General features: G+C 46.0%; 2 protein-coding genes and 1 non-coding gene across 3 annotated transcripts in view; 1 reads left to right on the top strand and 2 right to left on the bottom strand.

Moving 5' to 3' along the window:
- rest (RE1-silencing transcription factor) overlaps positions 1-18,675 on the top strand; it is a 41,924-nt gene extending 23,249 nt beyond the window's left edge. Inside the window, exon 3 of the mRNA XM_038804474.1 lies at positions 12,179-18,675. Within this exon, the coding sequence (XP_038660402.1) occupies positions 12,179-14,370 (2,192 nt within the window). The 3' untranslated portion in view covers positions 14,371-18,675. The remainder of the gene's footprint in view (positions 1-12,178) is intronic.
- On the bottom strand, positions 9,429-9,573 carry LOC119970831. The gene has a single exon (XR_005461693.1). It is a non-coding gene; the product is annotated as a small nucleolar RNA SNORA68 (small nucleolar RNA).
- Positions 18,676-37,563: 18,888 nt separating the features above from the next.
- Positions 37,564-66,645, bottom strand: LOC119970217 (nitric oxide-associated protein 1-like). Its single transcript, XM_038804473.1, has 7 exons — positions 65,481-66,645; positions 62,987-63,151; positions 55,505-55,722; positions 53,034-53,165; positions 48,182-48,298; positions 41,295-41,412; positions 37,564-38,595 (listed from the first exon to the last, which is right to left on the bottom strand). The coding sequence occupies exons 1-7, from the start codon at positions 66,562-66,564 to the stop codon at positions 38,384-38,386; spliced, it is 2,046 nt and encodes a 681-aa protein (XP_038660401.1). The 5' UTR covers positions 66,565-66,645; the 3' UTR covers positions 37,564-38,383.
- Between the last annotated feature and the right edge of the window lie 5,444 nt (positions 66,646-72,089).

The following is a 72,089-nucleotide window of genomic DNA, read 5'->3' as shown; positions in this document are numbered from 1 at the left end:
GGTCGGGGGCAGAGCATCGGGGGTCAGGCGGGGGGGGGCATTATTCGGGCTAGGGGCACTGTGAGGGGGGTGTGGTCCGGTCCGGGGTGCATGAGCCGGCCAAAGGAGGGGACTATTTTGCGGGCCGGTCCGCAAGCGGCCTCCGCCATGCAGCATGGCGTGGCCGCCGCTGCGCACATGCGCGGCCACTGACCCAGCAATTTTCCAGAGCGTGTCGGCACCTCGTTACTTGTGACAATAAGCGACTCAGGACTTTTCACAGTAACTTCATTGCAGTGTTAATACAAGCCTACTTGTGACAATAAAGATTATTATAAGGGCTGGTTTAACATAGTGGGCTAAACAGCTGGCTTGTAATGCAGAACATTGCCAGCAGCGTGGGTTCAATTCCCGTATCGGCCTTCTCCAACAGGCGCTGGGATGTGGTGACTAGGGGCTTTTCACAGTAACTTCATTGAAGCCTACTTGTGACAATAAGCGATTATGGTTATTATTTTAGAGCCGGGTGCTCTACGCTGCCATTCTGCTAGCTCCCGGCAAAATGGGGAATTGGTGGCCCCAGATTCGAAGAATCCAGCCCCTGGTCTCTGATAGAGCATCAGATATTGCATAAAGCATCTCGGCTCTGTCATTTACCAAATATACAGCTGTTGATATTCTGGCATTCAGATAACTTGCAAAAGTACCACTTACAGTGCCAAGTAGAAATATTGCGTCTATTGATGCATGGCCTACTGACTGCCAGCTATTTTGCTCATCTATTTAGAATAATTATTCTATCAAAAGTTATTATGTGTGTTGTTGATGACTTGTGTGACAGTCATTGACCATCAGTAATGGGGGAAATTAAGCTGTCAAATATTTGCTGTTGTTCAAGAAAGGTGGATGGAAAGTAAAATAGTTTGAAAGTTTCACCACACCTACATGGGATTTGAGTCTTACTTTGTACCAGTTTGTGTTAAATCATTTTGATTTCCACCGACCCCAACTTTCCTTTGAGATTGTTTTATGTCTGCTTATTGCAGCTTCAGTTTATTAAATAGTAAGTTTTGATTTTAGGGCTCATCATTTTGCAAGTGGATAGGGAAATTGAAGATCACATTTGCAGTTGACATCTAAAATGTTGCATTTTACAGTTTCACAAGAAACAGTGTTACTGAAAACATGGAATTTCCTCCCATCCTAACAAGTATTTTTCACATGATCTTGGCTCGGTGGAGATAAGGACAACCTCACTAAGTAATTTGAATTTGGACAAATGAAGAATGTTAGATTATATCAGTCTTCCACCTTAATTCAACCGACCCATGCAAAGCTTTGTTGTTGTCTTGGTGTAAATGTATTTGTTCTACCAGCAACTTCCTCTCGAGTAGAGGTCCAGTTCCAAACAAGGCTTAAGTACTGAGTATATCACCACACCAGAAGGATGCGGAAGCCTTGGAGAGGGTGCAGAGGAGGTTCACCAGGATGTTGCCTGGTATGGAGGGTGCTAGCTATGAAGAAAGGTTGAGTAGATTAGGATTGTTTTCGTTGGAAAGACGGAGGTTGAGGGGGGACCTGGTTGAGGTCTACAAAATTATGAGAGGTATGGACAGGGTGGACAGCAACAAGCTTTTCCCAAGAGTGGGGGTGTCAGTTACAAGGGGTCATGATTTCAAGGTGAGAGGGGGAAAGTTTAAGGGAGATGTGCGTGGAAAGTTTTTTACGCAGAGGGTGGTGAGTGCCTGGAACGCTTTACCAGCGGAGGTGGTAGAGGCGGGCACAGAAGCATCTAGACAGGTATATGAATGGGCGGGAACAGAGGGAAGTAGACCTTGGAAAATAGGAGACAGGTTTAGATAAAGGATCTGGATCGGCTCAGGCTGGGAGGGCCGAAGGGCCTGTTCCTGTGCTGTAATTTTCTTTGTTCTTCTTTGTATATCAGAACCCATTGTCCCTTGCAGTCTATAACAGAGCACAAAGTTAAATCAGTCCATTGTAGTATTTACTAAAACTCTCTGGTTAAATGGATAACATTTTGGGTTTTAGCATTAGACAACTGGATAGGGGAGAAATGTCGACACTGACTTGGGGAATTTTGTGATGATTAATGGCTGATCCCGTTGGCTGAAACTCAGGCAGTTTATCTTGGGCAATATCAGTTGATTATCTTGTAGGATCACATTGGTCGAGCAAGATGTTTTAAAAAAATTAATTTTTGTTGGAATTTTTTGAAAAATATATATCAACAGAACAACAATAATAAAAAACCCCCGGCACCCGTAACAACGCATGTAACAAACCCCCCCCCCCAACCCAATAAACAACAAAATAAATTAACAATAAGCAAATTGACTTAAACGCTACACCCTGAGCCCCCCCCCCCCCCCCCCCCCCCCCCCCCCTCCTGGTTGCTGCTGCTGACCTAGTTCCTTATCGTTGAGCCAGAAAGTCGAGGAAAGGCTGCCACCTCCTAAAGAACCCTTGTACCGACCCCCTCAGGGCGAATTTGACCCTCTCCAGCTTAATGAATCCCGCCATGTCATTGATCCAGGTCTCCACGCTCGGAGGTCTCGCATCTTTCCACTGCAGCAAGATCCTCCGCCGGGCTACTAGGGACGCAAAGGCCAAAACATTGGCCTCTTTCGCCTCCTGCACTCCTGGCTCCACCCCAACCCCAAATATCGCGAGTCCCCAGCCTGGCTTGACCCTGGACCCTACCACCCTCGACACCGTCCTCACCACCCCCTGCCAGAATTCCCCCAGTGCCGGGCATGCCCAAAACATGTGGGCATGATTCGCTGGACTCCCCGAACACCTGCTGCACCTGTCCTCGCCCCCAAAAAACTTGCTCATCCTCGTCCCGGACATATAAGCCCTGTGCAGTACCTTGCACTGGATGAGGCTAAGCCTCGCACATTAAGAGGAGGAGTTCACCCTCTCCAGGGCATCCGCCCATGTCCCCTCCTCAATCTGCTCCCCCAGCTCCACCTCCCATTTAGCCTTCAGCTCCCCTACCGACGCCTCCTCCACCTCCTGCATCACCTGGTAAATGTCAGACACCTTCCCATCCCCAACCCACACCCCCGAAAGCGCCCTATCCCTTACCCCCGCGGGGGCAGCGAAGGGAACCCCTCTACCGGAACATATTCCCCGGGGGGAGCTCAAACTTCTCCTCCAGCTCACCCAGGCTCGCAAACCTCCCGTCAATGAACAGGTCTCCCAACTTCCCTATGCCCGCCCTGTGCCACCCCAGGAACCCGCCATCAATGTTCCCTGGGACAAACCGGTGGTTCCCCCGCAGCGGGGCCTCCACCGAGCCCCCCACTTCCCCCCTGTGTCGCCTCCACTGCCCCCAAATTTTAAGGGCAGCCGCCACCACGGGGCTCATAGTGTACCTCGTTGGAGGGAGCGGCAACGGCGCCGTTACCAGTGGCTTCAGGCTCGTGCCTCCACAGGACACCATCTCCATCCGTTTCCATGCTGCCCCCTCCCCATCCATTACCCACTTACGTACCATCGAGACGTTAGCCGCCCAATAGTACCCAGAGAGGTTGGGCAGCGCCAGCCCCCCTCTATCCCTGCCCCGCTCCAGAAAGACCCCCCGTACCCTCGGAGTCCCGTGCGCCCAAACAAATCCCAGAATGCTACTGTTCACCCTCCTACAAAAGGCCCTCGGAATGAAAATGGGGAGGCACTGAAACAAAAACAAAAACCTCGGGAGCACCGTCATTTTAACGGACTGTACTCTACCTGCCAACGACAACGGCAGCATGTCCCACCTTTTAAATTCCTCCTCTATCTGCTCCACCAACCTAGTAAAATTAAGCTTGTGCAGAGTCCCCCAGCTCCTAGCCACCTGAACCCCCAGGTACCTAAAACTCCTCACTGCCCTCTTTAGCGGGAGCCTACCAATCCCCTCCTCCTGATCTCCCGGGTGTACAACAAACAGCTCACTCTTGCCCAGGTTCAATTTATAGCCCGAGAAACTCCCAAACTCAGCAAGAATTTCCATCACCTCCGGCATTCCCCCCGCCGGGTCTGCTACATACAGCAGCAAGTCGTCTACGTACAGCGACACTCGGTGCTCCTCCCCACCCCGCACCAGACCCCTCCACCTCCCCGATTCCCTGAGAGCCATGGCAAGAGGCTCAATTGCCAATGCAAAAAGCAAGGGGGACAGGGGGCACCCCTGCCTAGTCCCACGGTGGAGCCTGAAGTACTCTGACCTCCTCCCATTTGTCGCTACACTCGCCATCAGGGACTCGGACAGCAACCTCACCCATTTAATAAACCCCACCCCAAACCCGAACCTCTCCAACACCTCCCACAAGTACCCCCACTCAACCCTGTCAAAGGCCTTCTCCGCATCCAATGCCACCACAATCTCAGCCTCTCCTTCTGCTGCCGGCATCATTATCACGTTTAGCAGCCTTCGCACGTTAGTGTTCAGCTGCCTCCCCTTCACAAAACCCGTCTGATCTTCATGTATCACCCCCGGCACCCAGTCCTCTATTCTAGTGGCCAAGATCTTCGCCAGCAACTTGGCGTCCACATTTAGCAGTGAAATTGGCCTGTATGATCCGCACTGCAAGGGGTCCTTATCACGCTTCAGGATCGGGGAAATCAGCGCCCGAGACATCGTCGGGGGCAAAACACCCCCCTCCCATGCCTCGTTAAAGGTCCTAACCAACAGGGGCCCAACAGGTCCGCGTATTTCTTATAAAATTCAACCGGGAACCCATCCGGTCCCGGCGCCTTCCCCGACTGCATGTGGCCAATCCCTCTGACCAGCTCCTCCAACTCGATCGGCGCCCCCAGTCCCTCCACCTGCTCCTCCTGCACCCTTGGAAATCGCAGCCTGTGCAAAATGCTCCCCATTCCCCCTCCCACCACCGGCAGCTCCGACCGGTACAGTTCCCTGTAGAAGTCCCTAAAGACCTCATTGACCTCTGCCCCCTGCCGCACCACATTCCCACCCCTATCCTTCACTCCACCGATCTCCCTAGCTGCGTCCCGCTTGCGAAGCTGATGCGCCAGCATCCTGCTCGCCTTCTCTCCATACTCGTAGACCGCTCCCTGCGCCTTCCTCCACTGTGTCTCCGCCTTTCTGGTGGTCAATAAATCAAACTTGGCCTGCAGGCTACGCCGCCCCTCCAGCAATCCCTCCTCCGGGGCCTCCGCGTACCTCCTATCTACACTCAACAGCTCCCCCACCAGCCTCTCCCTCTACCTCCTCTTCCCCCCTCTCCCTTTGGGCTCGGATGGAAATCAGCTCCCCCCTAATCACTGCCTTCAGAGCCTCCCACACCATCCCCACCTGGACCTCCCCAGTATCATTGACCTCGAGGTACCTCTCGATACATCCCCGGACCCTCCTACACACCTCCTCATCAGCCAACAACTCCACATCCAGACGCCAAAGCGGGCGCTGGTCCCGCACCTCCCCCATCTCCAGATCCACCCAATGCGGAGCATGGTTGGAAATCGCAATAGCCGAATACTCGGCTTCCTCCACCCTCGGGACCAGTCCCCTACTCAGAACAAAGAAATCAATACGGTAATAGACCCTGTGCACATGGGAGAAAAAAAGAGTACTCCCGAGCCCTCGGCCTCCCAAACCACCAGGGATCCACTCCTCCCATCTGGTCCATAAACCCCCTCAACACCTTGGCTGCCGCCGGCCTCCTGCCTGTCCTTGAACTAGAACGATCCAGTAGGGGATCCAGCACCGTATTGAAGTCCCCCCCCATGATCAGCCCCCCCCACCTCCAGGCCAGGAATGCGGCCCAACATATGCTTCATGAAACCTGCATCACCCCAATTTGGGGCGTACACATTTACCAACACGACCCTCTCCCCCTGCAGCTTACCGCTCACCATCACATATCTGCCTCCACTATCAGCCACCACCTCAGACGCCTCAAACACCACCCTCTTCCCCACCAGGATCGCCACCCCCCGGTTCTTCGAGTCGAGCCCTGAATGGAAAACCTGCCCACCCACCCCTTCCTCAGACGGACCTGGTCCGCCACCTTCAGGTGGATCTCCTGGAGCATGGCCACGTCCGCCTTCAGCCCCTTCAGATGCAAAAACACCCGGGCCCGCTTAACCGGCCCATTGAACCCCCTCACGTTCCACGTAATCAGCCGGATCGGGGGCACCCCGCCCCCCTCGACTAGCCATAGCCCATCGACTGCTCGCCCCTGGCCAGCACCCATTCGGCCCGTTTCCCACGGCTATAGAACCTCACCCCGACCCCCCCGACCCACACCAGCTCCTCCCTGGCCAATCCAGCAGCAACCTGGTATCCCCCTCCCCTCCCCAAGGCTAGGACCCCTCCTAGCCGCGACACTCCCTCCATAGTACTCCTGTGAGCCAGCTGACTTCTGCTGACCCCGGCAGCTCCCGCCCTAACTCTGACCCCTCCCGATATGAGGTCACCCCTCCTCCCCTGCATCAGCTCCTTGGCATCGCTTCAGCGCGGGAAAACGGATCTGATATCCACGCCCCTTGCCACCAGCTCCACCCCCCTCGTCCCACAGCGCGGGAAACCAGAGAAAAGCCCGCGCTTTCACACTGCCCCACTCACACCCCCAACGCAGCTCCCAAACAGCAGTCCCAACCCATCCACCAACCCCGTACAAACAAAAACACAGATCAACCACAAACCCCAATACCCCCCTTAAAACACAAAACCATAACCAACATCATCCGAAAGCGAGAGAAAAAACAGAAACAAACAGAATAACCAGCAACTGTATAAACAGTGATACAGAAATTTAAAAAAAACTCCCACAGCCCCCAATCTCTAGTTCGAGTCCAACTTTTCAGCCTGCACAAAGGCCCACGCCTCCTCCGGGGACTCAAAATAGTAATGCCGGTCCTTGTAGGTGACCCACAAGCGCGCAGGCGGCAGCATGCCGAACTTCACCTGCTTTCCGTGGAGCAGTTGAACCCGGCCCTCCGCTTAGCCACCTCCGCACTCCAGTCCTGGTAGATACGCACTACCGAATTCTCCCACTTGCTGCTCCTCACCTTCTTGGCCCATCGCAGCGCACACTCCCGGTCACAGAACCGATGGAACCGCACCAGCACTGCCTGCGGGGGTTCATTCGCCTTAGGCTGCCTGGCCAGTACTCTGTGGGCCCCCTCCAGCTCCAGGGGAAGATGGAAGGATCCTGTCCCCACCAGCAAGTTCAGAATGAGGTAGATGTTAATTACCGATCAGAAAAAGCCATTCATTTCAGAAATTAGACTTGATGAGCCTAATTTAGCTTCAAATTGGTGTGTTGAGATTTCATATGGGTTGGTATTTGAAAGCTGAAAAAAGAGATAGGTAACATGAAGGGGTTTTTAAGTAGTCTGTTGTAAACACCTATTGTTTTATAGAAACGTTTGTTTTGTGAGGCCCATGAAGAATCCAGCACTAGTCTTCAGGATACAAAGAAATAACATTTATTTACAGTAACATATATATACAACAGCAGCAGCAACTTCCCTTGCTGCTCACTCCTCTCTCTCTGGTTCCAAACTGGCCAGCTCTATTCATGCAGGGAGTCTGCTAATGATTTCTCCGCCCCCCCCCTCATTGGGGAAGCTCATACTCCCATAGGATTGTGGGATTGTCATTCGTCCCCAGCCAATGGTAAGCAGGCAGGTTATAACAGTTTGCAAAAAGCATTGCACTGTGATTCAACCGTTGACTTTTCATTGCTGTATATTTTCTTGGTAGACTTTGACTGAACTTTGATCCCATGCCACTGGACCTCATTTTTCAAATGAAAGCCTTCAGCGGGACACCATGGTGGCACACTGGTTAGCACTGCTGCCTCACAGCTCCAGGGACCTGGGTTCAATTCCAGCCTCTAGTGACTGTCTGTGTGGATTTTGCACTTTCTCCTCGTGTCTTTGTGGGTTTCCTCTGGGTGCTCCGGTTTTCTCCCACAGTCCAAAGATGAGCAGGTTAGGTAGATTGGCTATGCTAAATTGCCTCTTAGTGTCCAAAAGGGTTACTGGGTTACGGGGATAGGGTGGAGGTGTGGGCTTAAGTAGGGTGCTCTTTCCAAGGACCTGTGCAGACTCGATGGGCCAAATGGCCTCTTTCTGCCCTGTAAATTTAAAAAAAAATCTTCAGTGGGTAGAGGGGCGGAAGAAAGGAAGATGTCGTCTGCCTGGTCACCGTGGTCTGAGTTTTTATCCGTGATCCTACTTGAAGTTGGGCCATTGCAGTGAAAATGGTGGGAATATTAGGCAGTCAGGCCTATCGTTCTGATGGAGATACTCTGCCCTCCACTCCCCAATCCTTTTAGGCCAATGACCCTGAGCCAGAGACGGGTTTCCTTTTTCTCTTCATGTTATGGCTGCTTCCCAGGGTTGTTGTGGGAAAATAATAGTGAACCTCAGGAAGTATCAGTAACTGACCTAAGTGCCCACTGGAGGGAGAGAGCATTGGAGTGGCTGCCTCCTACCTCCATTTGGATGTTCGTGACCAACCTGTTGACAGTGCTGGCCTCCCGTTAAAGCCTTCACTGGGTGTCAATTGGGGCTTTTCTCTTCCATGTAAGAATCTAGCATCAAAGAGCTGTTTTCTACTTTGAAGCACCTGAGTTCATGGATTTATGTTATCCTTAATTGAGCAATTGTAGCAAACACTGGGGCAAAAGAAGGTTCACCTTGCATGAACAGTAGCACCTATTGCAAAGCAATTTCACTTGACTTTGATTTTGTAGTTGTAGTCAATTGGAGCCTGATCTTGAGTAGGATTCTGATCTAACAACAAATGAAACTCCTTCTGGAGACAAGGTGGATTCTGTTTTGGGTAAGTGTAAAGCTTTGGTCAACACTAAAAACGTGTTTGGTGAACTCTTCATCGCCATGTATATCTGGATTTCTCAGTTGAGATAGAAAATGAGTTTTGCCAGCTTTAAGAAAGATTATATCAGCACTCCTTGGTTCTGATTCCTAAACAAATAGTCCCCCTTGTTACCATGACAAAATGTAGGCAGCTTTACTGCCTGTAGCCCTTTGTCCTTGTCACTTTTTAATAGTGGCAGTCATGTGACTTGTGTTGCAATTTCTCTATCTCTGTCTCTCATTAAGTGGAAGCATTACAGCCAGTGATTTAACTTCATGTGGGGACCTCATTATTTAGAGTTTGTAGTTTGGAACCCAATCCACTGTAATTCCATATATCAATAGTTTACTGGACATCCAGGCTGTCCATGTTTGTGGTGATAGTGCAGTCATTAACTGCAGTTATTATCCTTTATGGTGGCATAATTTTTTATTTACAGTAGGTCAAGAGCATACGCCCTGGTAACATCCATGGAATGTCCAGCTTAAACCATGACAGCTTTGAAATTGACATTTAGTAATAACCTGCATACCTGATGAATAAGCTCATCAGAACTTAACATATCATACATTACATATATGCCCATGGCAAATCATGTAGTATCTTCAATTTCACTTTGTGAAACACTTAAGTTTCAAAAGGCGACAAGGTACAATTAATTTCTGCACACAAGAATATTCAGACTTTTGCACCAGTAGTTGTCTGTTACTACATAGGAACTCTGATCGGTGTGAGTAACTCACAACTGACTCTGACTGGTGGATTCTCTATGCTTGCCAATGAACTCCCATAATAATATCTGACTAGGTTTGTCAAATTATGATTAAATGTATTCCTCACATGACTTGTCCCCACCCTACTGCTTTTCTTCTGCCAACTTATCCATCCGTGTGACCTTCCCATGCTGATTGGAAAAAAAAAAACTTATTACCCAATTGGATGTCGCTTGACTGTCCTCCAAATGGCCTTCCCCTGCCATTTTCAATGATTTTATATCTGGTAAAGAGAAATTATCTTTCTCCTTGGTTGCACACAACAATGTCCTGGAGATCGATCTTCAATTCCTGGAGACTCCAGGCCAATCCTGGAGTATTGGCAACCTTCTTTTCAACTGGTTTGACATCTGTTCTTTAACCCTCACTGTTAAATCTGATTTTAAGAAGGAGCAGAATGTCATACAATTGGTAACAGCTGTTCTTTCCAATGCAGACCGGCATTGCAGACTAATTATAACAGGAATCCATTATTTGCGGACTTGCATGTCTTCCACAAAATGCAAATACTTATGATCAAATTACATGATTTGCAAAGAAAATGCAACATTAAGTATGTTGAAAAGGTTCTGACATGAGACTATTGCAGATACTTCTGTCAAATAGCAGTTTTATTGACTTTGTTTAACCCAACAAATGAGAGTTCTATCTTGAGATTGTCCTTTTTCTTCATTACATTTGTGAGGTGGATTACCGTTGTATGGATTTCTTCGTTCACAGTGAAATGTAAAATTGCTGACTAAGCTCCTGGCTAACTTATTTATTGCAATGTTATATCAGGTGAAATGTTATGGCTGTTTTTGATGAGTTATTTTCTTTCGTGTGGTAAGGCTGCTATTCATTACATGTTGATTTCCATTTTCCTACAATGCCTTCACTGGACCAGATGACTTTTGATTCCATTCTCTTATGGCAAGTTTTTACTTTATGGTCAGTATTGGTAGGTATTAACATTTAGTTTGCAGTAATGCAAAATATCTGGCATGGTATATTCCTGAAGTTATTCAGTCACATTTTTGTATTTTGCAGAGATTTTATAGTATTATTAAAGTTACAATACAGGAGGAGCCCATTAGGTCTATCATGCCTGTACACTTCTTAACTCTTTTTAATAGACAGTACCTCCTCTACTTCCAATTTCCTGTCGTACCTTGGGGGATGCCTGTCATTTGAGGACAGAGGAAGTGTATTAGCCAGCACATTGCAGAAGGGGCCTACTGCCAGGGAGGAAATCCATGGGACCTGATGCTGTGTCTGCTGTGATTACAAGGCCAGTCTGGGTTCTTGTGGATTCCAACATTCTGCCTGTGGTTGGACAAGTACTAGTTAGTTTGGGAATCCTCTTCTGTCAGCTGTACAAAACACAAGATCCATCCTTCCCCCGGTAATTCAAACTGCCTTACAGGTGAAGTACATGGAAGAACATAAGCCCATGTTAACGGCTCCTAAGCTAACTGTGGACTATCAGCATAATGGAGCATAATCAGTAAACTATAAAATCTGAGACTCCAGCCCCCTTTTATTCCAGTGTCATGACACTATTGTTCAGCCCATTCTGCCTGTAGAAAAGGCCCAATGCCAGCAACGAGTGTGTTTTTCTGCAAGTACAATACAAATATTGAAGAAAATCTGATAATGATATGTGACCACCTACAATAAACATGTCAATGTAACTTTATTTTGTAACAATTGCAAAAAATATTATTTTATTATCATACAATGGTAACATTTTAAGTGCCTATTCTTAAAATTGCCTCACTGTCGCCACAGTTAAATCTAATATCCTTGAGAGATCCTAAATAATCTTCGAACTTCCTTACGCCAAGCATTGTGGTAGTGTAAGGATGACCGGGCTCAGTGGAGTACTGGTAGTACCTGCATATTATTGGTATGTATTTGGCAGTATAGTGTGTTTGTGCATGCATGCCTGTAGTCTTTGAATTGTCATGTCAGTGGATTGTCATACCTTTTCAGTATCTGTGAATCTGTACTTTTGCATTATTGTTCAAGTGTTGTTTCTTTGTGTTGATGTTCTGGTGCTGGGGTCAAAAATATTAAAAAGATTCAGGAGGCTTCAGATGAAGTGAATTTCTGGAATGGTTACCTTCAAGGTTAAAGATAGTAATACACAATTTCTTTTTACAAATTAGAAATTGCTTGAAAGCCTAGAAATACCGTGGTAACATAAATGAGCAGTAAGAGGATAATTGGATACCAAAAAAACTACTTAAGTAATTTCTCAAAATCATCCCAGGCAGTTCACTGAAGTCCAGAATTTCATTGCAAGATTGATGGAATTTTAGATTTCCTGTGCATCGTGTCACTTTCAATGAAAATATTAAATTTTTATTTTTAAACTTTACTCAAAAGTACATGCATTCTGCAACAATATAAATTACAAACTTAAATAAGATAGTCAATTACTTCAACAGACTTTAATTTGGTTAACTATAGTATATTCTAAGACTAAGTCACTGATGGCCAAGTGACACTGGCTGAAGGGTTAGTGAATATCTTATTATAATGCACTATCCAGCAACTAAATGTTTCTATTCATGTATTTCAACAGGCGAGAAGCCATTTAAATGTGATCAATGCAACTACGTGGCATCAAACCAGCACGAGGTGACTCGACACGCCAGGCAAGTTCACAACGGACCCAAACCTTTAACCTGTCCTCACTGTGAATACAGAACAGCTGACCGCAGCAACTTCAAAAAGCATGTTGAACTCCATGTGAATCCACGGCAGTTTCTGTGCCCTGTCTGCAAGTATGCAGCTTCTAAGAAGTGCAACTTGCAGTATCACATCAAGTCCAAGCACCCGCATTGCAGTGACATTACCATGGATGTGTCAAAGGTGAAGTTGCGCACCAAACGAGTCGAACTGGAGATTCCTGTTGGCAAAATAGGAAAGAAAATGTCAGACAAACTGCAACTTAAAAGAGCTGAGAACCTAGAGGAGAAGGTTATTGCCAAGCCTGAAAAAAGTACTTCTGTGTCAAAGGAACGAGGTTTCAGCTCAAAGAGTCAAAGGATGAAGACCCGAAACCATAAAGTGTTCAACAAGCTCCCGTCAAGGAAAAGGGAAACTAATGCAGAGAAGATAAGGAAAATTAAGGGTAGAAAAAGAAAGAGGTGCTCAACAGACATATCTTTGCAGCAGAAGCCTGTGATTGAAGCACATACAGAAGTGAAAAGGAGGAAGATATGGAAAGCTAAAGAGTTGGTCGAGCGTGAAACACAAAGAAGCAGAATCAAATTGGATAAGTCCTCACGCAAGAAAAATCTTAAATGCAAACAAAGTAAGAAGAAAAACAAAAAGTATAAAAAAGCCCGCCTGCTTTCTGCTGAAGATCCAGATAAGGGTAAGAAATCTGATCAGCCTGAACATCAGTCGAGCCTGTTGAAAAAGAAAAATGATTCCCCCAGAAGTTCTTCATGCAGTAATCTTAGTGCTGTAAGGGTGCCTGAGAGAGATGTCCAGGATTCTGAGCAATTCCTGGATATTGTGATGACGGAAATTCCACTTGTCACTGCTGTTGATCAAAAGGATTTGGATTCTGCAAAAAGTGCCTGTGAAATGACCTTGAAAGAGTGCCAAATGTTACCTGACCAGTCAACTGTCACTAAAACAAATGAACAAATGTTGATTAAAAAGATGATGAACAAAAGTGATGAGTTGCTTTGTGTAGAAGAACCTCCTGTAACTTGCACAGAATTAACTGGGGTTCCTACTAGTACTTCTGGGAAAATAGAACTTGCAACTTCCTCATCGAAGACCTCCATTGATCTGGATAGATTGGAGGCAAAAGAGATTTGTGAAGAAACTAGCTTAATTTATCACTTTGAACAAGAAAGGCCAGAAGAGGTGATGAGTATTGAACTTCCTAATTCAAACAATCCAAATAAAGACCAGGATCGCATTGGTGACCAGGAGGAGGTCCAGGATCACCTGAGTGACCAGATGGATGTCCAATCGGTGCAGTTGGATTTCCAGGATGACGAGTCTGAGCAGGTGGAGCTCCAGGATGACGAGTCTGAGCAGGTGGAGCTCCAGGATGACGAGACTGAGCAGGTGGAGCTCCAGGATGACGAGACTGACCAGGTGGAGCTCCAGGATGACGAGACTGAGCAGGTGGAGCTCCAGGATGACGAGACTGAGCAGGTGGAGCTCCAGGATGACGAGACTGAGCAGGTGGAGCTCCAGGATGACGAGACTGAGCAGGTGGGGCTCCAGGATAACGAGGCTGACCAGGTGGAGGTTAAATATGACACGAGTGAGCAGCTGGAAGTCCAGAACGACCAGAATAAGTTGGAGAATTATAACAAAGTTATGGGTAACCAGAAGAAACTCCAGGGTAGTGCAAATGAGATCCAGTCTGTTAAGATTAACCAGGATAAGCTCCTATATGATGGTGATCAGGTTCAGAATAGTAAGCAGGATCAGAACAAAAAACAGGACAAGGATGAGATGGGGGAAATAGATGAAGATGAAGGCATTCATAGTCACGAAGGAAGTGACATCAGTGAAGATTCAGAAGGAAGTGATGACTCTGGTCTAAATGGAGCAGCAAAGTCCATCCCTGATGATAAGACCAACAAGAGGACACTAGAAGAAGATGTTATTGATGCTCCAGAGAGTTTTGTTTGCATATTTTGTGATCGTATATTCAGTGTGAAAGGGGAATTTACCAAGCACCTTAATCGCCACTTGGTAAACGTGTACTATCTTGAGGAAGCTGCAAAAGGCCAGGAATAAGTACTGTGTTAAGATTTGGTGAGCTTTCCTAGAATATTAATAATATCTGTTACAAAGTGATGCAGATCACACCAATGCGATTGGATTGGGCTTTTTGCCTTTTCTCATGGAACTGTTTGTTGCTAACTGCATGGTTTTTCTGCTCTTTCAAGTTTCTAGTTCATAATTCAGAGGTAGTACAACAGCATTCATTCACACATGATGGCTAAATATGTTAATCATGCTTTGTAGCAGTTTAATCAACCACTGATTTTTGAATTTTCATTGCACTATTATTACTCAAGAAATTATTCCATCTGTTCTGTTTCATCCTATTGTAAATACTTGGTAACACTGGACATTGAATTTATTTTCTGTTTTTACATGACCCAGGGTTGAAGCTGATATACAGTGATTATCATAGCTGTTCATAATTTAAAAACACAAGATAGTGGTTGAATGAAAGAATCAAACTTTCTGTTTGATTGGGATTTTTTTTTGGTAATGTTAAAAGAATGGCCTTTCATTGAACATTTTTACATTTCCAGGACCTGTAATGCATTTGTGCTTAAGATACATTTTCATCTTGATGCATGGAATCAGCCCATTTTCATAGATTTACATTTTATGCAATATTTCATAAGTTAGCTGATCCCATTTTAAAACATAACATACATTTTTACATTGACAGTCTGCAGATGACATGTTAAAATATCCTATTTTTCATTCAAGTCACAGAAGTGAGCACTTTGCAAGATGATACCACATCTCAAGTAACTAATGTTACATGCCACAAAACTTATTTGAGTTTGTAGCAAACAGTTCTTGGTAGCCACAAAAGAAAACTATTCAATATGGTGCTTAAACAGCTTATAAAATTGCACGATATAAGTAATCAACTATGCAATATAATTAATTAGTGATAGTTTATATATAGAAATGTTTTTTTTGGTATCATGTTTTTATATTTGTGTGTGTGTAACCAGAATTTGGGACTTGACGATTAACCAAACCACTGTGCAACAAAACTGATTTTGGGGTGGACGGGGGTAAAGGGTTGCCCTGGTGAAATGCTAAATTACGTTCCATCTGTAATGAGCAGTGACACAGTTTTTGAAGATGTATGACAAGCACCCCAAATACGCAGAGGTTTTAAAATCGCTGTCTTGCCTCCTTTTTAGCTGAAAAGCTACCATTTAAGTGTGCTTTCTGGCCAGCTTTCTGTGCGGTAACACGTGGAAATCTGGGAGTTCCTTGACATTTGTAGATCAGCTGTTATAAATTGAATTGATTTTGTTTCAATTTGTTGAGGTAATCTGTTTCTAATCGGTGCACCGAGTGCCATGGTCTTACTTCATTATGAGGACGACCTGTCACAGTTTGATGTTGCACTCAAATCCTAGCCCCCCGGTTGCACACGGAAGACTATGTATTCCTGGCAGAATTATTTGAATGCAACACTTTAAAAGATTTGCTCACCTCTGATTTGCGTAGCTAGTGAGTTGGTATGGCCAAAGAACATAAATTACTGTGATTACCATTTTGTTTTTGTTTTCTCCTGACTTAATGATATGATGTGTTCAGTAAATTGTTTGGAGTAGCCACTTTCGTTAAAGAATATGGAAAACAGTTTGAATGCTGAAAAGCATTCTCTTTGCTTTGACAATCATGTTGACAAACTCATTGTATATCTGTGATCAAATTAAAACTTATGTTTACATGGATTTTTAACTGTAATTTCCTTCTCTTATAGTTTGTGGTACTCTGTTGTACAACTTTTGAATTCATTTTGGTAATAACTCGATTACAGTTAAAAATCTGTGACATTACAGTTTGAATAATGAATGCTGTAAGAGATCTGGAGGTTCTGCTCGTGCTAATATAAAGCATGCTTGTGCTGTTCAGTTCTAGAATGCTACTTGGTATCCTCTTTCTGGTACTAAAATGCTCAATGGCTACACCAGCAGCCCTGCATTTCCTGTGGCAGGTAGTTAGCACACTGCAATAACACATTGTAATGTTTGTTTTAAACATAATTAAAAACTACAACTTCCCTTCATGGAAGACTTGTGTCCTCCTTCTTAGAACGTTGTTCACCCTCTTGAAAGAGACACTTTTAGCCAGATCTGGATTAATAGAGATTTAATTTTTTTTTTTAAATTCCTTGCAGCATGTTCTAAATTTCCACGCTGTGCACAGTGACCGCAACACACAGCAAGAGGAATAAGCATGAGAATTGTTACTGCTAAATTCAGCAAAAAGTGTTCATGTTTGGTTTTGGCTTACTCCTTGGTAATGAGACCAGTAACGATGCTGTAAGCTTTAAGGTACAAACCTTCCACTCTAGGGAACATTTTCATGGTTCTACACCCAGATTATCTGGGCACAACAAATATTGAAATATCAAGCGAGTCGGAGTATTTAATTGAAAAGAAACCCACCTGTTTTTCCATAAGCAGTAGATTCGGGAAATCTGGATTTACCTGGCAGTAGAATCCATGTTAAGGCACCAGAGAAAACCTCCCTGTAATGAAGCAATGTCTTCTGTTAACAGAGATCTCTTTAGTAATGGACAATTGCTTAACAAATTGTAATTTGGTTTTTAACTAAAACTGCAATCTCCAGATTTATTAAATACAAAATATTTTGCTTCATCGAAAGTACCCTTTAAAGTTTTGATCTGCAGTATCCAAGGGTGGGAATAGCCAGCTTCGTAATCCAATTTTGAAGAGCTTGCAAAGAGTAGCATTAGTGCATTTGTCAATGTAATATTAAGAATATGTCAAATCTGACATATTTAAATTTGAACAATTGCTATGCAGGCATCAAAATTACAATGACTATCTGCAGTAAGAATTCCTGTGGATTTAACTTTCCTGTTAGCTGATACTGTACCCTTTTTTTGTCCGAATTATTAGAATCTGACAGCACAGACGGAGGCCATTTGGCCCATTGTGTCTGCGGTGGCTCTTTGAAAGAATTCACTCCTCCCATTTCCGCTGCTAATTACCCCATATTGTGCAAATATTTTATTTTGAGTAGCACTATCCAATGCCCGTTTGAAATTTACTATTGTACGGTGAGGCGGGGGGAGGGGATTAAGGAATTGTTTTTTAAAAAATTGAACATAATAATACATGCACTATCTGTCTTGCAAAGTCATTTGAATAATAAAGGTGGAGGGAAGGTGTATGTGATTGCAAGATATTCATTTTCTGGTTCTGAACTAAAATATATTAAAAGAAAATGGCTTACCCTGTTACACCAAGTCCAAGAGGGTGCACTTTTGACTTGGCCATTCATCATCAGATTTATGACATTATAAAAACACAACAAGGGCAAATATATATTTGGTCTTCAGTTTAGCAGTGTTTAACTTGTGGGCATTCTTGGAATAATCTGTGAAGATGTTGGGGGGGGGGGGTGAAGAATCCCAAAATTATGCAAGATGTTGAAAGCATATTTAACAAGAATGTTGGCCATTAATCATTTCAATAATTTTATTCATTCCCTGGATGTAGGTGTTGCTGACAGGATCAGCACTTGTTGCCCATCCCTTGAGAAGATGGTGGTGAACCGCCACCTTGAACTGCTGCAGTCAGTATGGCGATGATACACCAGCTGTTAGGAAGAATAATATTATCCGAATGTCTGATACAGACCTAGCACATAAAATAGCTAATTTTATATGCAGTATAACATTAGTAAAGTGGATAGAAATGAGGTGTGTCATATGATTACAGAGCTACCTATGAGGCTGGCTAGCTGACGAGAGCAGGCAGGAACACTACAGAAGACCAATAGGCTAATGTTTAGCTTGAAGTAACCTTTGACAGTTTATCCAGTTTAAATTAGCAGAAGGCGTACTGACGCTACAGCAGTCAATGCTCGAAGAAACTTCTAGCAGCATAATTCACAAAACATTTGGCTGTTCTGTACAAAAGCACTGCCATTGGTGCTGAATTAAAATTGAAGCTTCTTAGTAATTCAGAATTGTTTTACAGCATTATCTGTGCAATACTTATGTTTTTCTGAAGAAACCAAAGTTTAAAAAATAACCTACTGTACTCTCTTTTCAGATTAATAAATAGATATTGATTTCGAGGGTAAATGTTTGTCAAAGAAAATGGCTCCGACAGTTGTGTTGGACAAAATAAAACTTTCATGGTTTTAGTACAAAGATTATGTGTATAAAGAGGATATTTTTCACAATATTTACCTTTTTGTTAACTAAAGTTGAAAAGAACTAATCTCTTTCTGTAACTTTCTAAAAAGCGTCATAGTATTTAGCAAAGGTTTTGCTGCATTAAAGTTTTGTGAGCTCAATTGTGTGTGCCTTTCATTCATTCTACTGTTTTCCATTCAGTCTTTTTTTTCCCCCTCTGACTAATACAATATGCACCATTAACTGATGCACATCTCGGTTGAGAGTTCATTGAGTTATGGTACTTCTGTTCCATTGCAAAGGGCATCAATTACAATAGTAAATTCACTTAACACTCTGCTTGCTGCACAAACTGATTTCTAGCATTCTCAGCGGAGCAACAGCAAGAGAGACTTCTTTTGGAGATTGAAAGAAAGTGAAATCTGAAGTATTTGCTAGTTATTTAACAACTGATTTTTAACAGTATTGTCTCATATCTCAATGGACATAAAGGTGACGCTTATTTAATAATACTGTTCAGGACCATGTGGTTTTATTTTTTATCAAATATACAACCTATTGGTTCTTCGAGGTTAACCCACAAAGAACATGGGCTGTTTTAGGTTCCTGTTGATTCTGTTCTGATATTTGTTTTGATAGAGCCCTTTATGACCTGAAGACAGTCCAAAGTATTTGGCAACTAATTAAGTATTTTGAAGTGTAATCACTGTTTTACTGTATATAATATTGCAGCCACATCAGGCATCAACAAACAGCAATGAAATAATGAGCAGATAATTTGTTTCAGTAATGCAAGATGAAGGATAAATATTGGCCAGGACATTCAAAATAATAGCCCCGCTCTTCAGACAGTGACATGAAACCTTTTTATGTCCACCTGTGAGGGAAGATGGGATGACAATTTATTGTCTCATCCAAAAGATAACATTTCCAACAGTGCAGCATTCCTTCAATACTAGTCAACCTGGATTATGGCAGGGGGCTGGGAACCAGATTAGGAAATTGGAGGTCAGTAAAGAGGCAGCAACTAAAGCCAGTAAGGTACTAGATAATAAACTCATTGTGACTAAGGGGAAGAGTAGACAGGGAAGAGATGATGAACGCAAAGGGACAGGTGGTCTGAGGTGCGTTTACATTAATCGAGAAGTGTAGGCAGATGAACTTGGGGCTTGGATTAGTACCTGGGAATATGATGTTACTGGTATTACTGAGACTTGGTTGAGGGAAGGGCAAGATTGGCAACTAAATATCCCAGGGTATAGATGCTTCAGGAGGGATAGAGAGGGAGGTAAAAGGGGTGAAGGAGTTGCATTACTGGTCAGAGATGAGATCACAGCTGTGATTAAGGAGGGCACTATGGAGGATTCGAGCACTGAGGCAATAAGGGTAGAGCTAAGAAATAGGAAGGGTGCAGTAACATTGTTGGGCCTTTACTACAGGCCTCCCAAAAGCGAGGGTGAAGTAGAGGTACAAATATGTAGACCGATTATAGAAAAATGTAGGAGCAATAGGGTGGTCGTGATGGGAGATTTTAACTTCCCCAACATTGAATGGGACTCATGTAGTGTTGGAGGTGTAGATGGAGCAAAATTTGTAAAGAGCATCCAGGAGAGTTTTTTTTAGAGCTTTATGTAAATAGTCCAACTTGGGAAGGGGCCATACTGGACCTGGTATTGGGGAATGATCCCGGCCAGGTGGTTGAAGTTTCAGTTGGTGATTACTTTGAGAATAGCGATCACAATTCTGTAAGTTTTAGAGTACTCATGGACAAAGACGAGAGTGGTCCTAAAGGAAGAGTGCTAAATTGGGGAAAGGCCAAGTATAACAAAATTCGGCAGGAGCTCGGGAATGTGGATTGGGAGCAACTGTTTAAGGGTAAATCCACATTTGAAATGTGGGAGTCTTTTAAGGAAAGGTTGATTAGAGTGCAGGACAGACATGTCCCTGTGAAAATGAGGGATAGAGATGGCAAGATTAGGGAACCATGAATGACGGGTGGAATTGTGAGACTAGCTGAGTTGAAAAAGGAAGCATACATAAGATCTAGGCGACTTAAAACTGATGAAGCTTTGGAGGGATATTGGGAAAGTAGGACAAATCTCAAACGCGCAATAAAGAGTGCCAAAAGGGGTCATGAAATATCTTTGGCTAACAGGGTTAAAGAAAATCCCAAAGCCTTTTATTCGTATATAAGGAGCAAGAGGGTAACTAGAGAAAGGATTGGCCCACTCAAAGACAAAAGAGGGAATTTATGCATGGAGTCAGAGGAAATGGGTGAGATTCTTAATGAGTACTTTGCATCAGTATTCACCAAGGAGAGGGACATGACGGATGTTAAGGTTAGGGATGGATGTTTAAATACTCTAGGTCAAGTCAGCATAAGGAAGGGGGAAGTTTTGGGTATTCTAAAAGGCATTAAGGTGGACAAGTCCCCAGGTCCGGATGGGATCTATCCCAGGTTACAGAGGGAAGCGAGGGACAAAATAGCTGGGGCCTTAACAGATATCTTTGAGCACGGGTGAGGTGCTGGAGGATTGCTAATGTCATTTTGTTTAAGAAGTGTAGCAGGGATAATCCAGGGAATTATAGACCTGTGAGCTTGACGTCAGTGGTAGGCAAACTGTTGGAGAAGATACTGAGGGATAGGATCTATTCACATTTGGAAGAAAATAGACTTATCAGTGATAGGCAGCATAGTTTTGTGCAGGGAAAGTCATGTCTTACAAACCTAATAGAATTCTTTGAGGAAGTGACAAAGTTAATTGATGAGGGAAGGGCTGTAGATGTCATTTACATGGCCTTCAGTAAGGCGTTTGATAAAGTTTCCCATGGCCGGTTGATGGAAAAAGTGAAATCGCATGGGGTTCAGGGTGTACTAGCTATATGGATAAAGAACTGGCTGAGCAACAGGAGACAAAGACTAGTGGTGGAAGGGAGTGTCTCAAAATGGAGAAAGGTGACTAGTGGTGTTCCACAGGGATCCGTGCTCGGACCACTGTTGTTTGTGATGTACATAAATGATCTGGTCGAAGGTATAGGTGGTCTGATTAGCAAGTTTGCAGATGATACTAAGATTGGTGGAGTTGCAGATAGGCGGGGGGGGGGGGGGGGGGGACTGTCAGCGAATACAGCAAAATATACATAGATTGGAGAGTTGGGCAGAGAAATGGCAGATGGAGTTCAATCCAGGCAAATGCAAGGTGATGCATTTTGGAAGATCCAATTCAAGAGCGGACTATACGGTCAATGGAAGAATCCTGGGAAAATTTGATGTACAGAGAGATCTGGGAGTTCAGGTCCATTGTACCCTGAAGGTGGTAACACAGGTCGATAGAATGGTTAAGAAGGCATATGGTATGCTTGCATTCATCGGACGGGGTATTGAGTACAAGAGTCGGCAGGTCATGTTACAGTTGTATAGGACTTTGGTTAGGCCACATTTGGAATACTGCATGCAGATCTGGTCGCCACATTACCAGAAGGATGTGGATGCTTTAGAGAGGGTGTAGAGGAGGTTCACCAGGATGTTGCCTGCTATGGAGGGTGATAGCTATGAAGAAATATTGAGTAGATTAGGATTGTTTTTGTTGGAAAGACGGAGGTTGAGGGGGGACCTGATTGAGGTCTACAAAATTATGAGAGGTATGGACAGGGTGCATAGCAAAGAGCTTTTTCCAAGAGTGGGGGTGTCCATTACAAGGGTCACGATTTCAAGGTAAGAGGGGGAAAGTTTAAGGGAGATGTGCGTGGAAAGTTTTTTTACGCAAAGTGTGGTGGGTGCCTGGAACGCTTTGCCAGCGGAGGTGGTAGAGGCGGGCATGATAGCATCATTTAAGATGCATCTAGACATATATGAACAGGTGGGGAACAGAGGGAAGTAGATCCTTGGAAAATAGGCGACAGGTTTAGATAAAGGATCTGGATCGGCGCTGGCTGGGAGAGCCGAAGGCCCTGTTCCTGTGCTGTAATTTTCTTTATTCTTTGTTCTATGTGCTTGATTCTCTGGTGTGGAAGTTGAAGTTGTAACCTTATGATTCAGCCGAGAGTGCTACCACTAACACCGTAACTTGTTCCCACCTTCGGGCATTCTCAAGGCTCCAACTGACCACTTCTGTTCCTATTTCATACGTTCCCATGTATGTAGAGTTCGAAGTTGATTTAACCAAATATTGTGATGCCACAACAGCTCCAGGAAGAACATAAAGATTAGTACCAGATATCTGCCAGTGTTGCTTTTAGCTGGAAGATGGATGAGAGCAGTTTGGGAGATTTGACCACTTTGTGTCTACCAGTAGTTGACTGCTCTCCATTAGGCCTAACTGAAACTGGGAACTTGCTTTGAGTAGAAATAATGCCTTTGGATTACTATTGTTCAGTCAACTTGCTGGGGAATAAAATAGCTGTGTCTTCATAGCACGGAAGTCATATAACCTAAACACCTGCAACATAGTCCAACTATATACATATCCTGAGTTAATAGCACAAATATTAAAATCTGGCATTTTACAAATTAAATCATGCCATTAAGACAAGTTAGAGCTAAGCGTCATAGTTACCTCACAACTCACGGAGTACAGTGGAAAGAGTATACTGTGAGTGTGGTCTGCTTCGTTTAACAAATCAAAGCCTGTAGTTAGAGAATTAGAACCTGTGGCAATTATTGGTCCTGTGTTAAGTGAATGGATGTTTCAACAGGTTTTCCTGACCGTTAACAACTGAGACACATTGCAATCTACTGCTCTGTAGCTGGTTTAAATGAACTACTGAAGCTTAATAACAGCTGTGCTTGGAATGAATGTACTTTTTGTTTCCATTCAGTTGCATGCTGTCAGTTTTAAGACCAACAATCACAGTGAGTATTTCACTCAATTGTCAATCTTGGATTACAATTTACTTTGGGTACGATCACAGGATTTAACTGCATATTTTCTAGTTTATTACAATGCATTGAATTGTGTCCTTGTTATTTATGGTTATATTTTATTCAATCGCCGGGATGTCCCAGGTCCAGGGGGCCATCGATGGCACGCATGTCACCCTGTGAGCACCAGGGCATCAGGGAGTGCACTTTATTAACAGGAAGGGGTTCCACTCCCTGAATGTTCAGATCATGTGCAACCACCGCCTGAGGATCATGCATATGTTGTGCTTGTTCTGGAAGCATGCATGACAGCTACACGCTGAGGCACTTGGAGATCCCCAGTATCTTCGAGGCCCACTCAAGGATGACAGGTTTGCTCATGGGGGATAAGGGATACCAACTGAGGCCATGGCTGATGACACCAGTGCGGAGGTCTGAGACGGGAAACTGATGTAATGAAGTCCAGGTTGCCACCCGTGCTGTCATTGAACGGTGCATCGGGCTGCTCAAAATGCAGTCTGCTGCCAGGACCGCTCTGGCGGGGCTCTAAGTACCCTCCCCCTACCCACCCAGAAGGTCTCTGGTGGTCTGCTGTGCCCTCCACAGCCGTAGGATGGAGGACTGATGGTGATAAGAGGCTTGCATCATTACATGTATCAGATGTAAAATGTTTTAATAGTGGATATTTTAATGTGACAGATTTCCATTCCTCCTAGCTACGAACAGTGACCTCGTCAATGCCCACTTATTGCTCCTCACTCTTCTTCATCCTCTGTGGTCTACTTCTACACCGATGATGCACATCAGAGATGGAGCAGTCTGCTGCCTTCCATGCCCTGTGTCCTTTGATGCCATGGCAGTCATCTTCTGGAGGGCCTGGAGCCGGAGGGTCCTGGCTGACTTATCGGTGTCACAGTCGTTGCCGTGCCACCCGGTTCTGCCCATTACCCTTGGCTGGTGTCAGGAGGGGGGACTCAGAAGAACGGGAGACCATCTTAGGCTCCTTGGTGGAAGGTTGCAGGATTGGTGCCAGTGCTCCCTCCTCCCTGATGGTCTCCGTAGGGCCCTGTGTGACTCCATCGGACACGGGCAGCAGGAGTGAACCCCACAAATGAGTTATCTGGCACTGCCAGTCCTGGAGGCTCCCCATTGTCTGCATCATGGTGTGGACACCCTTTTTAAAAATTAATTTACAGGATGTGGGCATCGCTAGTTAGGCCAGCATTTATTGCCCATCCCTAGTTGCCCTTCAGAAGGTGGTGGTGAGTTGCCTTCTTGAACCGCTGCAGTCCTTCAGGTGTAGGTACACCCACTTGTTGTTAGGGAGGGAGTTCCAGGATTTTGTCCCAGCGACAGCGATGGGGTGGCAATATATGTCCAAGTCAGAGTGGTGAGTGATTTGGAGGGGAACCTCCAGGTGGTGGGGTTCCCAGGTATATGCTGCTCTTGTCCTTCTAGATGGTCCTCAGTATATTACGATCCCAACCAGACACCAACAGTGGCTAGGGTACTGAATTGAAACCCCAATATTTTAGTTTATTTCATAAGACTGCGGAAATAATGATTTGCTCCAGGAGTGATTGCACAACAAAATAGGGCTTTGGTTTTTTAAAACAATACTTTATTACGAATACAATATTAAACGTTCTAATTTCACATCTGAAAAGAACAGTTTACAATTGCACTTTAACACTACTACTCAAGTCCTTGATGAACAACAAGAAAAGAAACATACAGCTCTCAATCCAGTTTAAAATCAGCAGGGCATAGAGTAATACTAGCTTTGCCGAACTGATTTAGGCATCGGTTCGAATCCCTGCAGGCTGAATGACTTCAAATAACTGCTTCAAATGGGTTGTTTCATCCCCTTCCCTGTCTTCAAACAAGACTGTTCTGCTTTAAAATATTATTACTCATTTAAACTATCCTACGGGGAAAGAAAACTGCCTTTACTTGTGGTCTGTAAAATAAAACAAGGGTTCCGAGACCAGACTTCAAGTCTTCTCCTAAATGCTTTCTCAAAAGTCTCTCTGAATCCCTTAGCTCCACCCCGCAATGACATCTCCCCATGCTGAGAAACAAATTAACTTTCCAGGGATTGAAAGCACATTAACTCCCCAGGGACTGGGGGACTTCTTGACAATCATTGTCAAGTTTCACAGCTACCAGGAAAAGGGTGGGCGAAGGAGCGCCAAGACTACAGATGGGAGGGCCGCACCAACAGGCTCTATCGAGATGTGGGAGGGGGGCTGGCAAAAAGACAGACATCATTTAACAAGACCAAGGCTGTGCTATATAGTAGTGGAATTCGCTTAGATGCTCTCAATAAGTATGTCTGAGCCAGGGGGAGAGGAGGGAGAACAATAGGGGGATAGGGTGTCTGGCACCATGGGCGGGAGCTACCAGGCTAGCTAGGTGAGCTAGTTCACGGAAGCGCAGTAGGGGGTGAGCAGCTGATAAGCTTGGTATGGGGGTTGGGATTGTGGTGCTGCTGATGGGGGGGGGGGGGGGGGGGGGAGCTGCTCTGCTGACAGGAGGAACTGTTCCGAGGGGACAAAAGGGAGGTCAAGGATGGTGGATGCTTGAGGGCAGGCCCGAGGAGGCGAAGGACGCGAGCTGGAGGCTTGCCTAAGAAGGGTGATGGCTGGACCTCCGGTGATGGTGGGCAGAAGGCAGCCACACACTGGAGGACTCCCGCTCGGGAATAGGAATTTCGGAGTTTTGAGGCCCGGTCCCGGGGATAACGGAGGCTGGAAAGGCTGTAAGAAGGCACAGGGAGGAGAAATGTCCAAGTTTGGGAGAAAAACGGCAGTGAAAAAAAGGGGTCAATGAAAGTCTGCCGGTGAGTTGCAAAGTCAGCGCAGGAACTGTAATGAACATAAGAACTAGGAGCAGGAGTAGGCCATCTGGCCCTCGAGCCTGCTCCGCCATTCAATGAGATCATGGCTGATCTTTTGTGGACTCAGCTCCACTTTCCGGCCTGAACACCATAACCCTTAATCCCTTTATTCTTCAAAAAACTATCTATCTTTACCTTAAAAACATTTAATGAAGGAGCCTCTACTGCTTCACTGGGCAAGGAATTCCATAGATTCACAACCCTTTGGGTGAAGAAGTTCCTCCTAAACTCAGTCCTAAGTCCTGGGTCCGTATCCCTCTATTCCCATCCTATTCATGTATTTGTCAAGATGCCCCTTAAATGTCACTATCGTCCCTGCTTTCACCACCTCCTCCGGCAGCGAGTTCCAGGCACCCACTATCCTCTGTGTAAAAAAACTTGCCTCATACATCTCTAAATCTTGCCCCTCGCACCTTAAACCTATGCCCCCTAGTAATTGACCCCTCTACCCTGGAGAAAAGCCTCTGACTATCCACTCTGTCTATGCCCCTCATAATTTTGTAGACCTCTATCAGGTCACCCCTCAACCTCCGTCTTTCCTCATAGCTTTTAAAAATAATTTAAAAAATAAATTTAGAGTACCCAATTCATATTTTTTATCCAATTAAGGGGCAATTTTGCGTGGCCAATCCACCTATCCTGCACATCTTTTGGATTGTGGGGGTGAAACCCACGCAAACACGGGGAGAATGTGCAAACTCCACACGGACAGTGACCCAGAGCCGGGATCGAACCTGGGACCTTGGTGCCGTGAGGACACAGTGCTAACCCACTGCACCACCATGCTGCCCCGCTCTTCATAGCTAATGCCCTCCATACCAGGCAACATCCTGGTAAATCTCTTCTGCACCCTCTCTAAAGCCTCCACATCCTTCTGGTAGTGTGGCGACCTGAATTGAACACTATACTCCAAGTGTGGTCTAACTAAGGTTCTATACAGCTGCAACATGACTTGCTAATTCTTATACTAATGCCCCGGCCAATGAAGGCAAGCATGCCGGATGTCTTCTTAACTACCTTCTCCACCTGTGTTGCCCCTTTCAGTGACCTGTGGACCTGTATACCTAGATCTCTCTGACTTTCAATACTGTTTGGGGTTCTACCATTCACTGTATATTCCCTACCTGCATTAGACCTTCCAAAATGCATTACCTCACATTTGTCCGGATTAAACTCCATCTGCCATCTCTCCGCCCAAGTCTCCAAACTATCTAAATCCTGCTGTATCCTCTGACAGTCCTCATCACTATCCACAATTCCACCTACCTTTGTGTCATCTACAAACTTACCAATCAGACCATTTACATTTTCCTCCAAATCATTTATATATACTACGAACAGCAAAGATCCCAGCACTGATCCCTGCGGAACACCACTAGTCACAGCCCTCCAATTAGAAAAGCACCCTTCCATTGCTACTCTCTGCCTTCTATGACCTAGCCAGTTCTGTATCCACCTTGCCAGCTCACCCCTGATCCCATGTGACTTCACCTTTTGTACCAGTCTACCATGAGGGACCTTGTCAAAAGCCTTACTGAAGTCCATATAGACAACATCCACTGCCATACCTGCATCAATCATCTTTGTGACCTCTTCGAAAACTCTATCAAGTTAGTGAGACACGACCCCCCCTTCACAAAACCATGCTGCCTCTCACTAATACGTCCATTTGCTTCCAAATGGGAGTAGATCCTGTCTCAAAGAATTCTCTCCAGTAGTTTCCCTACCACTGATGTAAGGCTCACCGGCCTGTAGTTTCCTGGATTATCCTTGCTTCCCTTCTTAAACAAAGGAACAACATTGTCTATTCTCCAGTCCTCCGGGACATCACCTGAAGACAGTGAGGATCCAAAGATTTTTGTCAAGGCCTCAGCAATTTCCTCTCTAGCCTCCTTCAGTATCCTGGGGTAGACCCATCAGGCCCTGGGGACTTATCTACCTTAATATTTTTCAAGACGCCCAACACCTCGGCTTTTTGGATCTCAATGTGACCCAGATTATCTACACACCCTTCTCCAGACTCAACATCCACCAATTCCTTCTCTTTGGTGAATACTGATGCAAAGTATTCATTTAGTACCTCGCCCATTTCCTTTGGCTCCACACATAGATTCCCTTGCCTATCCTTCAATGGGCCAACCCTTTCCCTGGCTACCCTCTTGCTTTTTATGTACGTGTAAAAAGCCTTGGGATTTTCCTTAACCCTATTTGCCAATGACTTCTTGTGACCTCTTCTAGCCCTCCTGACTCCTTGCTTAAGTTCCTTCCTACTTTCCTTATATTCCACACAGGCTTTGTCTGTTCCCAGCCTTCTAGCCCTGACAAATGCCTCCTTTTTCTTTTTGAAGAGGCCTACAATATGTCTCGTTATCCAAAGTTCCCGAAATTTGCCGTATTTATCCTTCCGCACAGGAACATGCCGGTCCTGAATTCCTTTCAACTGACATTTGAATGCCTCACATGTCAGATGTTGACTTTCCCTCAAACATCCGCCCCCAATCTAGGTTCTTCAGTTCCCGCCTAATATTGTTATAATTAGCCTTCCCCCAATTTAGCACATTCACCCTAGAACTACTCTTATCCTTGTCCACCAGCACTTTAAAACTTACTGAATTGTGGTCACTGTTCCCGAAATGCTCCCCTACTGAAACTTCTACCACCTGGCCGGGCTCATTGCCCAATACCAGGTCCAGTAAAGCCCCTTCCCTAGTTGGACTGTCTACATATTATTTTAACAAGCCCTCCTGGATGCTCCTTACAAACTGTCCCATTCAGGCCCCTAGCACTTAGTGAGTCCCAGTCAATATTGGGGAAGTTGAAATCTCCCATCACAACAACCCTGTTGTTTTTACTCGTTTCCAAAATCTGTCTACCTATCTGCTCCTCTATCTCCCGCTGGCTGTTGGGAGGCCTGTAGTAAACCCCCAACATTGTGACTGCATCCTTCTTATTCCTGATCTCTACCCATACAGCCTCACTGCCCTCTGAGGTGTCCTCCCGTAGTACAGCCGTGATATTCTCCCTAACCAGTAGCGCAAATCCGCCACCCCTTTTACATCCCCCTCTATCCCGCCTGAAACATCTAAATCCTGGAACGTTTAGCTGCCAATCCTATCCTTCCCTCAACCAGGTCTCTGTAATGGCAACAACATCATAGTTCCAAGTATTAATCCAAGCTCTAAATTCATCGGCCTTACCCGTAATACTTCTTGCATTAAAACATGTGCACTTCAGGCCACCAGACCTGCTGTTTTCAGCAACATCTCCCTGTCTGCTCTTCCTCAGAGCCATACTGGCCTTATTCCCTAGTTCTCCCTCAATGCTTTCACCTTCTGACCTATTGCTCCGGTACTCACCCCCCTGCCATACTAGTTTAAACCCTCCCGTGTGACACTAGCAAACCTCAAGGTCAGGATATTTATGCCCCTCCAGTTTGGATGCAACCCGTCCTTCTTATACAGGTCACACCTGCCCCGGAAGAGCTCCCAGTGGTCCAGATAACGGAAACCCTCCCTCATACACCAGCTGTTTAGCCACGTGTTTAGCTGTTGTATCTTCCTATTTCTAGCCTCACCGGCACGTGGCACAGGGAGTAATCCAGAGATTACAACCCTAGAGGTCCTGTCTTTTAACTTTCTGCCTAGATCCCTGAACTCCTGCTGCAGGACCTCATGCTCCTTTCTGCCTATGTCGTTAGTACCAATATGTACAACAACCTCTGCCTGTTTGCCCTCCCCCTTCAGGATGCTCGCTACCCGTTCTGAGACATCCTGGACCCTGGCACCAAGGAGGCAACATACCACCCTGGAGTCTCTTTCACGTCCACAGATGTGCCTATATGTGCCCCTGACTATAGAGTCCCCTATGACTATTGCTCTTCTGCGCTTTGACCCTCTCAGCTGAACATCAGAGCCAGCCGTGGTGCCACTGCTCTGGCTGCTGCTGTTTTCCCCTGATAGGCTATCCCCCCCGACAGTATCCAAAGGGGTATACCTGTTTGAGATGGGGACAACCACAGGGGATTCCTGCACTGACTGCCTGCCCCTTCTGGTGGTCACCCATTTCTCTGCCTGCACCTTGGGTGTGACCACATTTATTTCACGTTTTCTTTTAAACAAACAATTTTATTGAGGTATTTTAGGTATATAGAAAAAGTTACATTGTACAGTACAGAAAAAAGAAGTCAAGACACAAATTACAAATTAAACATAGTGCAAACCACGGCTCTGTTCATGCACGGACCTGCCTCAATATCCCCCTATTCTACTCTACCCTACCCTTGCACCCCCCCCTACCTGCTGATGCTTACTCCTCTGCGAAGAAGTCAATAAATGGCTGCCAACTTCGGGCAAACCCTCGTAGCGAACCTCTCAAGGCGAACTTGACTTTCTCTTGGCCAAAAAAGCTCGCCATGTGCAATAGGCATTCCTCAGCCCTCGGGGGGCTTTGAGTCCCTCCATGTTAACAGTATTTGTCGCCGGGCTACCAGGGAAGCAAAGGCCAGAATGTCGGCCTCTCTCTCTTCCTGGACTCCCGGGTCCTCCGAAACCCCAAAGATTGCCACCTCCGGGTTCACGACCACCCCAGTTTTCAATACCCGGGACATGACATCTGCGAATCCCTGCTAATACCCCCTGAATTTAGGGCACGACCAGAACATGTGTACATGGTTAGTCGGCCCTCCGGCGCTTCTAGCACACTTATCCTCCAGCCCGAAGAATCTGCTCATCCGGGCCCCCGTCATGTGGGCCTGGTGCACGACCTTAAACTGGATCAGGCTGAGCCTGGCGCACGTTGTGGTCGTGTTTACTCTGCTCAGGGCTTCTGCCCAAATACCGTCCTCCAGCTCCCCCCCCCCCCCCCCCCCCCACCACCCCCACCCCGAGCTCCTCCTCCCACTTAAGCTTCAGGTCCTCTGTCTGTGTATCATCTGCTCTCATTAGTTCCTTGTAGACGTCTGAAACTCTACCCTCTCCCACCTCTCCCCTAGAAACTACCCTGTCCTGCCTCCACTTCGGCGGCAGACGTGGGAAGGACGGCACCAGTCTGCCTACAAAATCCCTCACCTGCAAGTATCTAAAGTCGTTCCTTCTCGCCAGCCCAAACTTCTCCTCCAGCGCTCTCATGCTCGGAAAGCTCCCTTCCAGGAACAGATCCCCCATCCTCACAATCCCCACCCTCCTCCATAGTCGATAACCCCCATCCATGTTCCCCAGTGCAAATTGGTGGTTGCCGCAGATTGGGGTCCACACTGATGCTCTTACCTCCCCTACATGCCTCCTCCACTGGCCCCAGATCCGAAGAGCCGCCACCATTATCAGGCTGATGGAGTACCGAGCCAGCAGAAGTGGCAGAGGCACCGTGACCAGGGCTGCTGAGCTAGTGCCCCTGCACGAAGCAGCCTCCATCCGCTCCCAAACCGACCCTGCACCCACCATCCATTTCCTTATCATCGCTCTGTTGGCCGCCCAGTTATAGTTGCTGAAGTTCGGCAACGCCAGTCCCCCTTCTTCTCTGCTCCTTTCAAGCATCACCCTCTTCACCCGCGGGGACTTCCCTGCCCATACAAATCCTAGAATAATTTTATTCAGCCTCTTAAAGAAGGACCGCAGGATAACGATGGGGAGACACTGAAAAACAAACAAGAACCGCGGGAGAATCGTCATCTTAACAGACAGCGGGAGTGCATGCCGCCTCCGGACCTCCTCCCTCACTCGTTCCACCAGTCGGGACAGGTTGAGCTTATGCAACTTGCCCCAGTCCCGTGCCACCTGAATCCCCAAATATCGGAAACTCTCCCCCACTAGCCTGAACGGCAACCCCTTCAGCCTACTCTCGCCTGAATTAAAAACATCTCGCTCTTCGCCATGTTCAGTTTGTACCTGGAGAACCGGCCAAATTCCCTCAAGGTTGCCATAATACCGTCCATCCCCACCATTGGGTCCGATACATATAACTGATCATCCGCCTATAACGAGACTCTATGTTCCACTCCCCCCCGGACCAGCCCTTTCCAGCCCCTAGCTCTCGGTGCAATTGCCAGCAGCTCTATGGCCAACGCAAACAGCAGTGCGGAGGGCAGCCCTGTCTTGTCCCACGGTGCAGTCTAAAGTAGTCCGATGTCATCCTGTTCATTCTTACACTCTCCTCCGGGGCCTGATACAATAGCCTAACCCAGTCGATGAACCCCGCCCCAAACTGTCCTAGTACCTCCCACAGATAATCCCACTCCACCCAGTCAAAAGCCTTTTCAGCATCCATGGCTACCACTATCTCTACCTCCCTACTCTCCGGGAGCATCATAATCACGTTGAGCAGCCTTCTTACTTTGGCCACCAGCTGCCTCCCCTTTACAAACCCGGTTTGGTCCTCCACAATTACATCCGGTACACAGTCCTCAATTCTGGTCGCCAAAATCTTGCCGTCTATGTTCATCAAGGAGATCGGCCTGTATGACCCCCAGGCCTCCGGGTCCTTATCCCGTTTCAGAATGAGCGAGATGGTGGCCTGCGACATCGTCGGGGGTAAGGTCCCCCTGTCTCTTGCCTCGTTAAAGACCCTGACCAGCACCGGCCCCACTATCCCGGCAAATCTTTTGTAAAACCCCACTGGATACCCATCCGGCCCCGGGGCTTTACCCGACTGCCTGACCTTCAGGCCTCCCCCCCCCCCCCCCAAAATACCTCTTCGATCCTAACCAGGGCCCCCAGTTTGCCCACCAACCCCCTCCCCACTCTTGGGAAGGTCAGTCCGTCCAGGAATCGCCTCATCCCCCCCCGGTTCCCCGGGTGGTTCCGAAGTGTACATCTTCCTATAAAAGTCCCAAAAGACCTTGTTCAGCGCTGCTGTATCACCCACTAGATTACCTTCCCCATCCACTACCCTTCCTATTTCCCTCATCGCTTCCCTCTTCCTTAGTTGCTGTGCAAGCATTCTACTGGCCTTCTCCCCATCCTCATAAATCATGCCTTTTACCTTTCTAAGCTGCTCTACAGCCTTGCCTGTAGTCAGCATCCCAAATTCGGCCTGCAGCCTCTGTCGTTTCCTGAGTTACTCTGGCCTCAGGGATTCCGCGTAACTCATGTCCACACACAGAATTTCCTTAATCAGTCGGTCCGTCTCAGCCCTATCTGTCCTGTCCCTGTACGCCCGGATTGAAATCAGCTCCCCTCTCACCACTGCCTTCAGTGCCTCCCAGAGCACCGCTGCCGAGATTTCTCCAGTATTGTTCACCTGCAAGTAATTCTGCATGCATTTCCTCAGCCTTGTCCGCGAGTAGTCCAACTTCCAGCCTCCATGGTGGGCGCTGAAAGCTGTCCTTACAAAACTGCAGGTCTAACCAGTACGGAGCATGGTCCGATATGGCAATTGCCGAATATTCTGCCCCCACCATTCCGGCCAGCAGGTCCACAAAGTAATCAATTTGGAAATCCACCTTGTGGTCATGGGAGTAATACAAGAACTCCCTCGCCGTCGACCGGCCAAATCTCCAAGGATCTGCTCCCCCCAGTTGCTCCATGAACCCTTTCAGTTCCTTTGCCATCGCTGGCAACCTGCCCATTCTTGAGCATGACCGGTCCAGGACTGTATTAAAGTCCCCGCCCATGATCAACTTACGCGAGTCCAAGTCGGGGATCTTCCCTAGCATCCTCCTAATAAAATCCACATTGTCCCAATTAGGGGCATACACACTGACCAGGACTACTCTCATCCCTTTGAGCTTACCCCTCACCATAACGAACCTGCCACCCCCATTCATTACTGTGCCCTCCGGCTCAAATTGTACCCTTTTATTAATCAGGATCACAACCCCACTCGTCTTAGAATCAAGCCCCGAATGAAAGACCTGACTGACCCAGCCCTTCCTTAACCTAACCTGGTCTGCCACTTTCAGGTGCGTCTCCTGCAACAAGACTATGTCCGCCTTCAGAACACGCAGATGCGCAAACACACACGCCCTCTTCATTGGCCCTAACATTCCAGGTGATCAGCCTGGTTGGGAGGCACTTCACCTCCCCCCCCTTTGCCGATCAGTCACCCCCTTTCCTTGGCCAGCCCCCCAGCCATGTGTCGTGCTTCCTCTGCCCCGCCTCCTGGCCGTCTCCACCCATGACCTCCTCACTGTTACCATGCCCAGTTTACATCCCCGTCAGCAGAACAACTCCCTCCTCTAGCAACACCATCCTATCACCTAACCCCTGCTCTAATCTAACTACATGGACACCCCCACCTCGGCTCCCGTTGACTAGCTGCTCCCAGCCTCGGCACCAGCCCGTCTCCCACTCATTGTTCCCAGTCACCAGTCACCCCTCCCACCGACCCCTCCACACCACTTCCCCACTTAAGCAAACTCTATACAAGTCAGAAACAACCCCCACAATAGCACAATTCAAGTTAAACAAGAAAAAAAGAGATAAGAAATAACAGGCACTCTTCAGTCCTACCCATAGACAAAGAAAAAAGATTGCACAAAGTTCCCCTGAAGCATCCATTTTAACCCAAACCTTTTAACTGTTTTCTTTATTAATATCCCCCCAGCCAAACTCCAACTAAGCAAAGAGCCCAAACAGGAAACATTCAGGAAAACCACACAAGAAAGAAAATATACATTCCAAAACAGGAGACACCACATATACTTAAAAGCTCTAATACAAGTCCAAACGTCCTCAGCTCAGGGCTAGCCCTTGCTTCTTAACGAAGTCCATCACCTCTTCGGGTTCCTCGAAATAGTGGTGCTGACCCTTATACGTAACCCAGTCGCGCCGGAAAAAGCAGCACAAATTTCACCTTGTTTTTATACAGTATCTCCTTCACCTGCCTGTAGCCTCCCCTCCTCCTGGCCACCTCCACGCTCAAATCTTGGTTCACACGCAGGGTGGTAGTGTCCCAAATACAGCTTTGTGTGCTCTTTGCCCATTGCAGCACCCGTTCCTTCTCCAGGTACCTGTGAAAGCGTACCACCATAGCTCATGGGGGACACCCTTGTTGCGGCTGCCTCACCTGCACTCTTGTGTGCTCTGTCCATCACCGGCAGGCACGGGAACACCTCGCTCCCCAGCAACTTCTGAAACATACCCTCCACATATGCGGCAGCATCTAGCCCCTCTGCCCCCTCCGGGAGGCCCACGATTCTCATGTCCTGCCGGCGAGATCTGTTGTCCAGGTCCTTCAGCCTTTCCAGAAGCACTTTATGCTGGTCCCTCAGCCTCCAAATTTCCACATCTGCCACCATTTGAAAGTCAGCTTGCTCCTCCACTGACTTCTCCAACTGCTGGAGCTTCTCAGCCTGATCATCCAGCCTTTTTCCCATCTGATCAATCGACTTCTGAAGCGGCTCCAAGTTGTCACGCTTCAAAGCCAAAAAGCCCTCCTGCATAGTCTGCAGCAGCTGCTCCATTGTGGGCTGGCCTGTCGGCTCCTTGCTCTGAACACCAGCTATACATAGATAAGCTGCAGAGCTGGGCTAAGAGGTGGCAAATGGAGTTTAATGTAGAGAAGTGTGAGGTGATTCACTTTGGAAAGAATAACAGGAATGCGGAATATTTGGCTAATGGTAAAATTCTTGGCAGTGTGGATGAGCAGAGGGATCTCAGTGTCCATGTACATAGATCCCTGAAAGTTGCCACCCAGGTTGATAGGGTTGTGAAGAAGGCCTATGGTGTGCTGGCCTTTATTGGTAGAGGGATTGAGTTCCGGAGCCATGAGGTCATGTTGCAGCTGTACAAAACTCTGGTACGACCGCATTTGGAGTATTGCGTACAGTTCTGGTCGCCTCATTATAGGAAGGACGTGGAAGCTTTGGAACGGGTGCAGAGGAGATTTACCAGGATGTTGCCTGGTATGGAGGGAAAAATCTTATGAGGAAAGGCTGATGGACTTGAGGTTGTTTTCGTTAGAGAGAAGAAGGTTAAGAGGTGACTTAATAGAGGCATACAAAATGATCAGAGGGTGAGATAGGGTGGACAGTGAGAGTCTTCTCCCGCGGATGGAGGTGGCTAGCACGAGGGTACATAGCCATAAATTGAGGGGTAATAGATATAGGACAGAGGTCAGAGGTAGGTTTTTTACGTAAAGAGTGGTGAGGCTGTGGAATGCCCTACCTGCAACAGTAGTGAACTCGCCAACATTGAGGGCATTTAAAAGTTTATTGGATAAGCATATGGATGATAATGTCATAGTGTAGGTTAGATGGCCGTTAGTTTTTGACTTCCCATGTCGGTGCAACATCGTGGGCCGAAGGGCCTGTACTGCGCTGTATCGTTCCATGTTCCACTGTGCCCTTACTCGACCACTTCTTCTGTTGTTTACGGTCCCTCCAGCTTCTTAGGTCCATACAATTCTGTATGGGTCCTATGCCTGAGTACTATTGCTTTCCAGTTCCGTGCTCAAAAACGCAAAAAAAGTCGGGGGAAAAGGCCCAAAAGTCCGACCGAAACGGGAGCCACCAAATGTGCGACCTACTCCCTCAGCCGCCACCGGAATTCCACATTTATATAACTATCTATGATGCTTTCTGCCACCTGCATGCTCCTAAGTGCACCCAACTGCTGCTCCAACCGACCCTTCCCAGACCTGCCACATCTCACAGTCAGAGCACTGCACCCCTCTAATTGACATTGCATCAATTAATTAGTAAATTAAATTTAAAATATTTTTTTAATAGGGTTAGGTGGATTGGCTATGCTAAATTGCCCCTTAGTGTCCAAAGATGTATAGGTTAGGTGGGGTTATGGTGGTACAGGGAAAGGGCATGAATGTGGGTTTAGGTTCTCTTTCAGAGAGTCGGTGCAGATCAATGGGATGATTGGCCTTCTGCATGGTAAGGATTCTATGATCTCCTTCTTTGTCTTGGCATCTTTTGCTTTTGCCTCTGAAACACCTTAGGCTATTTTTCTACATTAGAATTGCACTGAAAATACAAGATGCCTTACAACAGTACTAAAGGTTTTGCATCAGATCTCCTTATTTGTTTTTTGTATGTACAGTAAACCACTTGAGCCCAATATCCAGGATTGGCTGCAATCTCCTAGTGCTCCTTTTTTCTTGCACCCTCACTTGGGATAGTGCCCAATTCTGTAGCCTTGCCAGCAGCACATAATATCAGTTCATCTGTTCGTGATTTTCTTTTACCCATTCATGTGATGTGAGCATTGCCAGTATTTGTTGTCCATCTTTAATTGTTTTTGAGGAGGTGGTGGTGAGCTGCCCTCGTGAACTGCTTCAGTCCATGTAGCTATGCAGCACTGCTCGGGAGTTGAGGCAACACCAGTAATCAAGCAAGGACACAGGTTACACAAAGAATTCCTGAGATTTACTCACAGTAATTCAACTGACCCCTCAAGTTACAATTTTCATTATAAACATATTTTACAAAATGTGTCAATGCAAGTTACATGCACACGTAATAAGTGAAAAAATGATTGGAAATCTGCCTGATGGTTAAACAGTTTGAACCATATAAATATTCAAACTATTTTCTGCTCTTTCCTTTTGTAGTATAATTGTTGGGAAAAAAAAAAATCAAAATCGGAAAATCGTCTTGCAGTAGCTTACACAAACTCTTAATGGCACTACAAATGAATTTGCCTGGGGAAATGATTGTTCTGTTAGAAGTGAACAGGAAAAACGAAAAAAAAAAGAATGCTTTTGCAGATGGCCAGTATCGATTCCAGCCGGGCCTCATGACAGTTTCTGTTCTTGGCCTATATGCATCTTCCCAGCCTGTTTACAGTACCACAATATTCATGTGGAATAATATTAAGTATCTGTGAAGTGGACTGTTTAGCCTTATTCTTCAGTTGTAAATCAGCAAGACAATGCACTAAACATGATTTTGTGCATAAATTCATTCTCAATACTGTCACACCGTACAGCTCAAAAAAACTTCTGCTTTCAGGTAAAATTCTACTGGAAACCAGTAAATGCTGCAATAGCGGAATTAACTTACTGACTTGTGCTCATTAAGTAGCCAGCTACCTGGCAAGATCACAGCAAGACAAAGTAGCGTACACAATGAGAGTCAGCAGAGAACTGTCTTTGGTGAAATTTAATTACAAACCCCAGTATGGTCACTTTTATAAATACCCCTCATCATTCTTTTTCGAGCAGCCTATGTTTTTGATGTAGCTACTGGTCGCAGGTTTTGCACAATGGGTAGTGGCTTTTTAAATTTATAGGCTGGGGATTTTCTTATTCGTTTCCCTTTAACACTGATGATGAATGGCAGAAGAGGTGGCTTTTCAACCATGATACCAATTCCTGCAGGAGTGTAGGCCCGAAGCTTAATTTTATCCTCTGAATGAGCGGTCACTGCAATCCAGCCTGAAGAAAGAGAAGAAAAAAGGTTGCACAATTGTTAGAAGAGTTCTGCAAAATACCCAAGGGTCTGAATTTTCTTACCTGCAGTTACTGAAGTCACAAGAGCTGACTAGAATTCTCCGTTATTAAAACAAATTGCTTTATTACACACTAGCTATTCCATCTAGGTTTAAAAGCAACCTAAAAGAACCTAATACAGAGTACAACAATAACATCTGACCAGTTATTTGAGTTTGCCCATGCAACTTAAAATATGAGTAGAGGTAGAATCTTTGATTTCTCAACTTTCTAAGTTCTCCAATCCAATGTTTCTCTCAGCTTGAGAGACAATGTCAAACTTGAGGATATTAATTGATCTGTAAAAAATATCACCAAAATAGATTTGGACAACACTCTCCTCGTCCCCGAACGTCATAGCAAACATATAATCTAATCGTAGGGTTCTGCCAATATAGCTCTGAAACTAATCAATCAGAAGAGGTTCACAGTAATTAAAACCATTCATTTTCTCCTTGTCTGGTAAGGGCATGTTGCTAATTCCAGTGACCATATTATCTGCACATTAGTTGCATGGATTAGGACAGTCGCTGACAAGGTTGTTGCTTATCCCCAATGGTCCTTCAGGTGATGGCGAGCCACCTTCTTGAACCAATGAAATCCATGTGGTGTAGGTACATCCACAGTGCTGTTGAGGGTGGATCCAAGGTCCTGATCCAGCGACAGTGTGATAAGAGTTTCAAGTCACAATGGCACGTGACTTGCCATTGTAGGTGGTGGTACCCCCATGTGTCTGTTTATCCATATATTTTGAGATGGCAGAGGCCGAGGATTTGGAATGCAGCTGTACTGGAACAGTTTGGTTACGAATGCATCCAGTTCTGGAGCACAAGTCTTCAGTGTTAAAGCCACAATATTGTCAGGGTCAGGTCCACAGTTTTCACTGTATCCAGGGCCTCCAGCAGTTTCTCGATACCATGTGAAGTGAATCTCTGATGGGGGAGGGTGGGATTTCAAGTGGAGGCCAAGATGGATTATATCCACATATGTTCCTGCCTCGTCTTTTGCACTGATGTGCTGGGCTCACCCAATTTCTATAGCAGTTTGAAATAACAGGGCCGTGCCTGACTAACTGAGAGAGCAGTTAAGAGTCAGCCACATGGGCTAGCACTGCTGCCTCACAGCGCCGAGGTTCCAGGTTCGATCCCGGCTCTGGGTCACTGTCCGTGTGGAGTTTGCACATTCTCCCCGTGTTTGCGTGGGTTTCGCTTCCACAACCCAAAGATGTGCAGGGTAGGTGGATTGGCCACACTAAATTGCCTCTTAATTAGAAAAAATGAATTGGGTACTCTAAATTTATTTTTTTTAAAGTCAGCCACATTGCTGTGGGTTTGGAATCACATACAGGTCAGGTAAATTTCATCCCCTGAAGAACACCAGTGAAACAGGTGGAGATTTCCTCCCTGGAGGACATTAATGAAACAGGTGGGTTCTTGTAACAATCCAACAGTTTCACCAATATTCTGGAGTTGAGCATTTTATTTCAGATTTATGTGATAAAGAAATTATGCGATGCCTAATAATAAATGTTGACACAGTATAGTAAATATTAATAGGAGATACTTTTGGACCCAGTGTGTATTTCCATTACAGGATGCCACATGACAACTTTTGTACCCAGTGTTTATTTCCATTACAGGATGCCACATGGCAACAGAGATCTGCACTTTACTTGACCTTGGATTACATCAGACTAATACATCAAGAATTCACCCCTCAAAACATGGACAGGCACTGCAGTTTAAACAAACTAAATCTTAGTGCAACATCCATATTTTGAAACAATATAACCCGAGTACGCAGCACTATTTGTACTGCCATTGCTGTAGATGGGAATACAATTGTGTTGTTGCTCAAACGTCACCTGGCACCCACAGGGTTCTAGCAGTAATTAGCATGGATTCTGGGACAGGGAGCAGAGTATGGCAGCAAGGATAGGAGACCACCCTAAAATGAAAGTCACTGGATCTCGAGGGGTTTATTAATATTGGGGTCACAATTTACAGTGAAAAGCAGATGCTGGGAAAATATAAATCTGATTTTCATCAGGTTATATAAGAAAACGGATTTGTGTATTTCAACCTTCAGAGTATATTTAAGGTTGAACTAGGCCAGCTTTTCAGAGTAGCCTCCATCTCTAAGCTCCACCCTCTGTCCAAAGCCATATTGAATTAAGCTGAAGCAGCTTTGAGCAGCATTGTTGAAATGGTGATCCGAATAAAGTGACACTGTTGAACCTGGGTTGACACACCTTGATTGCCATTCAGACCCAAAATGCTGCACAACTCATATCACCAGATATCACAATGCAGAGCTGGGCTGTGATGGGAAACATCTCAAGAAGCACTTTCAACGTAACAGGGGCTGGTTTTACAGGAAAGTTTATAGTTATTTACAGTGAATGTAACAATTTTTATGGGTACACGTTACATTTTTTGTACAAATACATATTCAGATGGATCATGAATAACGAATCAAAATGGGAATTAAATTTCTCTTTGTGACAGATTTATGTGCTGGACACTATACAACATTACAGATGTTGGAAATATATTGACTGGCCTTGATTTGATAAGTCTAGTTGCGAATCCATTTCGATATTCTGTTGTCCTGAACATATCAAAACTAGATGAAAAGGACGCTACCTGCTGAAGAGAGTTTTATGTCAGCGACAGCCTCAAGGATACCAATTCCATCCAACTCAATGTCCTGAAATTCCAATGGAGGGAAATCTTTCATCCTCTCCTCTCCGCCAATAGGAACCTAGTAAAAATATGGACAAGACAGGTAAAATTAGAACACAAGCACTTCAGCATCCTTGACAGTATGTAGGCTTGCCCATTAGTCACATGGAAGTCTAATTTGATATCACTGGAAAACTTTCTATTCTTTACAGACCCTACATTGCAAAATAACTTCTTCCCATGTTGTGCCTATACCATCACCCCCCTCTCTCCTTCCAACCAAGAACCATAGTCACTTATTTCTTGCTCCCATTTCAGCTGTGAATCAGCTGATGAATCGATGTGCTGCACTGGAACTGCTGAAATTTCCTCTCCTCAGCTAATGATTCTCCTCTGCAATGATTCTCAACTCTTGACGAGGCCTGACCTGTTTCTTATGCTTCTTCCTTGACCCCATGTCACCCACCTCCTCCTCTCACGTTTGGCTTCCAGCACATTAATCAGGATTCCATAAAACCTTATCTGCCGCCATTCTCCGGACAAAACCTCCAGCGTCCCTTCTGGTCACTTTACTACATGAATTCAGAGGACTCACTTCCGGCCACATTACTGTCCAGGGCTTCAAATATTTCTTTCATGTGTGACATTATATGCTTGTTCCCACCAAGAAAATTGTATTCACTGATCACTGTGCAGACAGTTAACGAGTTTCTACAAAAATAAATAAGTATATATACGCAGTGGGTGGGCAGCACAGGGCCGCAGTGGTTAGTGTTGCTGCCTCACAGCGCCGAGGTCCCAGGTTCGATCCCGGCTCTGGGTCACTGTCCGTGTGGAGTTTGCACATTCTCCCCTTGTTTGCGTGGGTTTCGCCCCCACAACCCAAAGATATGCAGGGTAGGTGGATTGGCCACGCTAAATTGCAAAAAATGAATTGGGTACTCTAAATTTTTTTTTAAAGTGCCGTGGGTGTACCTACACCAAGGACTGCAGCAGTTCAAGAAGGTAGCTCATCACCACCGTATGAAGGGCAACTAGGGATGGCAATAAATGCTGGCCAACCAGCGACACCCACACCCAGTAATAAAAAAAACACGGTGGCGCAGTAGTTAGAACTGCTGCCTCACGGCACCGAGGACCCGGGTTCGACCCCGGCCCCAGGTCACTGTCTGTGTGGAGTTTGCACATTCTCCTGTGTTTGCGTGGGTCTCAGCCCCACAACCCAAAAAAGATGTGCAGGGTAGGTGGATTTACCATGCTAAATTGCCCCTTAATTGTAAAAAAAAAAAAATTGGGTACACTAAATTTATATAAAAAGGAAAAGGAAGCAACTTGGAAAAAGGATTTTGTATCTGTCTTCACATTAAAACACCCTAAAACAGTAGAAAAACAACACGAAAAGGGAGGCGTTTAGGACAATAACAAGCACTCCAGAAAAAGTACTAGGAAAACTAATGAGACCAACGGCTGACAAGTCCCTGGGGCCTGATGGCCTGCATCCTGGGGTCTTAAAGGAAGTGGCTGTAAACTAAGACTTCCTCTATTCTGGAAAGGTCCCAGTAGATTGGAAAACCCCAAATGTAACGACCCTAGTTAAGGAGGGAGGGTGATAGGAAACTACAGGAATGTTAGTCTGACATCCATCATTGTGGAAAAAGCTAGAATGCATTATAGTAGTGGCAGGACATTTAGAAAATCATAATCCAATCCCGCAGTCAACGTGTTTTTATCAAAGGGGAATCCTTTTTGACAAATTAATTAGAGTTTCTTGGGGACGCAACAAACAAAGTGGTCCAGTAGATGTAGAGCATTTGGATTTCCAAAAGACATTTGATAGGGTAAGAGCATACGGTGTTGGAGGTAATAAATCAGCAATGATAGGAGGACTGGCTAACCAATAGGAAACAGAGATTCGGGATAAATGGATCATTTTCAGGTTGGCAAATGTATCTAGTGGGTGCCTCAGGAATCAGGGCTGGGGCCTCAACCATTCAATCCCACTCCTATGTATATGAATCAGAAAATATTAGTTATGCAGATACAGCATGGAATTGGGAAAGCAAATGGCAATCTTGGGCCTTTATCGTAAGGGAGATGATGTAGAGATGTCTTGTACAGAGCATTGTTGAGACCATAGCTAGAATACTGTTTACTGTTTTGATCTCCTTATTCAAGGAAGGAAATACTCGTACTTGAGGCATTTCAGAGAAGGTTCACTAAGCTAACTCCTTGGTTGAAGGAGTTGTCATAAGGAAAGACTAAAAAAGTTGGGCCGATACACGTTAAAGTTTAGAAGATTGAGAACTGATCGTACTGTAACATAAGATCTGGAGGGCTTGAATGCTGAGAGGATGTTCCACTTGTGGGAAACCTAGAATTGGGGAGTGCGGGAAAACAGTGGCAGGACAAGGGGCTTCCCAGTTACCACAGAAAGGGGGAGGAATTTCTTCGGAGTGTTGTCAATCTTTGAATTCTCTACCATACAGAGCAGTGGGAGGCTGGCCATTGAATATATTTAAGTTTGAGTTAAGCAGATTCTTGATCTATAAGGAAGTTGAGGCTTATGCAGGACAGTCAGGAAAGAGTTCTACCAAAGAGCAGGAAACTAGAATCGATCAGATCAGTCACGATGGAGCAGGTTCAATGGAGCCAACGGCCTTCTACTGCTCCATCCCTTATGTTCTCCCTTTAATTGAGGAACCAAACTCAGCCGTGTCATTTGTAACCATAAGTGGCTTTGAAAACAGCACCATGCCTTTCTCCTAGGCACTCTGCGAGCCTCTGGCCCAAACAGTGACATCGGTTATATATGCATTTTGCGCTAGCTAACTAAAGTCAGCTAGTGAACAGAGGCGAGGTGAGGTGAGAGGAGGGCTGCGGACATTGGGGCCTGGTTGGCAGGTTTTGATGGGCCTACGAGGCGAGCGGGGGGGGGGGGGGGAATTGATGCTGGGAGATGTCTTTGAGAGGAAATGTCGGAGGGAGTTTTGGGAAAGGGTTCAATGTTAATAATGGATAGGAGTGGGCCAGGCTTATGGGACAGGACCCGGTGGTATGATGATGGTGGCTAAAGGGGGGGGGGGGGGGGGGGGGGGGGAAGAGACACCCCCAGTTAGGATAGTCATGTGGAATGTGAGGGGGTCTGGTCAAGAGATCAAGGGTGTTTGCGCATCTTAAAAGTTTGAAAGCTGATATAGCAATGCTGCAGGAGACTCATTTGAGGGTGAAGGACCAGGTGAGACTTTGAAAAGGACTGGGTTGTCAGGTGTTTCACTCTGGATTTGACGGAAGGGCTTGAGGGGTAGTGGTAATGGTCAGCAAAAGAGTACGCTTCCAGATGGAGAAGGTGGTGGCAGATCAGGGGGTAGATATGTGATTGTGACAGGGGCGCTGGAGGGGAGGTTAGTGGCGCTGCTAAGTATATATGGCCCCAATTGGGACGACGTGGGATTTGCAAAGGTGTTTGTGGCCATCCCCGACTTGGACACACGCAAACTGATAGTGTGGAGGGACTGGAACTTGGTGCAGGTGCCAAGGCTGGACAGGTCACGGCCGCGCTCGCTGGCCCCCTCAGGGGGGGGTGGGAGGGGCGAAGGCGCTGGCTGGGCTAATGGTGGAAATGGGGGGGGGGGGGGGGGGGTAGATCCTTGGAGGTTTCTGCACCCAAGGGAGCGGGAGTTTTTCTCAGCAGTCCACAGGGTATATCCATGGATTGACTTTTTCGTGGTGGGGAAGGCTTTGTTGGCTGGGGTTAAGGGGTCGGAATACTCGGCAATTGCAGTGTCAGATCATGCTCCTCATTGCGTGGATATGGTGCTGGAGAAGGGGGTAGCGCAGAGGCCGGGTGGGAACTGGATGTGGGACTTTTGGGGGACCAAGTGCTTTGTGAAAAATTGAAAAGGTAAATAAGGAATATGTAGGTTTCAACTATACGGGTGAGGTGTCAAAGGCAGTCGCCTGGGACGCTCTAAAGGCGGTGGTGAGGGGGGAGGTGATCTCGTTTAAGGCCAGGGTGGACAAAGAGAGGTTGGAGCGGCAGAGTGTAATAGATGAGATGCTGGAGGTAGATAGGAGTTCTGCAGAGGATGGGGACCCAGCAAAGCTGGAGAAGAGGAAGTAACTACAGGCGAGCTTTAACCGACTATCTACCAGGAAGGCAGTGCGCCAACTGAGGCAAGCAAGGGGTGCAGTTTATGAACATGGAGATAAGGCGGGACATCTGTTAGCAGGTCAGCTCTGGAGGGAAGCAGCTGCAAGGATAATTGTGCAGGGGAGGGATGGGCCGGGAAGTTGGTGGTGGCGCGGATCTGATTAACAAGGTTTTTGAGGAATTTTATGAGAGGTTGTACAGGTCAGAGCAACCCGGGGGAGATCGAGAGATGCAGGAATTTCTAGATGGGTTGGAGTGCCCGAGGTTAGGGGAGGGGGACAGGGCTACATTAGGAGAAGCGATAGTATAGCAGGAGATAAAGGATGCGATCGGGAGGATGCAGTCGGGGAAGGTGGCAGGGCCGGATGGGTTTCCGGTGCAATATTATAAAAAAATTCAAGGATAAGCTGGCACCCCTGATGGTGGGGATGTTTGAAGAGGCGATAGGGAAGCGGGTGTTGCCACAAACCTTGGGGCAGGCATAGATTTCCCTGTTGCTAAAAAAATCCGACAGAGTGTGGGTCGTATCGACCCATATCACTTCGGAATGTGGACGCAAAAGTATTGGCCAAGGTACTGGCGGGTAGGCTGGAGGAGTGCCTCCCGAAGGTGATAGGATAAGGTCAGACGGGGTTCGTGAGAGGGAGGCAGCTCTTTTTAAACATTAGAAGGGTATTGAAAGTTGTTATGGCACCGGCAGAGGGGAAGGAAACAAAGGTGGCTGTGGCATTGGACGCTCAGAAGGCATTCGACCGGGTGGAATGGGGGTACTTGATGGCAGTTCTGGAGTGGTTTGGGATTGGACCAAGATTTGTGAATTGGGTAAAGCTATGATATAAGGAGCTGACGGCAAGTGTCCGCACAAACAACATCAGCTCGAGATACTTTTCTCTCCACCGTGGGACTAGGCAGGAATGTCCTAAGTCCCCCCTGCTGTTTGCACTCGCGATTGAGCCATTGGCCATCGCATGAAGAAGTTTGGGGCTATGGAAAGGAATAGTGCGGGGCGGGGGGGAAGAGAGATATAGCATAGGATGTCCTTATATGCCGATGACTTGCTGTTATACGTGTCGGAACAGAGTGTGTCGATAGGGGGAATATTGGAGCTGCTGTGAATGTTTGGGTCTTTCTCGGGGTACAAGCTGAATCTAGACAAGAGTGAGTATTTTGTGGTATCTCGGCCGGGTGTGGTGGGGGGGGGGGGGCTGCCATTCCGTAGGTAAGAGACTCACTTTAGGTACCTGGGGGTGCAGGTTGCCTGGGAGTGGGGGCTCCGCAGGTACAACATTTCTAGTTTGGTGGGTACAGTGAAAGCCGATCTGGCGAGGTGGGATGGTCTCCCTCTGTCACTGGCGGGTTGGGTACAGGTGGTTAAAATGAACGTGTTGCCGCGATTTCTGTTCATTTTTCAATGCCTGCCGATTTTCCTGCCAAAGGCTTTTTTCAGAGAGATTAAGGGAAAGATTACGTTGTTCATATGGGGAGGGAAGGTGGCCAGAGTTAGAAAGGTGCTGCTACAGAGGGGAAGGCAGGCAGGGGGGTTTGGGTCTTCAGAACCTGAAGTATTATTACTGGGCGGCGAATGTGGAGAAGGTGCGGAGCTGGGTCAGAGGGGTTGATTCCCAGTGGGTCAGAATGGAGGACAGTTTGTGCAGGGGGTCAGGATTGAAAGCACTAGCAACAGCGCCGCTTCCGATAGCCCCAGGGAAGTACTCAGGGAGTCCGGTAATAACAGCTTCATTGAGAATTTGGAGGCAGTTTCTCCAACACTTCGGGATGGGGGTAGGGCCAAGGGAAATGCCGATTCGGGGGAACCACAGATATGAGCCAGGGAACTGGGATGGAAATTTTTGGAAATGAGGGAAGGGGATTAAGACACTGAAAGATTTGTTTCTTAGGGGTCGGTTTGCAGGATTAAAGGAGCTGGAAGAGAAGTATGGCTGGAGCAGGGGGAAATTTTTAGATACATGCAGGTTCGAGATTTTGCCAGAAAGGAGATACAGAACTTCCCGGAGTAGCAGCCTCCACATTGCTTGAGGTGCTGACGACAGGGGGACTGGAGAAGGGGGTAGTGTCAGCGGTCTACGGAGCTATTTGGAGGAGGAGAAGGAACCACTGGAAGGGATCAAAGCAAAGTGGGAGGAAGAGTTGAGAGAGGACATGGAGGAGGGGTTCTGAGGTGCTCCAGAGAGTGAATGCCTCCACCTCGTGCGCAAGGTTGGGGCTGATGCAGCTGAAGATGGTATACAGTTTACATGAATTAAAATTACAACTGAAAGCTTACAATGAAGCATACCATACAAAGACTCAAAATACTTTTGTCTGAATTGCAACTTTTCTTATGCATCATAACATTTATATGGAGTGCGTTTTTTGGGGGAAAATCTAAGTGGCTATGTGTATATTTTCACGACTTGATTTTGTCTGACATATAACTTAGAACAGTACAGCACAGTACAGGCCCTTCGGCCCACTATGTTGTGCCGGCCATTTATCCTAATCTAAGGTCAATCTAGTACTGTATTACTTCAACACATCAGCAACATAACTAAGAATCCCATCAGAACCTGAAAATTATAGAACATTTTGGTCACATACATACAAAATAGACATTGATCTATAGTAAAATTACCAGTTCAAATTTCAACCGTGTACACGCTGCAACCTTTTCCTATACGGAGATACAATGATGGCTTACCCCAAGCAATGCTTTTCCAGCATGCTTCTGGTAGATTGAATCTGCTTTATCAAGGTTTGTAACGTGGACTGGAAGCTGGTTGGAAGCAACAACAGAAAACCAGGCCGACTTTTCTCCCTGAATGAAATGAAAATGATTCAAAACACATGTTTAAAAATGTTAACAAACTGCAGATGCTTTAGTCTCCATTATAAAAACAGAATGCTGGAAACATTTAGGCACGATTTGTCAAGAGAACTGATGAGTTGGGTTTCAGTTGTCAGCCCTTCCCCTGAACTCAAGTGCACTTTCGGTAGACAATACAGAATATTGAATACAGGAAAGATGGGCGCACATCTACTTCTCCGATTAATGTCAAGCACTATGTCGAGGAGCACACTCCTAGCTACTTCAATGACAGGAAATGAAAGAGCAAGATAATATACGGAATCAAACATAGATCATAGTACGGTAGCATTGTGGATAGCACAATCGCTTCACAGATCCAGGGTCCCAGGTTCGATTCCGGCTTGGGTCACTGTCTGTGCGGAGTCTGCACATCATCCCCATGTGCGTGTGGGTTTCCTCCGGGTGCTCCGGTTTCCTCCCACAGTCCAACGGTGTGCAGGTTAGGTAGATTGGCCATGATAAATTGCCCTTCGTGTCCAAAATTGCCCTTGGTGTTGGGTGGGGTTACTGGGTTATGGGGATAAGGTGGAGTTGTTGACCTTGGGTAGGGTGCTCTTTCCAAGAGCCGGTGCAGACTCGATGGGCTGAATGGCCTCCTTCTGCACTGTAAATTCTATGATTCTAAATTCCATGATAGCTGATACCAGTCGATGTAAAATTAAATTGCCGCTTCAGATCCATAATTCTGATTGTCATTTATATTTAGAAATTAAACCCAAGTTTAGTGCAGCAGCAATCTCAAACATCAGTTCCAATTTTCATCTTCTCCAAGAATCATTTTCAGCACTATTCTGAACTAGAATTTGAAATAATTACAAATAACCTTTTTGTTCTTATGTGCTGAAATCAGTTTTGTATCAGTGTCTTGCTGTGAATTTGTTTCACCTTTCAGAACTGTGAGCTAACTGTACTTTTCCAGCAGTTTCAGTTTTATTTAGTTCTCTCCTATGCCTCCATCTTTTCCTTCTATCTCCATCCAAATAAAAAAGTACAACTCAGCTTAGATTCTTGAAATATATAAATATTAAAATAAAATACTTGTGAATGCACATAGAAACATGCACCTTCATACACTAGACACTATGCATAAATGTTTATATAAAGGTTTTTAACAAGGAAATACAAATGATATGACATGACATTCTACAGCTCTACCACTGTGGGTGGTAAAACTGATAAGGCAACAGGTCTTATATTTACTGGAAATCTACGCAGTGAGTGCCTTACAGACTATACTGCATTCTGACTAACTTACATTTAGCTCCAACAACACCCAAGAAGCTTGACACCATCCAGGGCAAAGCAGCTTCCTTGATTGCTACCCCTTCCACAAACATTTACTCCTTCCACTACTGATGCAAAGTGACAGCAGTATGCACCATCAACTCACCAAGGTTCCTTAGGCAGCACCTCCCAAACACAGGACCACTACAACCTAGAAGGATAAGGGCAGCAGATACGTGGGAACACCATCTGAGGTTCCCCTCCAGGTCACGAGCTATTCTGACTTGGAAATATACCACTGTTTCTTCACTGTCACTGGGTCAAGATCCTGAAACTCCCTCTCCTTAAAAGCACTGTGGGTGTCCCTACACCACAGGGACTGCAGCTATTCAAGAAGGTAGCTCCCCACCATCTTCTCAAGGGCAACTAGGGATGGGCAATAAATGTTGGCCTAGCTAGCGACGCCCACATCCCATAAATGAATTTAAAAAAAGGATTATTTATAGTGAGGAGCATACAATATTTTAGCACTTATGCGAGGGTGTGCAGAGACAGGTGAAGCATAGGACATTATAATATAGCAACACATCAATAGATGAGCTAACTTATCAGTAAATAGGTTGTCAGCTCCTCTATAAAGTCCCCCAAATCAAAACTTGAATACCAACTTAAGCAACAATACAATTCATCTTGTTAGTATGAATTATTTTTATGTTCCTTAAAATATGAACATTAAATGGAAACTGATGGAAGCAGAGCAAGCCACATGGCCCTGTGAGCCTGTATTTAATGGCTACTGTACATTGCAGCATTTTTCTGACCCCAAAAATCATGTTTTTGCATACAGTGTTTATGTTGGGCCGGTTTAGCTCAGTTGGTTGGACAAATGATTTGTGATGCAGAGCAAGGCTTTCAGCGCATACCACACTGGCTGAGGTTATTCATGAAGGCCCACCTTTTCAATTTTGCCCCTCGTCCGAGGTGTGATTAAATCACCACTAGTCAGCTCACCCCCTCAAAAGGGAAAGCAGCCTATGGTCATCTGGAACGATGCGGCTTCACTTTTTTAAATATGAATCCACTCCACTTTTCAGCCATGATATATCACATTAGTCAGCCTCAATTTGTTTAGCCTACAAATGCTTGTTTTACAATTTGAGCTCTGCACAAGTGATCAAGCTGGTGATATGGGCTGTTGTGCGAGGATGCATGGAGTTTAAGATTGACACCCACTCTGTCAAATGATGACATTCAACATTGGCAACTACTCACACCAGCAGTTCACTTATATACTCTGCATAAGAGTTGACCCCCTTTATTTGGAAAGATTTTGAGGCTTCAAAGAACTTAGATACCAACATCTACGGTTATGTTAAATTTTGTCTGATAAAACCTGCAAGTGTCTTTGATATTTTTAAAAATCCACATGGCTGGGGAAACCAGTTATGTTCAATATTGAGGTTAATGATACATTGCCCTTAGTGTCCAAAATTCTATGATTAACCTAGGACAATAGTTCGGCACAACATCGTGGGCTTGTTCTGTGCTGTATTTCTCTACATCTATATCTAAACACCTTCAACTGACAGTGCTGTCCTCAGGAATGGAGATCACAGGGCAGAAGTTCAGAATATTGGGGTGGTCTGACTTGGATGGACACTTTCACAATTTGAACTGTACTTCACATTTCACTTGTGGAGCAAGTGGCCGCATCTTCCCATGTCGACCCTTAAGCAGTTGAGGGATGGCCAGATTTTCAGTGGAAGGGACTTAATCACTCAACTCAGTTACCAGGGTATGCTTGGTGATGTTTGGAGTCAACCAGGAGATGCATCATTGAAAGTTGGGGCTGTCGTCAGTTTGTAGAGTGTTTTCCAGTCAGGTCTACAGGATTTCAGGCGACTGCATGTGATTTATGTTTGATGCCCTCTGTCAATGGGAGTGCTTCATCAGCTGCCAGCCAATATTCTTTGAGGAAGTTTCCTCTGTGGACACAGCTCCCACACAGATCGGTCATCACACTGGCTCTCCAGTGATTTCCCTCCCACAAAATCATGGCTGCTCATATATGCTACAACTTGGTCCTGGTTTTCTAGGCTAAAGAACTTCAGGACATTAAGAAAACACCTACTGAATATCTAACTTTGTTGGAAGCCTGCTTCAGAAAATAAGAGACTTTGACCAAACACTGCCAAAACTGTTGTTTCAGCCTTGCACCTAAACAACTCAAAAGGCCAGGAAGACCTTCCTGTCCAGTTCTGTGGCCGACCACTCACCCACAAGCCAATGCCAAAATAGCTTGGCATCACTTCTGAGCATACATTGACGTACTGACAACAAAGCATCGCCAGAATACTAGATCAGAATACTGGATCCAAGGTTACGACGAGAATAAATCTTGTATTGAAACTGCCAGGTATCTGAAGATATCTGAAATTTCCAGTAAATGACTGGAAGGATCAGAGGATTTCAAGTTGTAAGACGTTTACTGTCACAAATTAAAAACAACATTAATTTTAAACACCATTTCAGTCGGCAATTTATATTCTCTACTCTGAACGACAGCAAAGAACCCCCATTTAATTTTTAAAGTGACTGTATATCATCTTCACTTGTCATTCACCAGGAAACAGTCCAAAGCTATTCTCAACTCTTGATGGCTTGCATCCTTTTCCCTTTTGCTGTTAGATAATCATTTTAATCCTGAACTGACTTCCATGGCGAGGGCTGCCCTGGGGATCTCTCCCTCTATCCACAGGTAGACAGATCTTCCAGTCTCATTTAAATTCTTACAAACTTAAGTCTCTTCAATCCATGCGTGAGGTCCTATCCACATTCTGCCGTGAAGAGGAGAGAGACCGGCTGCCTCTCTCTCTCTGGCTCAGATACATGCAGACTGACCTGGCTGAGTATTTCAGGAATTTCTTAAGCAAACAGATACTACAATGACTTCCTATGGACTCTTCCCTTCTCAAAGTCCATCTCCATGGCAATATGAATCACATGGGCCTTTGTTTTAGGTAGAATTGCTCATCAACTGTATTCTAAACCCCAAATTATATTCTACCTTGAAATTAAGTAGACGGTTTAAAGTATAACATTTTATAGAACCTGACATTCCTCACACCTCCCTGTGGAACAAGCAGTCTACCAATAGTCAGCACTGATGCTCTTGCCATTGTCTACTGGTGAACAACTTGCACCTTTTTCCCAGTTAAACAATCTGGGCCTTCCTTTAACAACCAAGCCATTACAGCTTGTTGTTAGGCAGTATTCAGAACAGGTTACATGACCCCTATCATTCCTCAATTTTACCTTAAATTAAATAGACAGCCAAAAAATATAATCGAACCTTTGTATTTGTAACAGCTTCGAGACAAACACAGATTAAGTGACTTCCTGTGCCAGCACAAAAAGGTGCTATATGAATACAAGTTGTTGTCAATTTCTAGATCTTTACCGTCAGAAAATCTATGCGACCTAGGGCACCCAGAAATAGCACCATTCCAGGCTGTAGCACATATGTTCGGGGGATGATTCCTGATGATGGCATCACAACTTTCAGTTCTTGATCTGTAAGTAGATTTAAAATCTGCAAAATATATTGGAGTTACAGGAGGAAATTAGAGAAGTTGCACTTCAAAAATAAACGTTCTTATGGATCTCACTACCAAGCTGCTTGCTAGTTGTTCCGCTTATTTATTTCTATTACTTCAAGTAAAGAATTACCATTAAAACATTGCATCTAACAGAAAATAAATAACACTCAATTTGTTTCAATTACTTCAACTACGTTACCCAATGGAGGGCATGAGAAACAACGTTTCTCCACAGCCAAAACATTTCAGAGATTGATTTAATAAATACGAAGGCATGATTTTCTCTTAGGCAGTAGGCAATCCCAGGAGCTTTACAGCACTGTGCAAAGGTCAAATCAACAATTTTAGAAATGTGAATGGCATTTGAAGTTGCTGATACTAAAAGACCTTGGTGTTCAAATTGAGAATTTATCTGTCAATGAGAATGCAGTGTCAAAAACAGTCTTTTCTAAATCCCCAGACCCACAACATTGAAACAGGGTAAACCAGAGTTACCTGGGAATTGAGGACTGAATTGCCTGGGCTTAAGAATTAGGTGACCCTCAGCCACAAGTTACCCAACTCCTTTCACCCCCATATCTCAGAAACCAGCAAATGGTTCAAATGGATCCTTAGTCAAACTTTTCATTTCATAAGGAGCTCACATTAAACTGCTTAGAACAGCAATTAACCCTAACTATTGCTCGGAAAATAAACCTTGGGTGGCAGGACGAAATACTTTTGTTCTACATGGGAGCAACATTTCTTCTAATAGCTGAGAAAATCTTCAGTTAAGTTTTGCATTTATTTTCTCTAAAAGGAGCACTCATTCAAGACTGATAGAATGGTATTGTACTAAAGGAGTACCACACTGACAAAAGTTTTTGCTCTCCAGAGATTATGCTGAAATGGATCTTGGTCCGTCTCTTCCGTTGAAAGCAAAAGATACAGCCAGCCGTGAGCTGGTCAATATACATTCCCTCAACCAACATCACCAAATCAGACAATAGTCATTTAAAAAGGATGTTGCCGTTTGCAAAACCACAGCCACATTTAGTGACACTTACTGGGAACTGCTTTGGGTGCTCGAGGACATGAACAGAGCTATACGAATGCAAATAATTTTGTTCCCAGTCCTACTGATTAAACAAAGAAAAGCACACTTCACTTAGTCGGGCATCAAGAAGACCTGTAAATACTGGAGAACATTTTTCCCGCATGACAAGCTGTCTCTTTTCCCGAATGACAAGCTGTTCTCTTTTATGCACATTTCTCCTCTTTCCCACACATTTCCCCAACTGCCTCAGACCATCGGAATTGATATTCATGAACAATAACCTCTTTCGTGTTCCCAAGTTTCTGCATTTACAGCAAACACAAGTGTGGGGTAGGCGAAGTGAAAGTCCAAGCTAAGTAAAGCAGGACACTATGTTCTTAGCAGTTGAATGTAACTGAATACTTTATCTAACCTGGACATCCTGAAGCCTTGTACAGCAGTAATTTTTTTTAACACCCCTTCTCTTGCTTCCAGATTCCTGCTGTACCTCAGTAATGCAGCTATGTTCCCACACCAGCAGAAATATCCATGCAGAGCTATCCATGTGCACTACAACTAGACTGTCACCAGTAGAACCAGTTTAAAAAATACACATGATCCAGGCGAAGAGCCCATGTTGATTTATTGCAGCAAATCTACTGGGTCGTGTGCTGCATTAATGATAAAGCATTTCTAGCCCAGAATGGTAACTAGTAAGAATGAAAGAAATCCACCACTGGTGGAAGCAAGACTATTCTGGATTCTGGCACCATAACCAACATAGTTGGCCGTTCTTTTGAGTCAAATGGTATGGACATATTTTCTGCTATTTCGAATGATGCACCAATATTTTGCTCATAGTATCATGTTATGGGTAAAGGTGACAAATGAGCTTGTACTAGCACCTAGCTATATCACAAAACTTTCTTTGCTTCTTTTACAGCACTTATTTTACAGTGGTTAGGTTACTTATTTCAAAAGCTCTACTAATGTTAGTGTAAGATAGCCCTGAACATTTAGGTGATGGGCACTCTCCTTTTCCCTCAACCAGTAGAGCAGAGGTCAGGACAACGTTATCCAAATTAAAAAAGGTGCTTGAGAGCTAACTATTTGTTATCAATATTAAAAGGCAGGGTATCCAGACATTGCTCATTTTTTCTTGTTTTGGTATTCTATGCAGACTAAGACAAATAGAAGGTTTAGCATTTTTGCATGTCAAATGCTTGGGAGCATAAATACAAAATGGTGGCTTATCAGCATTTCAATCTTCAATTCATAACATCCACTGCACTATGCCCTTAGTTCTACTTCACTTACACAATCCTGCTTTGAGATGCCGGGTGTGTCATAAAACCAGTGGGCATCTTTTAGTTCATTGTATGTGAATTCCACCACCTCTTGGGAGTTCAAGACTTTTTCTTGAGTAACGTCTTCAGATTCTGTACTCAGGGAGAGTTCATCTGGATTCCATTCGATTATCCCTTTGTTTCGCTGTCCACTCACTTGAGAATTACGAAATGTTCTGCCAACTCTACCTAAACAACAGAGAAACAATTTGATAACCAAGGAAGCAAAAATTTTGTTTGCCAGCATTTGCAGGAGTGACAAATATTGGAAACGCATCAAGTCTGGAGGGAAGAAATCAATTATATTTCAAATAAAAGTAAAAACTAAAAAGAGTGATATATGAACTTTTAAAAAATAAAATTAAAAGCAATTGGGAAATGAAATGAAATTCGCTTATTGTCACGAGTAGGCTTCAATGAAGTTACTGTGAAAAGCCCCTAGTCGCCACATTCCGGCGCCTGTCCGGGGAGGCTGGTACGGGAATCGAACTGTGCTGCTAGCCTGCTTGGTCTGCTTTAAAAGCCAGCGATTTAGCCGAGTGAGCTAAACCAGCCCCTCCTGCATAGAGAAAAATAGGAGTAATGACCTATGATCCGCTTAAAAGAAAAACACATCTTTATAAAGCCGAGTCACTAACAAATGGATAGGAACATTACAGTAATTGGAGATAGGGAAAAAAAATCTGAGTGTATCTAAGGAAAACTCTGGAGCACTGACATTCGTAGGTAATAGATACCAAAAGCCTGTAGATTGAGTCGGAGGAGAAACTACCCCAACTGCCAACCCAGAATCAAAACAGTGATTAAAAGAACAGGGCAATTAAATTACAGTAGCTAAGAACAAGCAGTGGCACAAGTGTGATATGCTTAATAAAAGGCGAAATAAATGATTCCACGATGGACCAAAGCAAGTAAAATTCGGCTTTCGAAGTGCAATTAAAAAAAAAAAATCAAAAATAATATGGAAGGTGATTAAGATCAAAATCAAATCAATTAAAGCTATTATTTATTAAAATAAATTTAGCATACTCAATTATTTTTTTCCAATTTAGTGTGGCAACCCACCTAACCTGCACATCTTTGGATTGTGGGGGTGAAACCCACGCAGACACGGGGAGAATGTGCAAACTCCACACAGGCAGTGACTCAGGGCTGGGATCAAACGCGGGTCCACAGTGCTGCAGGCAGCAGTGCTAACCAGAGCGCCACCATACCACCCAATTAAAGCTATTATAGTCTAAAGCCAACATTATATGCCTGCCAAATCAAGGTTAAGGTGAAGCTGATAAGAAATTGGAACAATAGGCCCTTCAGCCTACTCTGCTATTCAAAATAGCTAATGCGATTACGGCCGTAGTAACACTTTCTTGCCTGTCCCCATAACTCCTGGCTCCCTTGTGAATCAATCATTTATTTCAATTGCTTTGCTAACATTAAGATTCCGAATTTTGTGAGAATTAAAATTTCAATACAACACAGTTGTGTATACAGCTATTTGAACTGTTCACCAATCTGTGCAGGACTGTTTCTTCAACTGCAGTTTAGATAGACGATCGCCCAATTTTGCCAAAGATGGACTGAAACGGTACAAAAGGCGAGCATAACAAATTTAAATGTAATTCTGTTACTTGAACACATTTAACAAGAACGTTACTAGTGGAAGCAACCACTCAATGCTGTAAAGTCATTCCTTGTTCAGGCTCTCAAAATTTAATTGCACGGTGAGGTTCAACTTCATTCACATTACCGGATTTGACTTTTGTGAATTGTCACCTTGATGAGGAGGAGAGGTTTGCATGTTCCAACAATTCCTAAGTGATGCCATCTTTGCTCTTGGTGGGAGAACCCATGGCAGCAAGGTTGAAGCAATGTCCAACAAAGCGCAGTCCAAAACGTCTTCAAAGGCAGAACAGACAAAGAAAGCCATACCGGCAGTGAAGCTGGAAAGAGACTGTAGGGGTCATGGTGATTGCAGTCATTGTGGTTTGGCATGTCACCAAAATCTGATCACCGGCCCGTCAGGATCAAATGGACAACGTTGTCACCTCAAAGTCACCATTTTAAATTAAGTCACAGGCAGGCTGCTACTGGCGTCCATCTGCCACGCCCTGAGGCGATAGAGGGCTGGTGGCAGGGACAGGACAATGACCCTGGAAGTCCCTACTCTTAAATCTGCATACCGGTGACAGGTGCACGAAGGTGGCTTGATATCCATGTTGGGACAGAGATGTCTTTAGGTAGCAGCATCTGTGACTGAACAGTCCACTTCAGGATACCCTATGCTCATTCCAAATGGGGAGGGGGCTAGAAAACATGCCCTAAAAATGAGCTGTTCCACTTTCTTATGGCTGGGGAACCAGACCCAGCAGGATCCCATCTTTGTAGTTGAGTAAACTTTAAATCTTACAACTTGGAATGTTAGAACCATTCACTGATAATCTCAAGGCTGACCGTATGTAAAGATGAACTCAAATGTATCACACCGACTATCAAGATCGCAAGCTGACATCGCTGCTGGGTTACTTGCCTTCAAGGAGTGACAACTGTGGAAGCAAGCAGGGGATATACCTACTGGAAAGGCCGACAGCGACTCTCACCTCCATAGAATTGGTTTTGCCATCCAGAATAGGGTCATGGTTGCGACACTAACATTTCTCAAATGTACAAATTAAAGACCCATGACACATCATCTACAGCTCCGCCATAACCAATATGCTAATGTCATCATCGCTTATACCCCACCATTTGGCTCCGATGATGTTAAAGAAAAGTCCTATTCAGACTTTAAAGTAGTCCTCACTACCATCCCATCAGAAGAAAGGATCATCCTTCTGGGGGACTTCTGGAGTGGAGCAATAGGCCGCAGGAGAAGCACCCACCGGCTCAACCGGCTTTTAAGTTGAGAATGCCAATGTGAACACTGGAGTCTTCCCGCCAGAAAGGCCATGCACTCAACACGCACATTGATGTCACACGCGCTGTAAGCCTGTGCTTTGGGAGCAAAATCATGGGCATGAAAATGGAGATTCCTCCATTTTGTAGTTGCCAGAATGCAAGCAGCAGTACTGTGAATAGCTGAAGATGGGTCATTTTGCAATAAGGAAGAGAGGGCCAGAGACACAGAGGCCAGGATCTCTGGGGAGAACAGCTCAGGAAAGTAGGCCAAACAAAGCAATGCTGGTGTGAGCTGGAGAGTATTCCAGGGCCTCTTGTGAACTTCCCATCAAGAGAAACTGAAATTGGAAACAAAGTAGCATAAAGATGATTTCTGGAGGTATGGCGTGTTAATTGTGCTAATGCAAAACACGATAAGAACATAAGAACTAGGAGCAGGAGTAGGCCATCTGGCCCTTCGGGCCTGCTCCGCCATTCAATGAGATCATAGCTGATCTTTTGTGGACTCAGCTCCACTTCCCGGCCCGAACACCATAACTCTTAATCCCATTATTCTTCAAAAAACTATCTTTATCTTAAAAACATTTAATGAAGGAACCTCAACTGCTTCACTGGGCAAGTAATTCCATAGATTCACAAGACGTTCCTCCTCAACTCAGTCCTAAATCTACTTCCCCTTATTTTGAGGCTATGCCCTCTAGTTCTGCTTTCACCCGCCAGTGAAAACAACCTGCCCGCATCTATCCTATCTATTCCCTTCATAATTTTATATGTTTCTAAGATCCCCCCCCCTCATCCTTCTAAATTCCAACAAGTACAGTCCCAGTCTACTCAACCTCTCCTCGTAATCCAACCCCTTCAACTCTGGGATTAACCTAGTGAATCTCCTCTGCACACCCTCCAGCGCCAGTACGTCCTTTCTCAGGTAAGGAGACCAAAACTGAACACAATACTCCAGGTGTGGCCTCATTAACACCTTGTACAATTGCAGCATAACCAAATTGCAGCATAACCTCCCTCGTCTTAAACTCCATCGCTCTAGCAATGAAGGACAAAATTCCATTTGCCTTCTTAATCACCTGTTGCACCTGTAAACCAAGTTTTTGCGACTCATGCACTGGCACACCCAGGTCTCTCTGCACAGCAGCATGTTTTAATATTTTATCATTTAAATAATAATCCCGTTTGCTGTTATTCCTACCAAAATGGTAACCACACATTTGTCAACATTGTATTCCATCTGCCAGACCCTAGCCCATTCACTTAACCTATCCAAATCCCTCTGCAGACTTCCGGTATCCTCTGCATTTTTTGCTTTACCACTCATCTTAGTGTCGTCTGCAAACTTGGACACATTGCACTTGGTCCCCAACTCCAAATCATCTATGTAAATTGTGAACAATTGTGGGCCCAACAATGATCCCTGAGGGACACCACTAGCTACTGATTGCCAACCAGAGAAACACCCATTAAACCCTCTCTTTGCTTTCTATTAATTCACCAATCCTCTATCCATGCTACTACTTTACCCTTAATGCCATGCATCTTTATCTTATGCAGCAACCTTTTTTGTGGCACCTTGTTAAAGGCTTTCTGGATGCAAAGCCGGTGTGTTATATGCAGAGAAGTACTGGCAAATGAGAGTTGGATGCGAACTATATCTTACCGTGCAGCCATTTTTCAATTCTAAATGAACGGAACCTCAAATTGCAAGGGAAGGATGAAGATTGTTTTTGGCTGTGAAGAAATAGATGCTTTCCAAAAGTAGTTGAAAATTTGGAATGCGAGTACAAAGCCAAAATTATAAATGCTGTCCATACTGCTACGACACATCGAAGAAAACGGTGTCAGTAAGAGAACTGTTAATGGACTGGCAAGCTGTATTCAGTTGCATCTAACTGTGCTGGTCAACAGTTTTTGTTACTACTTTCCAGAGAAGTTTCAGATTTTGAAAGAGGTGGGTGAAAAATCCTTTTGAGTTTGAGACCCGAGTCAATTATTAACTCGCAACTGACTCCAAACTTCTGCACCTCACCTGTGACAGCACATTAAAAACACATCACAAGCCCGAGTGTGTCAGCATTCTGGAGTAGCATCTCCGACAGGAATATCTAGAGCCGAGTAAAGCAAGCTTTTTGTTGCTACTGCCCTTCACTACGACCTATATGTACGAAGTTGGAATTTCCTTCCTCACAAAGATGAAGACAGCTCAAAGGAACTGGCTGAACCTGCACCCGATATGCACATTGCCCTTTCCCGCTGAACCCGATTGGAGTGAGATCACGAGGACCAAGCAGCCTCACCTATCGCATTAAAGATAAACGAAAATGGTGGGTTGCGATGGTCAGCTAGCGCCGGTACTTAAATGGCAAAATGTGTAGTAGATTGTTCTGGCCCAATTTAAAGAAAAAAAAAAGAATGAGAACACCTAAGCCACCTCTCACATCCTCGATCACCACCACCTTTCACACCCTCGAACATCACCAATGGGTTTCACAGCCTATTACTTACTTTTAATTGTGAGCACTGTTATCACATGGGCAAATGCAATAACAAAGACCAACTGAAATTCAAGTTTGAATTTTTAAAAAACCCAATTATTTCTAACTATACAAGTTTCATATCAATGTACACACATCAAACGCTGGATATCATTCTGATTGGCTTACTCAGTTAGGTGTCCAGATTTTCTCAAATCTCCAACTATGCAGAGGCGGCACGATGCACAGTGGTTAACACTGCTGCCTCACGGCGCTGAGGGCCGGGTTCGATCCCCTCCCTGGGTCACTGTGTGTGTGTGGAATTTGCACATTCTCCCCGTGTCTGCATGGGTCTCACCCCCACAACCCAAAGATGTGTAGGGTAGGTGGATTGGCCGCGCTGAATTGCCCTTAATTGGAAAAAAGAATTGGGTACTTTAAATTTATAACAAAATCTCCAACTATAATAAGACCATAAGATATAGGAGCAGAATTAGGTAATTTGGCCCATTGAGTCCGCCATTCAATCATATCTGATATGTTCCTCATCCCCATTCTCCTGCCTTCTCCCCATAAGGCGATCCCCTTATTAATCAAGAAATCCCCATATTAATCATGAACACTAGATTTATGCTTGAGGTGCTTTACCTTCAGGGCTACGGACCAAGAACTGCAAGATGGAATTAAACAAAATTATTCTTCCTTAGAACACAAAAACCAAGAACAGGTGTAGGCAATTTAGCTTCATTCAATATGATCATAGCTGATCTCATCACGGTCTCTACACTACCGTCCTATGCCACCCATCAACCCATTACGAATTAAAACGCTGTAGACGCCCTTCTTAAATTTATTCACTGGCCCAGCACCCACTGCACTCTTGGGTAGCGAATTCCACAGATTCATGACCCTGCGGGAGAAGTAGTTTCTCATCATCCTTTTGAAATTTGCTACCCCTTATCCTGAGACTGTGACCTCTTGTTCTAGAATGCCCCACAAGGGGAAGCATCCATCCACATCTACTTTCTCCATACCTTTTATCAACTTGTATACCTCAATTTGATCCCCCCTCATTCATCTAAATGCCACAGAGTAAAGGCCTAAACTGCTCAATCTCTCATCATAAGAGAAACCATTAATCTCTGGAATAAATCTAGTGAACCTCCTCTGAACAGTCTCAAATGGCACTACATCTTTCCTCAAATAAGAGGACTAAAACTGTGCACAATACTGGTGCTGTCTACCAATGCCTTCTAGAGCTGCAACACTTCCTTGCTTTATACTCCATTTCTTTAGCTATAAATGCCAACGTTCCATTCGCTTTATTACCTATTGTACCTGCTAGATTTCTGCGATTCACACACAAGGACACCCACATCCCTCTGCACCGCAGCACCCCAAAATCTCTCCCAATTCAGATAAGTTTTCGTTCCATTTTTGCGACCAAAATGGATGACCTCACGCCTATCCACGTTAAGCTCCATCTGTCATATTTTGGCCCACTCACCTAACCTAACTATATCCAATTGTTAGGTCCTTATTTCCTCATTGCAACTTACTGTCCCACCTATTTTAGTGTCATCTGCAAATTTGGCTACAGAACCTTGTTTCTCCAAGTCATAAATATAGGTTGTAAATAGTTGGGGTCCAAGGACCGAATCCTATCGCACCCCACTAGTTGCATCTTGTCATCCAGAAACAAAAACATTTATTTGCACTCTGTTTTCTGTCAGCCAGTCATCTATGCAAACTAATTAATTACCCCCAACCCCGTGTGATCCAACCTTGTGCATTAATAATGAGCTGGCAAGTGGTGCAAATGAAGCAAAGCGTCAGATGGAATAAATTATCTAATAGTTTCTGTGTTTTCGTCTATTCTCTCATTTACATTTGGGACTATATTGAACAAAATTCAACACTAAATCAGTCAGAGTGTTTCAATTTGGAGATCCATTCAGTTTCCCCGCCCCCAATCATTGGTTGGTGAGTTAACCATTGACTGCAAATATTTGTTTGCAGCTAAACCGCTGTTGCCCTTTTGATAGATTTGATCAATCTGCTAGTAATAAAATGCTCACCAATCAAGTAGCCTTGTTTCTTCAGTCGGTGAAGATGTGTCAACTCTTCTTCGCTGAGGTCAGCTTCAGTTTGTGACTTATCTGTCTTCAGTCTTTCTAATCTTCGAAACATTCTGTACGGCGTGGGATTTATAATTGGAAACTTGAGGAGGTTTAATGTAGTTCCTTTGAAACAATAAAAAAATTACACAATCTAAAAATGCATTTGGCCAACAAAAGAATTTGCACTTACACAATGACATTAACTAGAACACAGTCACACATGCACATCGGTGAATGCGCTAGTCAGCGCATACAATCTAGCTTTCATTTCTAGACCATTACATTTTGAAGACTTTACAGAATAAGACAGATTGTTGGGTTACTGGTATAGGGTGGATACGTTGGCTTCAGTAGGGTGATCATTGCTCGGCACAACATCGAGGGCCGAAGGGCCTGTTCTGTGCTGTACTGTTCTATGTTCTAATTCACCGATTCTGTCCAATTTTTTATGAAAACCCAATTATGGTGACTTACTGTAATCTATAACTACCCAACTTGAGGATCAGTGAGCCAGCATGGATTTGTAAAGTATAGGTCATGCCTAATGAACCTGACTGAAGTTTTTGAAGTGAAGTGATGACTAAATCATGGACAAGATAAAGTGTATGGTTGTTATTTATATGGACTTTTCCAGAAGGCATCTGACAAAGCCCTTCATAAGAGGCTGTGCACTAAAGTTGAAGTTTATGGAATGAATGGAAACTCTGACCTGGTTAGGACACTGGCAGGAGATGATACGGATAATGAACAGGTACTCAAATTGGAAGGATGTGACCAGTGGTGACCAATAGCAACGTGTTGGTGCCTCAATATTTACTTTATTTATTATCAACTTAAATGAAGGAATAACAAGCAATAGCAAAGAAAGGCTACATTGTAAGCAGTGTAAATATTGACCAGATTAAATGAATGAGCAAAGCTGTGGCAAATGGCTTTCAATGTACGCAAGTGAGGATATCCAATTTGAACCTAAAAGGGCACTTTCTAAATGATACAAAACTAGAAATAGTGGTGGTCCAAAGAGATTTAGAGTTCCATTTAAATAGATTACTGAAATGTCCTGGACAAGTACAAAAAAAAATCAAAAATACTAACAGCTGAACACCAACGGTTAAATTACAGAGATGATACAAACTAGGGTTCTAATTTAGCAGATTAAGGTCTTTCAGGAGTGAAGCTGCGAAGGGTGGCAGAAGTGGGCCGGCACAGTGGTTAACATTCCTGCATTACAGCGCCAGGGATCCAGGTTCAATTCCGGGCTTGGATGATTGTGTGTGTTGTGTTTGCACGTTTTCCCAATGTCTGCGTGGGTTTCCTCCGACAGTCCAGAAAATGTGTAGGTTAGATGGACTGGCTATGCTAAATTGCCCCTTAAGTGTCCAAGAATGTGCGGGATAAGTGAGGTTACAGGGTTGCAGGAATGGTGTGGGAGCTTGGTTAGGGTGCTCTTTCAGAGCCGAATGGTCTCCTTCTGCACTGTAGGGGTTCTATAAGTCTATAACTCTTCCACAAATGGTAGTTAATGCTAGATCATTGTTAATTTCAAATCTGAGATTGATAAATGTTTGTTAACCAAAAGTTAAGGGGAAAATGGCAAAATGTTGAAGTTTTTGTGCAATTTTATGTACGATTCAAAAATGTGCCAGCCAGTTGATGGAATCCCAATGTTTGTGTGACAGTGAGGATCAATACATGTAGCTGACTGAACTAGCTTGCACACCATGCAATGGGAAATATTTGCTTTGCTTGGATTATTATTGTTCAGAAATGTGACTGTTCAAAATTGAAGAACAGTTGCTTGGCGAATGGAACAGCTAAATCATTGACATGTGCAGATTGATAAGATTGTCAAGGAGACAACCCTATTCAATTTGAATATCGAGACAAAGTCAAAGTATTTCTGAAATGCAGTCCTAGTTATGCAGTGAAAGGCAGTTGTTCAGTTGTGCACAAATTCCCAGAGTGATGGGATAATGAATTGATAATCTGTGCTAGGTTTTCATGGAGTTATAAATATTGACCAGGACACAGAAGAGAACTTCCCTGCACGTCTTCCAAATTGTGTCGCTGGATCTTTTACACACACACACACGAGACAGCAGACAGTTTCAAGTTTAATATTTCATCTGAAAGTTGCCCACTTGCTAGACTGGATTATATATTAAACTCTCTGAAGTGGGAGCCCACCAATGCTCAACTTCTAGAGATGATGTGGAGATGCCGATGTTGGACTGGGGTGGGCACAGTCAGAGGTCTTACAATACCAGGTGAGTTTGAGTCACCTGAAGGAGCTGCACACCAAAGCTAATGATTCCAAACAAACCTGTTGGACTTTAACCTGGTGTTGTAAGACTTCTTACTGTAACTTATAGAGACGGAAGGGCTCCTGTAGCGAAGCACCCCCAGAGCCCTGAAAGTACCTAACATTCACACTGAAATCCGCTGAACTCACCAGGCCAGCGGGAAATTGTAGCTCTCTGAATGACATCGGAGGCTTTGGATTTACAGTAATCGGACTGCAGGAGGGTGTTGAAGAGGGTGGACTTCCCCACGTTGGTGTGGCCGACCACGTACACGTCCCCTTTGTACCGCCGGGAGCTCTGGAGATGGGAGATAAGCTTCTCGATGCCGTAGCCGGTCTTCGCGCTGATCAAGTGCACGATTTCCCGGCCCTGGTCCTCGGGGGAAATACCGGCCTGGCCGCAGTGCTGCAGCACCCGGTGCCGCAGCCGCTTCAGGTATTGGTGGCAGTCTGCGGGGATCAAGTCGGTCTTGTTGGCCAGCACGAGGACGGGGTTCCGCTCACCCACCAGCCTCCGGAGGTCGGGGATGAGGCTGCCGCTCAGATCCAGCAGGTCCATCATGTAGAGCACCAGGGCCCGCTCCTGGGCAATGCGACCTAACAGGCGCCGGTACTCGCCCTCCGGCACCCTCACCTCCAGCGCCTTTTGGTAGTGGACGAGCAGGTAACAGCGCTGACACACGGAGCGCTGCAAGGTCCCGGCCTGCAGCAGCTGCTTGTACTTCTCGCTCGGTAAGTAACCAGCTAGAGAGGGGTCCACACAGTGCAGCAGGGCACCACAGCCCGAGCACGGGCAGCTGCTGGCCGGCTCCAGGGGGTCGGCCGTGCCGTACACCCGCCGCTCCTGGCGCGGGGCCGCCCGCCGTTTCTTCCGGGACGGCAGCTCGGGCGCTGTGAAGCCCAGATCGATCACTTGAGGCTCCGCTTTTGGGGCCAGCGGGAGCGCCTCCAAGGCCGAGAGCTGGCGGCGTAGAGCCCAGTGCGAGGCCGAGGCCTTGGGGCCGGCTGCGTCCTTCCTCAGCACCGTCTTGTTGCCCAGTGACAGCTCCGCAGCCGCCTTCTCCTCCTCGGCTACGCCTCCGTATTCCACGAACACCATCTCCTCCGGCCTCTCGGGCTCCACCGCCGCGTAGGGCCAGCCCGCCGGCCGCCTTCCAGGCGCCAGGCCGGAACATGGTCGCCGGCTGGCGCACAGGGCACGGCGGAGAAAACATCGGGCAGTCGCATGCGCCATTGCCGCCCGGGAGGGACAACAAGATGGCCTCTGACCTTCCTCCCATCGGCCCACGCAACGCGACCCCGTGACTGACTTGTTTTCCTATTGGTCGACTGGCTGACAGCTCTGATTGGAGCAAAGTGATTGTACTCGAGCTCGTCTCTGTCCAACTGCCGGATTTGAAAAGTGTGAGAGCTGCCAGTCATCCCAGAGCTCCCGGTCATTCCAGTGCTTCCAGTCATCCCAGAGCTCCCAGTCAGTCATCTCAGTGCTCCCAGTCATCCCAGAGATCCCGGTCATTCCAGTACTCCCAGTCATCCCAGCGCTCCTAGCCAGTCATCCCAGTGCTCCCAGTCATCCCAGAGCTCCCGGTCATTCCAGTACTCCCAGAGCTCCCAGTCAGTCATCCCAGTGCTCCCAGTCATCCCAGAGATCCCGGTCATTCCAGTACTCCCAGTCATCCCAGCGCTCCTAGCCAGTCATCCCAGTGCTCCCAGTCATCCCAGAGCTCCCGGTCATTCCAGTACTCCCAGAGCTCCCAGTCAGTCATCCCAGTGCTCCCAGTCATCCCAGAGATCCCGGTCATTCCAGTACTCCCAGTCATCCCAGCGCTCCTAGCCAGTCATCCCAGTGCTCCCAGTCATCCCAGAGCTCCCGGTCATTCCAGTACTCCCAGCGCTCCCAGTCAGTCATTCCAGAGCTCCCGGTTATTCCAGAGCTCCCAGTCATCCCAGAGCTCCCAGTCAGTCATCCCAAAGCTCCCGGTCATTCAAGAGCTCCCGGTCATTCCAGTGCTCCCAGTCATCCCAGAGCTCCCAGTCAGTCATCCCAAAGCTCCCGGTCATTCAAGAGCTCCCGGTCATTCCAGTGCTCCCAGTCATCCCAGAGCTCCCAGTCAGTCATCCCAGAGCTCCCGGTCATTCCAGAGCTCCCGGTCATTCCAGTGCTCCCAGTCATCCCAGTGCTCCCAGTCAGTCATCCCAGTGCTCCCCGTCATCCCAGAGCTCCCGGTCATCCCAGAGCTCCCAGTCAGTCATCCCAGAGCTCCCAGTCATTCCAGAGCTCCCAGTCATTCCAGAGCTCTGGGACTAAGCATCTGGAGGTACTAACAAGCCTGTGCCAATGGGAGACGGTGACAATGTCACTGGGCTGGTAATACCGAGCTTCATGCTCTGTGGGCATGTGCTCACATCCCGCTGTGGGAGCTGGTGGCATTTAAACTCAATCAATCAAGGGGCATCTTTGTCTGGCTTGTTCTATACTTTGAATCTCCCCACAGCTATGTGGTTGACTGCCCTCTGGAATAGCCTGACAAGCCACTCAGTTCAAGGGCAGTCAGCAATGGGTAACACATGGTGGCACCCCATACTCAGAAAGAATAAGTTTTTAAAAATGGAGGGGAACATTGATTGATCCAGAATACCGGGGGAGGACCAGCAGTCAGCATCTGGAGCAGAGAAAGGGGTAGAATGGTTGGTATCTGCAGTAGAGGGAGAGGAACAGTCAGTATCTGTGAGACAGGTGAGGCTGTCCAGAATCCGAGGTTGAGAGGCATTTGGGAGCGGGGCAGCAGCTGGCAACTGGACGTCAGTTTATGAGTTGTGGATATTGAGATGAACGTGCGGAGCAATGAGAACAGCATCCAGCACATACTGAAGATTGTGGGAACGTTGAAGACAGTGGCCGAGATTGAAATGCTATGGTCATCTGTTGCAGACTGAGAGCGGGCACGCCGTGAGGTAAATGACAGAGATGGGGCTGCCAGGAGGAAGGAGAAGAGGAATACCTGAGACCAGATGGTGAGAGATTTAAGTGCAGTGGGATTGGAAGAGATATCGATAATTGACAGGAGATTGAGAGTGATCTAGCACCATTGTGGCAATCCAACATCAAATGGGGAAGCCGAAAGAAGAAGCAGCACCAGCAGCTGAACACTCTGAGAGGAGAAGAACAGGAGTAGGCAGCCAAACCTGATCGTGATAATGTTTTTTAATTTATATTTTCTTTCTTCAATTATTTTTGACATGAAGAATTTCTGCTGAGAAAATATGGCAGGACAAATATTTTCAGAATTACAGTTCTAAATAAGAGTAAAATTTGAGTTGAAATGTTAATTATGTTTTTCTCTCCCCAAATGCTGACTGGATTGCTGAGTTTTATTCCCACTTTCTGCTTTTATTTCAGATTTCCAGCATCCACAATATTTTATTTTCAGAAAGTATTTTGATGATGAGAAGATTATGCAGCCCCATCTGGTGGCCAGGAAAGATGTAGCTACATGACCATGAGCAAGAGATATTGGGCTGGATTCTCCATGCCGACGCCGGAATAGCGTTCGGCGATCGGCCGGAGAATCCAAGTTTCCAACAAAATAGTGGGCGCCGTCGCTTTCGTGATGCTCCTCCCCCTCTGCAAGTACGCCGCGCCGCATATTGACGGCCTCAGGACATTGCCTGAGGCCTGCCTCCCGCAGCTGCCGCCGAAATGACTGCTGGTCGGAGAGCCCACACATTTATGCTCTGCCTACTGGGCGGAGCCAGCAGACAGAGATCTACCCCCATACCTGTAGTATAGGGGCCTTACCGTAATACTCTCCCCAGCAGTGTACATAATACAACAGTGGTGACTACCAAATTCACCCCCTGTTTAAAAAAAAGAGTCCAGCGGGCGTGGTGGAAACTATTTACATACAGGTTGTTTAAAATTTAAGAAAGAGGTTACAAATTTAGACGGTCGGGCGCCTTGATCCGTCGTTGCCAGCGCCGCAATTGTGGTGGTGATTCAGGCTTCGGTTCGGTCGTCGGTGACTCCGGGAGCGTGTCGACCTCATTTTCATCCATGGGTGGGACCAAGGGGAGGGCGGATCGTCCTGGAGCGTGGGCTGTGGTGGGATGCGCCGGGGGGAGGGAGGGTGGCGCCGGGGCAGAGGGGGGGATGTGTGTGGGGACCCAGGTGGTGCCAGGTCCCTGAGGGAGACTGTGTCTTGGCGGCCGTCGGGGTACGCTACATAGGCGTACTGCGGGTTCGCATGGAGCAGCTGTACCCTCTCAACTAACGGGTCCACCTTGTGGAGTCACACGTGCTTGCAGAGGAGAACGGGTCCTGGAGCTGCCAGCCATGTTGGGAGCGAAACCCCGGAGGTGGATTTCCTAGGGAAGGCAAAGAGCGTTCATGGGGAGTATCGTTAGTCGCAATGCAAAGGAGCGACCGAATGGAGTGAAGGGTGTCCGGGAGGACCTCCTGCCAGCGGGAGGCTGGGAGATTTCTGGACCGTAGGGCCAACTGGACAGCCTTCCAGACCGTCCCAGTCTCCCGCTCCACCTGCCTGTTTCCCCGGGGGTTGTAGCTGGTTGTCCTTCTCGATGCAGTGCCCCTGTTGAGCGGGTACTGGTGCAGCTCATTGCTCATAAATGAGGATCCCCGGTCACTGTGGACGTAGACGGGAAAACAAAACAGAGCGAAGATAGTGTTGAGGGCTTTGATGACGGTGGCAGACGTAATGTCGGGGCATGGGATGGCAAAGGGGAATCTCGAGTACTCATCGACCACATTGAGAAATTATGTGTTGTGGTCGGTGGAAGAGAGGGGCCCTTTGAAGTCCAAGCTGAGGCGTTCAAAGGGGCGAGAGGCCTTCACCAGGCACGCACGGTCTGGCCGGTAGAAGTGTGGTTTACACTCCGTGCAGACCTGGCAGTCTCTGATGATAGCCCTGACTTCCTCGATGGAGTAGGCCAGATTGTGGGCCTTTATGAAGTGATAAAAGAGGGTGACCCCTGGGTGACAAATCGTCGTGCAGGGTGCGGAGTTCGTCCACTTGTGCGCTGGCACATGTGCCTCGGGACAAGGCATCGGGGGGCTCATTGAGCTTACTGGGGTAATACAAAATCTCGTAATTGTAGGTGGCGAGCTCGATCCTCCACCTCAAGATTTTATTATTTTTGATCTTGCCCCGCTGTGTGTTGTTAAACATGAAGGCAACCGACTGTTGGTCAGTGAGGAGAGTGAATCTCAGGTAATGGTAATGCCTCCAATGCCGCACAGCTTCAACAATAGCTTGGGCCTCCTTTCAAACAGTGGAGTGCCGAGTTTCGGAGGCATGGAGGGTGCGGGAAAAGAATGCCAAGGCCTACCTGCCTGGTTGATGGTGGCGGCCAGAGAGATGTCTGATGCATCGCTCTCGACTTGGAAGGGTAGCGTCTCGTCGACTGCGTGCTTCACGGCCTTGGCGATGTCGGCCTTGATACAGTTGAAGGCCTGGTGAGCCTCGGCCGTTAGTGGAAAAACGGTGGAGTGAATGAGTGGGCGAACCTTGTCCGCATAGTTAGGGACCCACTGGATGTAGTACGAGAAGAACCCCAGGCATCGTTTGAGGGCCTTGGGGCAGTGGGGGAGGAGTAGTTCCATGAGGGGGCGCATGCGATTGGGGTCGGGCCCTAGAACTCTGTTCTGGACCACACAGCCGAGGATGGCTAATCGGTCCGTTCTGAACATGCACTTCTCCTTGTTGTACGTTAGGTTGAGGAGTTTGGCTGTGTGGAGGAATTTGGAAAGGTTTGTGTCATGGTCCTGCTGGTTGTAGCTGCAGATGGTGATGTTATCCAGGTATAGGAAAGTGGCTCGCAGTCCGTACCGGTCAACCATTCGTTTCATCTCCTGTTGGAAGACCGAGACCCCGTTAATGATGCCGAAGGGAACCCTAAGGAAATGGTAAAGGCGGCCTTCCGCCTCAAACGCAGTGTACTGGCGGTCCGCCTTGCGAATGGGGAGCTGGTGGTAGGCAGATTTCAGGTCCACTGTCGAGAAGACCCGGTACTGTGCAATCTGATTGACCATATCAGATGTGCGAGGGAGAGGGTATGCTTCGAGCTGCGTGTACCGATTGATGGTCTGACTGTAGTCAACGGCCATCCTGTTTTTCTCCCCAGTTTTCACCACTACCACTTGGGCTCACCAGGGGCTGTTGCTGGCCTCGATAATACCTTCCCGCAGCAGTCGCTGGACCTCAGACCTGATGAAGGTCCTGTCCTGGGCGCTGTACCGTCTGCTCCTGGTGGCGACGGGTTTGCAATCCGGGGTGAGGTTTGCAAGCAGGGAAGGTGGGTCGACCTTAAGGGTCGTGAGGCCGCATACAGTAAGGGGTGGTAGGGGCCCGCCAAATTTCAGGGTTAGGCTCTGGAGGTTGCACTGGAAGTCCAGGCCGAGTAACAAGGCAGCACAGAGGTTGGGGAGGACGTAGAGCCGGAAGCCGCTGATCTCTATGCCCTGGATGGTGAGGGTGGCGGTGCAGCACCCCCGGATCGCCACGGAGTGGGATCCGGAGGCCAGGGAGATTCTGTGGTTGGTGGGGTGTACCGTGAGGGAGCAGCGTCTTACCGTATCGGGGTGGATGAAGCTCTCAATGCTCCCGTAGTCCAGAAGGCAGGATATTTTGTGCCCGTTGACCTTCACTATCGTCGTTGCGGTCGCGGGGTTGTGCGGTCGGGACTGGTCGATTGTGATGGAGGCCAGTCGTGGCTGGTTGGCAGTGGTTGCAGGTGATGAGC

The sequence above is a fragment of the Scyliorhinus canicula genome, chromosome 8, assembly GCF_902713615.1.
Source record: "Scyliorhinus canicula chromosome 8, sScyCan1.1, whole genome shotgun sequence".
NCBI classification, from domain to species: domain Eukaryota; kingdom Metazoa; phylum Chordata; class Chondrichthyes; order Carcharhiniformes; family Scyliorhinidae; genus Scyliorhinus; species Scyliorhinus canicula.
This window is presented reverse-complemented; position numbering and strand designations above follow the sequence as displayed.

Coding starts and splice junctions, on each gene's coding strand:
- LOC119970217 (XM_038804473.1), bottom strand. CDS start 66,564: ATGGCGCATGCGACTGCCCGATGTTTTCTCCGCCGTGCCCTGTGCGCC. Junction 55,723..62,986: donor GAAACAAGGCTACTTGATTG/GTGAGCATTTTA, acceptor TCTGTTGTTTAG/GTAGAGTTGGCAGAACATTT. Junction 48,299..53,033: donor GTCGCATAGATTTTCTGACG/GTAAAGATCTAG, acceptor CATTTCATTCAG/GGAGAAAAGTCGGCCTGGTT.